Genomic DNA, 72,089 nt, shown 5'->3' on the forward strand with positions numbered 1-72,089 from the left:
CACTGCTCAGGGTAATCATGGAGGAGATCTGTAGGAAGCTCACTGACAAAAAGGAAGTTAAATCAAAATAGATTATAAGGTTATTTTGAGGGTGAGAGAGAGTAGCAAGTGCCCCGAACATGGATAGTGTATGAGAAAATTGATTGGGTTTTACGAAAAATTGCTACTTCTTTACGAGTACAGTATATATCTAGCAACTGAGAGAGGTTCACAAAAATATTCACAAGAGGAAGGGGAAATAAGTATTCTCAACATTGATCTGAATTGACGAAATCATACTATCAATGTGCATTTTATTATGTAAATTGAGAAAACTGTCGACTCAAGGTGATGAAAATAGGATTATAACAACATTTGTATTAACTGAATCATTATTCTATAGGTTTTTCTCTTCGATAAACGACCAAAAGGGTTAAAACCTTGGTAAAAAAAAATATATAAAAACTTGATTCTATAGTACGAATGTAGTTATGATGTTAAACAACCTTTCGTTATAAAATAATCATTATCAGATGGAAAATTTTGAACAATTCATGATGTCATAAAATTTTAATGAAGAGGAGGGAGTAACAAGTGATTATATTCATGGAAGCCAAATGTATTGTAGATCGATTGTGACGAGGAAGTACGGAAGTACGTTACAAGCACATATAGATATGAAACTCGGAGGTTACTAAGAAGGTATTTATAGAGAGAAAGGTGTTTTGAATGTTCCTAACAAAAGGGTTCAAATATAAAACTGACCCAATATGTCAAGAATACCATGAAAATTATTACTATTGTGTGATCTGAGATGGGACACTGATCATTCGCAGTCTGAACATGAACGGAGTATTGTTCGATCAGGTTTCCGTCTAAGTTATGATTCACTACAAGAGTATTTCACTAAGCAGGATAACTTCGAGAATTTTTTTCGGCCTTCTCTTCACGAAACATTTCCGAGCAACGCCGGGTATTTCAGTAAGAAAAGGGTATTAGTAAGAAAATTAAATTATTATATTATCTAAAAGAGATGTTTCTGCGAAGAAAAACTAATGTATTTGTTTTGGCTTCAGCCTTTGGAATTATGAAAAGTATTCTCGCTTACTTATTACTATTAATAGCAAATCTTTTCTCTTTGCCACCCAAAAAGTACCTGAAGAGAACAGCGAAGATTTCAAATGAAATTGAAACACTAACCGAGGATGACCACATGGGAAATGATGCTGATGTGATCGACGGTCCGGCAAGGTGTAAGCGAAACAACCCCGTTTCATTCCTACCGGAATGAGCACTGTATTGTTTATGAAATCTTTTAAGTGCTTCGAGGCGTTCCCGAAGGTAACCGCGGAACAACCGAAACCAATTAAGTTTTAATTTCTTCTAGAGCTCCTCGTTCCCCTTTCTGCCGATTGCTTTTATGTGGCATATTGCATCGTTGATGCAATGATTCTTTTCGAAGACCTGACCGCCCAGTGCTTCTGATTCCACAAGAGAGGTACGTAATCGCAATACTCCTAATACCAGGCTACGTCGTACGACCCGGTACAGGTTTTGTGCTACGCGGTATATAAGGTCACATTGGGATGAGTGAACCGAAAGGAAGCCCGAAAAGGCTGAGTCATTCAATTGACAAGATCTTGATTACGATTCGAGTGGTTTCGAAAAATTCACCAAATCAACTTGAAGGAAGGATGCTGACTGCATCGAAAAGCAATTAGTGAAATATGCTTTTCATGCGTTTGTCGGCAAGCGCACGTTTTTGTGTCGTTTGTGTGTCTGTGATTTCTCGGTGTGAATTGATGGGAAAGAATTTGGAATTGATGCTGCGATATGTTACTTCTATTTACACGATTTGGGATAGACTGAATTCGAAATAATTTGAAATAGTTAAAAATTGCATTTATTAAATTAAATTTTTGAGGAGCACCAATATTAGTTTTTATTCATTTAAGAATAAAATAAACCACATTTTTTGGTCTTAATGAACTTTCTTTTTTGCCTTTTTCATAAGATTATACAACCACTGTGAAAACCGGCTCTTAAACCGAAACCCCGGGTGGCCGATTGTCATATACCATTCGACTCAGCTCAACGAACTGGGCTAATGTCTGTTAGTGTGTTACAGAACTTGTCACTTACTTTTCTCGTAGATGACTGAATCGATTTTCGCTATCTTAGATTCTACTAAAAGGGATTAAGAAGTCATAACAATATTCCTATTTTCATTCGGATCAAACCTCTGGCTCCGGAGGTAGGGTGCTTAGTGTAAAAATGTCAATTTCAACAATATATTTTTTCATAAGCTACCTCATTTTATTGACTAGTGAATTGCTCTAGTTTTCAGACCATGAGAGTATGTAACCAAAAAAAAACATTCATAGTCCCATAAATGATTTCTACCGACTACCGGTATATTTTTTCCAAAATTCAGTCCGACTACCGGTATATTTTTTCCAAAATTCAGAGAATCTTTTTGGCAATACTGTTTTTGACAGATCACAAGTGGTTCGTGTCTCATGTCATTGTCATACTTATTCAGTTTGGTCTAGTTTTAATCTAAAAATTATGTTCAGCGACGAAGCTCATTTCTGGTTGAATGAATACGTCAACTAACAAAGTTTCTGCATCTGGAGTGAAGACCAGCCAAACATATTAGAGTGTGCCAAAATAAGACCTTACGCATGGACCATCTAAAGCGGCCAGCATTTGTATGGAATGATCTTTAAACATAAAATTATATTGATCGTTCTATCGATTCCAATAAAGAACTCATCATTATTCTCAACTTTTTTCGTGTTTAATTTTTGGAAAATTAAGCTCTATACCTCTTTAAAAATCACCCTTTATAATCTGTCAAATCGCGATTTATTTTCATAATACTAATATAAAAATATTGAAACAAACACAAATTACTTTATTGCCGATGAAATTTGTCTTTTAACAATAGCAGAGTAAACGAAAATAGTTTTAAAATCACGAAGCTGCAAAGCTTCACAACTGTCAGCTAAATTAAATGAATTAATGCAATTAGCTCTTTAGTTTTGCAAAGAATTCCATCTGAACTTACTTGCAATCCATGCCACCAAAAACCGGTCGTGCAATCTGTTTTGCCAATAGTAAATACAGCGAATTTCGTAAACTTTTTAACTCCAGTTGCGATAAATGCCAACCAATTTACGGACAGTAAATGTCGCGAAAGATTGGTAATGATAAACAAGGGATAAACCAGCTGGCATTCGACTCCCGTTCCGCGGAGTTCCTCCTTCAGGGCCAACGTGAACCGAAGTTGAAATTGTTGAGGAATGCCTTGGAGGCCACATAAACCGAAACATGTGGAATCGGGAATAGTCCGGCCGCCGAAGACATATTAACAATAATTCCTCGACGCCGACGTTTCATTCCGGGTAGCACCATGTGGGTCATCATCAGGGTCGCTTCGATGTTAACCGAAATGGTTTGCTGTAATTCGTTCTTTAGCACACGGTCAAATTCTAACGGATATTGGTGAGAAGTTCCGACGTTGTTCACTGACGGAGAAATTAACCTTTACAAAACAGAAATGATTCGATTCGAAATTTAAAATGTACCAATATTCCGATGTCTAGTTCGGAAAGCGCTTCGCTTATGTTCTCGTAAATCGGTTGACTCCTGGAGAAATCGATCGACAACCATTTAACATCGACTGCGTGCTTTGATTGTATTTCTTCGGCAATTTTTATCAATTTCGACTCCGTTCTCGAGATGAGAAACACGTTCATTCCTTTGCTAGCCAGATTGAATGCATATTGCTTTCCGATCCCATCCGAAGATCCTGTGATTACTGTGAAATTTACAAAACTGATCATATTTCGATTCGTTGGTAGCTTACAAATGATCTACCTGCCCATGGTCCGTATCGCGTTTTGAACGGTTTACTGTTGGAGAAAATCGTATTCCAAAAAATATTGAAAGGAGATTTTAAGCAGTCGAACAGTGATATGATCGCCGCGTACGCTCCTACGCCAGTTAGGAAATGAAGCAAGATGTTGCATATTTCAGGATGCATTGAATTATGTCACCGACTCCACTGCTCTCCGAAGACTACTAGTACTAGTTTCTAGTGATGTTTTCTCACAACTGTAAGCATGGCATTCAATTTTAGCACTTGATGCTAAAGCATAAAAAAACAGCTCGCAAAAGATGCGATTATTTGTTGATAATTATTACTTGTAGGGTGGCTTGTAATACAACTATTTCGGAACTCTAGCGCAATAATTATAATTGTCGAATAAATCAAACAAAACTTTATTGAGTTTCGTAAAATGAGAGATTCTAAAACAGAACACAGTGTTGATTTTTGACACACCCTCAGCTATCTTGAATCAGATAATAAAAACCGTAGTTACACATAAAATTGTGATATGTCTAGTCAACGGCCTTTGGCATTAAACGCGAAACATTGGATAAATTTGAGAGCATGTTTCGATTACAAATCTTCACTAAATTTCATTTAAATCGGAACAACTCTGAAATTGAGTATCTAAAGTTGGTATCATTCGAGTCAAAACAACTGAGCGTGTATCTCGTACTGATAATTTATAAATAAGTTCAAAGGCTACTGCGATCCACTTCAGGTAATGTGTTTCTAATCGTGTAATTGTAAATCGATTTCTGATATGTAATTAATTACAACTCAGCCTGATGACAGGTCACGATGCCAAGTCAGATTGATTTCCCATGGTGGCAGATAACATTTGGAAACCACCTTATAAATCGGATACTGTTTTAATGTCCTGTACTTAGCAGATCGATACTCCTGCTGTAAATGTAAAGTTGACATTTGACATTACGCTGCGATGTATCTCTAGGAAGTAAGTGTCAGTTTTGTAGTGTTTGTAATTGAATTTGAACTGTTATGCTCTGACGAATTGAAGCTGAGACGTGCAACAAAAATTGTGGGTATTTGTAGAAATTTTTCTAATATACCCAAACCTTCATTTACGTAATAATCAGGGGTTCGTAAATCGAATTATGAAAAAGTAAAAAAGTGAAATTTTCAACATAAAACAAGCTTTCCTTCTTTATATGTATTAAATTATGTGGAGCCTTCCAGATAGTTAAAACTGTATACAAAGAATAGTCGAATTTGAACGATTTTCATATTTTGGGAATACTAACACATCACGAGATCATAATAAATGGCCGATATTGCGAGTTCAAATTGAACGGTTATACTTTTGTCCGCCTCACAAGATTTCCTAGCAGAATATTACTTAACCTCGCCGAATGTTGAAAACTTTGGGACATTTGTATTTCTGGTAGTCGATTCACTGATAAATCAAAACTCTTTTCGTTTTTTTTTACCTTTTTTTTCATAACAATAAACAGCTACTATGGTGAATTAATTTTCACCTTTCAGCGTTGCTAGTTGAATGGGAAATTCGTTTAGGTACATTGTCACTCTGATACTGTACTTTGACAGTGCACCGCATGTTGGAGAACGTGTCCTCGAAAATTTGTCGAAAAAAAAGGATCTGTAATATTCAAGACTCTGAGAATTCATTCCAATGAATCAGAGAATTTTGATAGCACAGCACAAGGTCGATTCTCGGTTTGGCTTTTAGGGGTACTTGCGGGTGTGTAGTATCATTTGGAAATATGCGGATTCCAGCGGCAGATATTTTGGCGGATTTAAAATTTGATTGAAAGTTTTTTGTTTTGTTTTCTTTTCCACTGACTTGTTACGGCTGCTTACAAAGGACACCGTAGAGCCCTTACGAGTAGAGTGCCTATAACCAGAGCGACGACAGCTTCGTTCGTTCGGAGTGACAGCTTCCAGTTCCAAGCGAGCAAACTACCTGTCAATTACAATGTAAAGCTAGCGACACTGTCAATATTTCGGATTAAATGTTTTGAATTGTTGCCAACTTTACGGATGAGAAATCGACACTCTGGTTATAGGAAACTATGGAAGACGGTTTTCGAAAGCTCTGGAGGCACGGTTCTTTTCATAGAAGTATGCATATGAATACTACCGAGTGTTATGTTCGAAGATTTCGGAAAACGGAGAAAATGTCCCTCCAGATGTGCATTATCTTTGGTCAATACAGAGCCGTAGTGAGCGTTATTAAAAAATATTCGTCCCGCTAATTTTTCAACAAACACCATGAAGATGAACACACGTTGTTTTATTTTTCCATAAGGTTATTCGAAGCAACAGTCTCGAGTGTTACTTCATAAATTTCGCATTGAAACTGTAAAATTCACATTCACAAATTCATCCTACTGAAAATCGTCATCATATCATATTCCAGCCAAGTGAACCATTCTTCATAAGGTTAATAAAGCAAAATGAAGAATCAGCTTAAACCTGTGTTGAAACCATTGCGAAATGATTCAAAATTCCAAAGTTTTAAAATCTGTTTTGCGATAAATTTTAATTTTTTCGGGTGAATTCCATAGTAAGAATATCTCTGAATTAAAGAATAAAATATGCGCTTTCTTTTTTACCGTGAATGCATAGATTAAACTAAGAATTACAACTATTCGCCTTTAAATAAATGCGCTTCTAGTAAAAGTAAGCATGATTTATAAATTTTTTTTTGTGACTCATCATCATTTTGGTATAAATCAGCTTCGTTTGGTTGGTCAAATCATGTGAAAGCGTGCTGAAAATCAAACATTTTATTTCCATTTGAAATTGATTTGATGTCAATAAATTCTACGGTAGAACATCAAAATGGCGGACATGAAATTTTCTTTAATGCAAATTACATTTAACATAAAAATGTAATAAATCCTGTGTTTATTATTATTTATTAAGTTTTGTGAATAACACGAAGTAACAACAAGGTTTTACCAGGGAATGTTTAAAAGAAATACACTGGACCCTCAATTTACGTGCAAAGTCGGGGGTGGGTACATTAAATTTCGCATAAAATAAGTAAAACATCGCGTAATTTCAAGTTGTTCGCGTAAAAAACGGTTTTTCAATTTCATTCGATTTTAGTGTGAATAACACATTACTTTCATGCACAAAAGCATATAGGATCATCTGAGTATATTCTGAGACTACGGAAATCCGTAAGAGATATTCCAAGATCCAAGAATTACTTGGAATATTGTCCTTTGAAACTGCACTGTGCTACAGCACGCACTGCAACGCTAGTATCTATTTTTTGTTTGCTGTTCATATTTTTAGATGTACATATGGGTTATTTGTCTATTTATAGCTGTTCCAGGTATGTTCTCGTTAACCCAAGAACTTCAGTGAAAACAGGTCTTAGGACAGGTGTATAATTGTTTAATACTGGTCATAGCTGCGGAGCTGTATAGTGCCTACTTGTCTATTTCGATTTGATCCAAGAATGTTCACAGTCATCCAAGAGCTACAGTGAAATCAGAGCTTACGATCTACACAAACAATCCGCAGTTTTTGTATAGTTTTTCAATGCTGCTCATAGTCATGGAGCTACATATTGCTTACTTATCTATTCTGATCCGTTTCAGGAATATTTTCAGTCATCCAGGGACTTCAGTGAATCGCCAGTATGGAGTGTGAAGATTACATTTTTTAAAGCACTTTGTTATTTTGGTAGATCCTACTATCTGAGTTGCAGATAGGTTTTGAATTTAGTTCATTCACAATAGGCTTATGAATTGCATGCGGGGGTATGTAACAAGTATGGGCCGAGGACATTGACGCAGTTCTTTGTGCTGGTAGATCTAAAAGTCTCCAGGTAGTTTTTGGGTGACCCATTCGATCATCTACAACAAACCACTAAATTGTAAGTAGAATCACGAGTATAGACCGTGATCAATAAGTTCGTTATTGCGGTTTGTTATGCTGGTAGATCTTAAGGCCTGAACTTCAGATAGATTTTTGATGACCTAGAATACTCACAATAAGCAAATGATTTGCAATTCCGTCTAGACAATTGGGTCGAAACTAATGGCTTTCTTTCAGATACACAATTTGGTTTCCGCAGGGGTAAAGGAACGAACGATTGTCTTGCGTTGCTCTCAACAGAAATTCAGTATTTCTAGACATCAAGGGGGCTTTTGATTCAGTTTCTATAAATATTCTATCTAAGAAGCTGCACCAGCATGGTCTTTCGCCGGTTTTGAACACCTTTTTATATAATCTATTGTCCGAGAAACACATGTATTTCGCACATGGTGATTTGTCGACAATACGATTTAGCTACATGGGTCTTCCTCAGGGCTCATGCTTAAGCCCCCTTTTATACAATTTTTACGTAAAAGATATCGATGAATATATCAACACATCTTGCACGCTAAGACAACTTGCCGACGACAGCGTTGTGTCCATTATAGGATCCAAAACTGCCGATCTGCAAGGACCATTACAAGATACACTCCACAACTTGTCCACGTGGGCTCTTCAACTTGGTATCGACTTCTCTACGGAGAAAACTGAGCTGGTTATATTTTCAAGGAAGCGAGAACCAGCACAACTACAGCTTCAACTAAGGGGTGAAACCATAGCTCAGGTCTTCACATTCAAATATCTCGGGGTCTGGTTCGACTCCAAAGGCACCTGGGGATGTCATATTAGGTATCTGAAACAAAAATGCCAACAGAGAATTAACTTTCTTCGTACAATAACCGGATCATGGTGGGGTGCCCACCCAGGAGACCTGATCAGGCTGTACCAAACAACGATATTGTCCGTAATGGAATATGGATGCTTCTGCTTCCGATCCGCCGCGAACACCCATTTCATTAAACTGGAAAGAATTCAGTATCGTTGTTTGCGTATTGCCTTAGGTTGCATGCAGTCGACTCATACGATGAGTCTCGAAGTGCTTGCGGGCGTCTTACCGTTGAAAAATCGATTCTGGGATCTCTCATATCGATTGCTAATCCGATGCGATATCTTAAATCCGATGGTGATTGAAAACTTCGAAAGGCTTGTCGAGCTCAATTCTCAGACCCGTTTTATGTCCTTGTATTTTGATTACATGGCTCAGAATATTAATCCTTCTTCGTTTGTTTCCAACCGTGCTCATTTGTTGGATACTTCTGATTCTACTGTGTTTTTCGACACATCCATGAGAGAAGAGATTCGTGGAATTCCGGATCACGTGCGCCCTCAAGTGGCCCCAAATATTTTTTATAATAAATTTAGAACAGTCAACTGTGAAAAGATGTTTTACACTGACGGATCAAACATCAACGAGTCCACAGGCTTCAGCATCTTCAATCAGAACATCACCGCTTCGTACAAACTCAGTGATCCGGCTTCAGTTTATGTCGCAGAATTAGCTGCTATTCAGTACACCCTCGAGATCATTGAAACCTTGCCCAAAGACCATTACTTCATTGTCACGGACAGTCTAAGCTCAATAGAAGCTCTCCGGGCAATGAAGCCAGGAAAGTATCCCCCATATTTCCTGGGGAAAATACGGGAACACTTGCGAACTTTATCTGAACGGTCTTATTCAATATCGTTAGTCTGGGTCCCTTCACATTGTTCCATTCCGGGAAATGAAAAGGCAGACTCATTGGCTAAGGTGGGCGCATTAGAAGGTGATATTTATGAAAGACCAATCTGCTTCAATGAATTTTTCAGTATTTCTCGTCGAAGAGCACTTGAAAGTTGGCAAACTTCATGGAGTAATGACGAACTGGGACGATGGCTACATTCCATTATCCCTAGGGTATCGACGAAACCTGATTTCATTCGTGTTATGTCTCGGCTCATGTCTAATCACTACACATTCAACGCACATCTTCGGCGTATTGGGGTCATGGAGAGCGGTCTCTGCACCTGTGGCAACGGTTATCAGGACATCGAGCATGTCGTATGGTCATGTGTGGGGTATTGTGACGCCAGGTCTGTTTTAAAGGACTCCCTCAGGGCCCGAGGTAGACCACCTGATGTTCCGGTTCGAGATGTGTTGGCGAGTCGGGATAGTTCATATATGCTTCTCATATATAAATTCCTTAAACACATTAATATACAAGTGTAATCTGCGTTAGTTACCCCTGTTCCTCGACTGATGCTAAGAAGAAACTCCACCCACAGGTTCGACACTAACATCCGCCCGAATCTGGAACTAACAAGATCTTTCTGCTGTCACTAAATTTTCTGCTTCCCCCTCCCACGTTTTTTCACCATCTCGATGTCAACTAATTAGATCTTTGTCGTTCTTAGTCATTTTGTTCCCATATCCCCTTTTTACTCTGTTCTCCGTAATATTTACTTCTCTGTATATTTTGTTTTTTTTTTTTTTTTTTTTTCATTTTCCTCCGTAACATCATCATCATTGCCCACGGACGGCCGCTGTAGTCTATGAGATGAATATGGGCCACCCGCCTGGTATTCGTAGCCTGGGGGTGTTCCCCGCGAACCCATTCAGTACGCCGGCCGGTGCCGATTGCCAGCTGAAGGCGGGATCTGCCAAAGTCATTACATTATCTTAATATACTATCCTAGTTTTAAGTTATTTGTTAATTAAAATTAGAAAAAGCCCTTGGCATCTTAGAGCTTAAGCAGTGTGCCTTAATAAATTGTATAATTGAAAAAAAAAAAAAAATGATTTGCAATGTGGTACCACGAATACGTACCGTGTATAAGGATCGTGATAGTTCTCTTGGTTACGCTGGTAGATCTTAAGGCCTACACTCCAAGTAGTTTTTGGATGAACAAGCACTCATAACTCATCACAATGATCCATCTAGTTGAATGTGATACCATGAGTATGGACCACAAAGAAAAAAAAATCACTAATGTCATCGGTTTCACTGGTAGACCTCAAGGCCTATATTATAAGGAGGTTTTGGATGGACAAGACCTTTCACAGATATTACCACAGTGTGCCAATTTGCTAAACATAGTACTAAGAGTCAACAGTCACGCGTTCATATACTGATTTTTTTTACCAGAGAATTCTTGGATGTTCCCGATCTTCAATAGATTCTATGAAAACAAGCAATTATACAATTATACAATTTTATATAATTCAATTGACTGAAGCATCATCGCGTAAGTTTAATAAAAAATCACATTATTTCCAATGAGACGCGTAAAAAAGGTGCGTAAATTCGCATGAATTGAGGTTTTAGTGTATCGAGACTGCATGCATTGTTTAATTCTCGCTCTAATTATTTTATTTCTGGTGAGTTGCAATGTTATCAGGAAATTTATATAGCAATTTAAATTTGAAGCGATGAGAACGGCTTAGTGAACAAAGAAAATTATACATTGTTCCTGAATAAGTGAATATTCGACTACTAATTAACTCTAATATAAAGTTTTACCTACACGATATCGATGTAATCTGATCACTGTTTGTACGGTTCTATTTTCTGTATTTTGAATTCGCACTTCTATACAGAAAACAAAAACGTAGTCCTACATCAAAATATGCGATACCAGTGTGGTGAATGATAGTGCCGAAAATCTACGCACACTCATATTTTATTGAATTTGGACCTAAACAATAATTTTATTTTGAGAAGGCAATCCCACTCGGAGGGCAAACATTTTTGGCGGAAGAAAAATCTTCTCAATGAGCAACTTAATCACCAAAAATTGTCCTTTTTATCCAAGCTAGAGTTAGAAAATGCGCTCTGTAGATTTCTAATTTTTGCTCTTTAAGAGCAAATTCAGCAGCTGGATGTTTTATATGGGCGTTTTATAATAGAACTAAAATTGAAACAAACGTATCCCCAGCAAACCGTTCTAGTTTTATTTATTCGAACAGTTCTACTGTCAAATTTAAAACTGGTATACGTTGCCTTCTATTTTTTGCATTTTTGAAACACTTGTAAAACGCTACTGAGACTGCCAGTTTATCTTGTTGTAATATCCAGATTTAAAACTGACATAAATTATGCGTCTAGAACTTGAACACTCCCTAAGTGCATGTTCGGGAGTGTTCTAGTTCTAGATGCATAATTTATGTCAGTTACAAAATTTAAATCTGGATTTTATAACAAGAAAAACTGGCAGCCCCAGCAATGTTTTATTCGTGTTTCAAATATACAAAAAATAGAACGGCATCGTAGACCAATTTTATATTTGACAGAAGAACTGGTCGAATGAATAAAACTAGAACGGCTTGCTGGGGACACGTTTGTTCCAGTTTCTGTTCTATTATAGATCTTCCATATAGAACTTTTAACTGCTGAATTTGCTCTAAGGGATTCGCAGTTTTGCTTTCGAAAACGATCTCAGTAGGCGTGCGCGTCGGAAGTGAAAAATTTTCACTCTCGTCAAAACTATTCAAAATATTCTTTTTTTTTACATTATAGTGGAATTGTTATTAATTTCTTTATTATAGTGAAGTTGAACCAAGTGGAAGTAAGTTTTGGTTTATTTTTCATGTGGAGACGTAACGTGTCATGTAAATTGGACTGCAGATTTTTTTTCATAAGTTTTTTTTGTTCGGCTCCTTTACACTTAAGTTTAATGCGGCTGTTTTACAGCGTTTACAGCGTTTTCGCTGTTATCTAGCGAATGAAGGGGGAGCAGTGGTTCGCTATTCACACTCCCATCCATTGGTTCAGCATCACTGTTATTGGCAGAACAATCGTTTTTTTCACAGGCGTTGGGTAGGTTACTAGCTGCAGCTGGTGTACTTGGTTCTATAGGGGATACTGATGGTTTCGTTGAGGAGGATGCTGTTGGTGGCCGTGATAGGTGTGCTGGGGTTGCTTGGGGTTGGTGTGAAGGAAGCACCGTTGTCCTTTAGTGTAGTTGTTTTCTTGTCTTGTTCTTTTTGACAATATGGACATGTGGCCATCTGATTGTTATAGGTAACAAGTGATTTGCACGGGATTCTTGCATCCTGACCGAAAATCACAGAGGAAGGTACGCCATTTAAAAAACCGGGGAAAAAGTTCTTCCACTTTTCTTTTTCGATAGAGAGAATCTCTCCGTATTGGGACATAATTTAGTGAATATATGAATCGGTGACGCTTGAGGGCTTGATGGAACATCAAATATACTGGAATGTTGTACTTAATGTTTTCGTGCTCCATGTAGTGCACATTGTTATTATATTTTGTGAATTAAATTGCATCCAACTCTTTATAAAACTAGATGTAAACAACATTATTTGTCTTATTGCATTGAAGTAAATGCACACGTTTAATGTCAAGATACATTTGCTCCTTAAGCAAACCTTCAAGTTCTCGTATCGAAGGTCGAATTTTGCACAGCCTAAAGTCAACAACAATAGTATTTTTTCGTGTCAGCGGTAGCTTTTGTTCGTTTGGTTCACTCATTTCGAGGTCGTTCTATTGTTCACTACACAATACTGGACTTGGTTTCTTCCGTCCCGAACGTAAGCGGTTTTGTTATATCGACTGACTTGGATGATATGTGAAAGCGAACTGGGGGAGCCCGGTAATGATGGCTATCATGCTGTTGAAATGTTCGGTTTGAGTTGAAATGGTATCAATTCTCAATCCAATTTCCTAAGCAGTTCTTATTTGTCCATCAGTAAAAAAAACATGACTGTATCTCTGTATCAATGCAGTGCAATCCGGCAACACCATCGTCAAAATGCAACGCAAAGCGCAAACGGTTCATGTCAGGTTGACTATCTGAGAATTTTCTCTCTGGTAGGGTCAAGTGTACATCCATAATCGAGAAGAGGGCGTCTCCTGCTCATGAAAAATATGTTGTTACGGTCAGTAATTAGTAATTGTAATTGAGTAATAAGTTGTTTCAATTGATTTCATAGACAAAAAACTTAAAACGTTTTTCTCGAAAGCAGGTTTTCAAAGTCCGTGTCCATCGTCATTCAAAAACTACTGAATCATTTTTTTCAAATTTTACACACACTTTCTACATATGAGAAACAAGACCCCAACGTTTTCCTTTTCGTTGTTTTTTACTTTGGAGAGGTTTTACAGCTACAAAATGGCGAATTTTATCGTGAAAAATCACAGTTTTCATCTTGAACATCCACCAAAAATTTATAAAATTAAAAAAAAATCAAACAGAAACGTTGTGGTCTAGAAAAACTTCTACTCTAACTATGCTGCGTTCGTTTGTTCACTTCTGATTAGTCTGCGCTGAGATACAGTGGATACCGCAAATCATGATTTTTAAGAAGCATTCTCAAAAAATACCTCTTCACCGACTTATTTCTCAACATTTTTCCACGAAAAAATTACAAAATGTTGTTCGAATGATCCGTTTTATCATGCAAAACATTTGAATTTATTTTGTTGCACCTCCCCTTAAACTGAAATTTTAACCAATTCCATCATTTTTTGACGCCCCCTGATTGTTGACGCCCGAGGCGGTCACCTCACTCGGCTCACCTCAAATACGGCTCTGGGTCTGAACGGCATTACGCAGAGGAGTATTAAATTGTATCTTTTTTTTTTATTTAAAAGATATTTTATTCAGGCCTATTTACGTACAAGCTTTACTTGGCCGATTTAGCTGAGTTTTTAGATAATTTTTTTTTGTGTTGGATCTCGTTGTCACCCTTTTTCTAGGGGGAGAGGAGCTTCCATTTTCCTCCTGCGAGGATTGAGGGGCAGTTTGTTCGTGGTTCGTCCCATCATCCATTGCCGTGGTATTGTTGTTGATTTTGTTGCTAGTTGCTGTAGATGCGCCTTGTTGTACATTGTTTTCAGTTGCTGGTTGGTTAGATGGTAAGCTGTTAATTGTAGCTGGTGTACTTTGTTCTATAGGGGATACCTTTGATGGTTTCGTTGTAGGGGATGCTTCACTGTTGTTGGTGACTGTCACAGATGTACTGGGGTTGCTTGGGGTTGGTGTGAAGAAAGCACCGTTGTCCTTGGGTGTAGTTGTCTCCTTGTCCGGTTTATCACATGGCTTACCGTAGTGAACATGATTGTCATAGGTAACAAGTGATTTGCACGGCATTCTTGTATCCTGACCGAATGTCACATAAGAAGGTATAGGCCTCCTCAAGCGCATGCGTAACAAACGTACGCCATTTAGAATACCGGGGAAAAAATTCTTCCACTTTTCTTTTTCGATAGAGAGAATCTCTCCGTATTGGGACATAGTTGCGCGAATATAAGGATCGGGGACGCATGAGGGTAGATCATGCACACGCACTTTTATAGCACTATCTTCCATATATATTGGAATGTTGTACTTGATATTTTCATGCTCCACATAGTGCACATTGTTATTGTCTTTAGCGAATTGAATTGCATCCAACTCTTTATAGAACTGGATGTAAACAACATTATTGGTCTTATTGCATTGAAGTAAATGCACACGTTTGATGTTAAGATGCATTTGCTCCTTAAGCAGACCTTCAAGTTCTCGTATCGAAGGTCGAATTTGCACTGTCTGAAGTCAACAATAATTGTATTCTTTCGTACCGGCGGTAGCTTTTGTTCGTTTGATTCACTCATTTCGAGATCGTTCTATTGTTCACTACACAATACTGTACTTGATTTCTTCTGTCCCGAACGTAAGCGGTTTTGGTTTATCGACTGACTTGGTTGAGATGTGAAACCGAACTGGAATTGTATCTTTATTCACTTAAAAGAGGACGAAATGATTGACCTTTATAGAGCAGTTCGGAAAAGTTCTGTCGGTTCGTGGGCGATGCTTTTTGTTTTATTTTTGACATTTACGATCTGTTTAAAGAGATTGTTTTCAGAAATTTCACTTGTTTTCACGGAAGCTTTATTTCAATTGCTCTTTAAATGACTTCCTCTTTCTTTTTTTTAATGTAGTAGAAAACAGACAGTAGGAAGCAACAGGGAGCAGATGTAAGAATGTCCACTTATATTCGGACAAAACAAAATCCGTCTCTATTTTCTGTTGGAGTTAGTGATGTTCTTTAGGGTTCTTGAATGTTTGGCACTAAAATGAAATTTAAAAAAATAGAAAATAATAAAAATTATGCATAAAATAATATGTTTTATATTAAAATATGATCTCATATTAGAAATCTCGTTATTTAAAAACTGTTTTATTAGTTTCTTGAAGTTGTTTTGCATGGGTTAGAATTTCTCTTGATTTGTATAGTACGACTATGACACAAAACAAAAATAAGACAGAGGTCACAAAAATAATATTCAAATTCAGTTTTTCATAACAAACTAGGGGTAGATTTTCTCGAAACATACAGCACATAGCAAATGACAACGGCTACCGAAGGCCACACTAAAAGAAGCGATAAAGCACTAGCCGCCATCTTCTCTATCTCTATTATTATCATCAAATGATGCACATTACGGTAAAAGTGTCCTCGCAGAGGTCCATCGCTTCCGAACAACTGTCGTCGCATTCGGTCAGCTTCGCTCGGAACCATTCGAAAAGTCGGCGGAGAAACGATGTGCAATTAAAACACTTATTTCTCGTTATATCTGTTTCAATTTTGAACGCGGTCCGCGAAGAGGTAATTTGAAAATTTTATGACATGCGGCGTTGAAAAGAATTTTTCTGCTCCAGAAAGTACACAGCGGCTGCAGGAGCAGGAGCAGCACCAGTAACCGCTGCAGCGCCATCCGGACGGATTCAGACATCAGCCGTTTTATGATTATGACGATCTCCTGCCTTAATTACTACGCCTTGGCTCTCGGGGACTGACCCCGGACTGTCCACCCCGGCCGGTCGCACCAGCAGAAATGACGACAGTAAAGTTCTTGTATTCGTCGTGTTGTTTCCCAGCCGATTGGAACTCATCAAGAAATGAAATTCAATTTCTTAATTTTTCCTCCCGTCGCAGGCACCTTTCCATTCCGTGCTAAAACGGCTACTTTCATGTTCGCGAATGCGCGATTCTTTTTCAATAAAGGGAAATTTATGAAACAACTAATTGGTTATTTTTACCTGAATGATTTTTTTTTGTGTAATTGAGTGCGTATACGAAATGTGGTTAGCCGCTTGGAAAGCATCGAATTCTTGCGGTAGGGCAAAGGGAACTCAATGTGACCGTTTGTTCCGGCTGAATGAACTAGAAATCCGTAGTGCCTTGGCCCACGATCATCCGCGCACACCATCACAGTCCAGTACCATCAATCAAAGTCACTTTTAATATTGTCAATGTCAGCGGGGAGATACGGTTTCCCGAACCCGGTTTCCTATCTCTCTGGGGCTAAATTGAGCTGTACGGTACCATCCTAGAGAGATCGTTCACGCTTGATATGGCGCTACGGTAACGACCGGTCGCCGCTAGTCGATGGTTTCTTGATGAACTCAACGTAACGAAAAAACTGTGCAGGACCGCGGTTCGTTTGTCAAGAGCAGATCACCGCTCAATTGAGATCATCAAGAAGAATGGAATGCGTAGAACTTCGGGAGTGGGCGATGAAGGTGATTTATGGTTTTGCTGACGCTGTCGGAATGAAAACCATTTAATCTTATACCAATAGTGCCGCCAAGGGTTTCTTTTATCTGTGGAAGAGTTATTTTATCTTTTCTGGGGAGGAGTTTATGCAAAATTGATGATGATGATGATTCTTTGTTGTTTACTCACACATGGATCGTTTACAAAGTTAAGTTTCTTTTTGTCGGTGTGTTGTTTTGTGCGAATATATTTCCGAATTTCTTGCTATTTCCAAGAGACCATTTGTTTAAATTACCTCATTTCTGTTCACATCGCTTCCAATTCATGTTTTTGTTCAAAATACACAAGAACGACATAGAAGGGGCTGGGGTTCACTAGTAGATTGATAGTACCTATTAGCTCTCTCCGGACAGAACCAGCCTAGATGCCGTGTGGAATCCGGCGGAAAAAAATGAACCAAGAATAGATCCACTGGGTTTCTGCTTCCATGTCGTAAAAGGCGACAATTGCAGGAGTTTCTTTTTCCCTTCAGTTATCAGATATTTTCAATGTTTCACTACTGATCACTCTATTTTACTAAATTATCTCTTCATTCAACCTATCAATTTCCGTCTAGCTTCGGAGAAAAGTTTTATTTGAAATGTTTTCTACTTCCATGTTATTGATTGTCTTTCAGGATTATAAATTGAATGGTAAAAATCAACTATTGCGCAAATCCGTTGATATTACAAAGTTAATAACAGAGATAACATATATCGGTATATTGCTGTACAATACGATTCTTGCTGGAAATTTGAACTGCATAATCATGGACGACGAAACCTACGTGAAACTCGATTACAAATCCTTACCGGGACCACAATATTATACGGTGCGAGAAGGGCAAGTGTTAAACCAGTCCGAGACATCGATTGAAGTCGAAAAAAATGATAAGAAAGCTATGGTTTGGCAAGCAATTTGTAGCTGCGGTAAGATTTCGAAACCCTTCATCACCACTGCTTCAATGAACAGCGAAATATACATCAAGGAATGTTTACAAAAACTACTTCTACCCATAATTCGAAGCAACAAGGATCCTGTTGTCTTCTGGTAAGATCTTGCTTCTTGCCACTACTCGAAATCAACGGTAGAATGGTATACCACCAAAAATGTCACTTTCGTCCCAAAAGACATGAATCCACCAAATTGCCCACAACTTCGACCAATTGAGGAAATCTAACACTTGCACGGAACGACCGAAATTAGCTCTGCGCCTAATTCGTATTACTGTTTTTGAATTAGTTGATTCTAACAACAAAATTTCCAAAATAACTATAAAATTAGTTAAAATGTAGAATTTACTGTGCTGAAAAAAACTCTTATTTTTAGAGAATGTGTTTAGTTGGCGAATATTCTGGACACAAACCAGCAATATTTCAATCCAACACGAAATTCTCATTGACAACTAATTTCGTTATTAAAATCAGAAACTTTGATTCTATTTATCTATCACCGTCATTACTGAAGGACAGCAGTGTCAAAGCAAAACAATCCATTAAAAAGCTAAAAGGGACAGTCTTGTTGAAACTGCTCGCAAATTGTTTAGATGTTTTTCGCATGTGTTACGATATATCCCTATATAATTTTCTAAACCGATATGTAAAAATGACGTAAACTGTTAGTGGAAAGTGTATTTATTCAGAATTTGTGCGCACTTGAAGCGATTGTGCGTAATAATGTTTTTACGCGGAACAGTGATGTGAATTTCGAATGTTTCACTCTAATTGTGATGAAGGTTTTTTGTATCTTCAAACCTTCCGAGCTGCGCCGTCCGGTGTACTATTTGTATTCGGTTTTTGTTTTCCGAGTGCTCAAAGTTTTCAGTGAGAATGAAGAAACAGTGATTTAGAAGAAAAAAAATTCAAAAAGATGTTTACGTTTCGTTTATGTCTTTTTCTCCAACACAACATCGTATTTATACCTGCCAATATAGAAAAGACAACCGCGTCTGAATTTTTTTCGGCAGTAGTGTGCCATCTAGTGGCTAGTAGTCATTAAGGTGTTACCGTTTCGGTGACAGGGCGCCATATAGCTGCAGATTGCAGAAGCCAATTCAACCATTCATATTGGTTGAAAACAACATTATATTTCTTTAATTCAACTAAAAAATTAGTTGACTGGATATGAAGTGTGCCTTAGCTAAGAAATGACAGTACGTTTAATTTGTGAATTCAACTAAAAAAAATAGTCATTTCAACAAATATTTTATTATTATTAAGGGAATGAGAATAAAAAATCTAAATCAGCAAAAGTAAGATTTTTTTAGTTGTCTCAAAAAATAACTAACTAAAATCAGCAAATCAACTAAATTTTTCGCGAAAATGCTGATTTCGGTCGTTCCGTGTGTGAATTATTTACAGCGAAATCAAAGTGCGTCCTTACTTTCTGGGACAGTCTTTAGCAGAAATTTTACGTCTGTTTAGCGGTTTATGTGGAACTGCTGATTGGCATAACAGTTTCACATTAACTGTTATGCACTGACGAGTCGAAGATGAAACCTTATTTAAGTGTACTTTTGTGACACTAGCTGCTAAGGTTTTATGTATTGCTCCAAAGACAAAGAAATGAGAATAAAAATATTTCAACGTGTAGAAAAAATACAAATTCTTAGCAGCCTTATGGCTTTTAATACTAGACATAATAAAGTCGGTTTACTTAATAGTGTTTATTGGTTCTTAGAAATAACCCTTGAGTTTCGATCATGAATGAAAACGCACTTTTGGAACCTGTAATTAATTGAAATATAAAAGGAGATTTAGATACCGATCGAATTGATTCATCAATCCAAAAACAAATCAGCTTCATCATTGCATAGGTTTTTTTTTCCTTGTAAACAACTGAGCAATAATCCTGTCTTCCTTCGACGAGGAAACGATTCTCACTTCCGCAATCATCTAAAAATGGTTACAATCTATCAAGTTCTCCTTAAAGCATTAACTGAAGTGTTTCCTCTGTTTTGCTTACGTCTTCGATTATGATTGCCCTCGTTTTCTATCCGATGCCATTCCAAAAGGTCGTCGGGAATCTAAAAAGTGAGATCCGATGGCCCAGATATGACTGCAGCAGGATGCACTTTCCAATACAATGCAAAGTTTTATCGACAGACAGGTTGCATATGCTTTTTTGTTCACCCTCGATTCAGGTAGATACGTAAATTGGTTTATTGGTTTTGTGCTTTTTTACTCCTGCTGGCTCGGCACTCTGGCACTGTGGTCACTGCCAGAGCGAGGGCCAAATGTTTCCTTTCACGCAATATTTTGTGTGTCAGGCACAGCCCGACCAAACGGCATGTGCATGTCCTTAGGAGAAGAAAGAACTTCGAAGAAAATGTGGCGAAGGTGCTTTCATGCACCCTTGTCTAATTGGAAGGATATGTTTTTATTCTTTCAAATTTTTGGCTTAGTGACGAACAGGTGATGAAGGCCCTTTCTCCGGAGGGGAGATTCCGTTCCAAAAGCAAAGGGGTCAGAATGCTGAAAAGGCGCGAAAATTCAAATTAATACGATCGATTCTCGATTGGACCCGGTGTTATTTGGAATGGGTTGCCACGTTTAACTTCTCAATTCAGAATAATACATGTACAGCTCCAATACTATCGGATGGCGGAAAGGTTGATTCATGTTTCAGACAGAGAACGGAAGCGATTGTAAACGGGTGAGATTTTTACAGAAGATATCAGGACCCTGATAGATGTGACCAGGAAGTGCTATCACATTTTCTCTCTAGGATCATGATGTTTTATTGTTACTCTAAAATTCTTTTCTGTTCTTGACCGCGATGGACGTAGCCCGACGGCGCAGGAATATATGAGGGTTTTCTGGTGGTCGGAAAGATGCAGGTAGGTGAAAAGGACTCACTTTGTTTCCTTCTATTGAGCTACGGACAGATACAGATACGGATCAGAGAAACAGGTGAATAGGCATTATGTCTTTAAATGTGCTTTTTCCGTTAATGGAACGTTTGTTAGTAAGTACGAATCATTTTTGTGAAGTGTCTATGCATAGTTAAAGGCATGATAAAACAAGGATGAATCCTACAAGTGGTCGGTTTGGTGTTATTAATCTTCTAGCAGACTTCAGCAGAAGCTAAATTTGTTAACTCCTAAATGTTTCCTATTTGCGGCGGTCAGTCAGTCGAAACTAGTTCACGTCCGAGTCATAAAAAAAGGCGGCTGGGTAATGTCAGAGACACGTCCGGATGACGTGAATCCGAATATAATGGATGGTTCGGTTTGTTTGATGTTAAAAAATCTGAATTCTGGACGTGGAAATCTGAAACCTAGTTTATGAGTCAAATGTTAGAACAGAGTTTCTGTCCTGGAGTCTGAAGCTCAATTTTTTTGCTAGATACTGGAACTGAATTCTGAACCTGAGCTCGGAAACTGAATCGTAGAACTTATCATTAAATCTGTGTTCTGGAAGAGGTTTCAAGTTCGGCATTGAAGTCCAAATCCGAATCCTAGCACTGAGTCTTGATCACTTGTGGAACTGAATTCTATAATCAAATTCTAGACCTGCATTCTGGAACTGAATTCTGAACTTGGATTTCACGTTATAGAACTAAATTCAGGAGATACAACAGAATTTTGGGTCTGAATTTTTTTTCTTAATTTTTCTTCGGCTTCAGAATTTTTAAACTGAATTCCGGATAGGAATTTTGAAATTCAATTTCAATCTGAACCTAAATTTCAGTTCTAAAATTCATATTCAAAGCCAGAATTCATTTCCGAAATTTAGTTTCAGTGTTCAGGTCTAGATTTAAGATCCTGGCCTCAGTTCCAGATTTCGGTTCCAAAATCCAAAACATTCCAGACATTCCAAATTCTGAGTTTCGGTTTCAGTTCCTGAATTCAAAAATTTGATTCTGGTCTTGGATTCTGGACGGGAAACTAAAATGTCGATCTGAATTTTGAAAATTAAAAAGATGGTTTAGGATTCTGAAAATGAGTTTCAGAACTGAGCATCAGAATCGAATTCTGGACCTGGATTCTGGTCTGAGTCAACATCGCAGGAAAAAATCAAGGAAGCATTCAATTTTTACTGTCTTTACTTATCAAACATTTTTGAAAACATTAATAGACGTAAAATTTCTGCTATTTGCAGAAGACTTATATTTTGCAACGGTGTGCAATGTATTTACTAACGTGCCGAACGAAAACGTGTTTAGCATTCAGCAATTCGATTTGAACTGCTTGGCACTGATGAATAAAAGACGAAACGTAAAAAATATTAGAAACGGTTATGTGCCCTAGCACCAAAATTTGGCTAACCCCTAAATGATTAGTTTTGAGGTATTTGTGGTTATCTCATACTACTGAAAATTTTATCACAAATCGCTGATCATATCTTCGATGACGAGGGGAAAAAATCATGTTGACATGCTAAATAAAACAAGAGATATTTACAAAATTTATCACTCACTTATATGATAAATTTTGAAATGGCGCCCCATAGTAAAATATGACGTAATCACGTCAAAAGGAAGACATACACGTTATAAAACTTTTTTATTCAATATTGTGAAGACGGTACGACCACTTTGTTGTAATTTATTGAAAGATGGCTTTTTGGTCAATGTTTCTTTACAACATATTTATTTTGCGTCAAAAGCCAAAGCTTTTGACGCAAAATAAATATTTTGTAAAGAAACATTGACCAAAAAGCCATCTTTCAATAAATTTTTTATTCAATATCATACGAAAAATTTACTCTAATTTAAGGTAGAGGAAATGAACAACAAAATATCTGACACCACTTGCACATTCTGAAGTCAGCAAAACGCATTTAAACCAATACACACAAAATCCAATGAAGAGCCGAATTAGAATCTATCATGCTTTACTAAATTGATTATTTTTCCCTCCGCACTTCAACACATTAGCAATTCTAATAGTTCTTCAGATAACATTTGGAGTCATTAGAAGGGCTGATTTTGTATAATGTTTCCCATCGTTGTATTTTGCTTCAATGCAAAACGACCAGCAGCTGGATGACGCAACCGCTTTTATTTAAAGCCAAACTCGCCCAGCGAACGTCTTGCAGCAGAACTGTTTCCTGTACGAATTGATTCAATACTAGGGCATTTTTGGTGAAAGATTTCTTTTAACGTGATTTCGTTTGTCGCCTTTTCACGCATGGGCGGTCCTAACAACCACAAAAATAGCAGCATACAGAACTTTGATGTCGATTATTTTATTTCAGGTTTGCATATTTCAGTGAAAGAAACTATCAAAATGCTGTACGATATTCAATCCTGGCTTTCAGAAGGGCCAAATTGTGGAATTCTCTACGATATTAAACACTGGTTGGAGCATTTTTCTGGAATGCGAAGCAGTCAAATGCTGCCTTTACTCGCACTTGTATGCGCTCTGCGAAAAGTGCACAAAGCTAATCAAATTGTTCTAGACTTGCACTAAACTGATAATTTTTATCTCCGAATATTTTCAAAGAAGCAATCTTTGTAGTTCTTTAGATAACATTTGGAGCCATTGGAAGGGCTGATTTTGTACAACGTTGTTCACTTTTCATTGTATTCTGCTCCAATGAAAACGACCAGCAGCTGGATGACGCAATCGCTCTTATTTGAAGAGAAACTCGCACACACGTCTCGCAGCAGAACTGCTTCCTGTGCGAATTGATTCAATACTAGGGCAAGTTTAGTTTTTCTACGTGATTTCGTTTATAGCTTTTTTACATACGAGTGGTCCCAACGGCCACAAAAATAGCAACATAAAGAATTTTGATGTCGATTATTTCAGTGACAAAAGCGTACACAATAGCTTTCAAAAGGACCAAATTGTGGAATTCTCTACGATATTAAACACTGTTCGGAGCATTTTGGTGCGAATTTCGCTTTTCGGAAAATTCACAAAGCCGATCAAGTTATTCTAGATTTGCCCTAAACTGATGATTTTTATCTCCGATTAAATGCAAAGAAGTGATTTTTATATATTTTCAAATAACATTTGGAGCTATTGGAAGGGTTGATTTTGACAAAATCGCTCTTGCTTGAAGCGAAACTGGCTCTGCGAACGTCCTGCAGCAGAACTGCTTCCTGTGCGGAATGATTCAATACTGAACTGAACTCTTGATACTGGAACTCAGCTCTGGACCTGAACCGACCGGAATGATGCACTTGCTTTACTTTCTACTCAGTCCACTGCGCGGGCTAGTATGAACGGGATATATCAAGTGTTAACTTTTGTCGTGAATACGACTTACTTTACTATGGGGTGCCTTTTCAAAATTAGCCAGAATGGGCAGAACTTAATCGTGAATATCTCGACTTGTATTAAAGGCAGAAACATAATTCTTTCACCATTTCATCGAAAGTGTGATCAGGAATTTGGGATAATATTTTGAACAGTGTGAGATAACTACAAACAACTCAAATATTAGGTTTTCTCAAACTTTGAAAACAACGCGGAAAACTCTTTACTTTTGCTTGGCGTTTTCGCGCAAGGACGACGATTTTGAGGTAGTCAGGCATATATCTTCAACTGACTGCGTATAAAAGGGGAACCGTGGTCGAAATTCGATCATTTCTTCTTGTGCGTTGGATGCAAGCAGACGTCGTGGGACCAGCAGCTTCGGAGAGTTCTGCGTGGTTAAAAACCTCAAACGCTCAGGTCGCAACTCTCATTTAGACTTCAGTCGTCAGGTGGAGCAGTCGGCAATGAAAGCAGACCTTTTGCTTGGATAAAGCCTCAAACGCTTAGGTCGTGCTTTCATTTGGACTCAAGTCCCTGCTAGGCCGCCATGTTTTCGTGACCATCATCTTTTCTGCAAAGACGAAAACAACGAAGAAGTATATAAGTTCGTTGTTGCTAAATATCTGTGATATTTAGCTGTGAAAGTTGATTTTTTTATGTTTGATTATAAATGTGATATCGTTATGAAATGTGCGCTGCCAAATTGTAATACTGACTTTCACAATCAATGAAGTGTTGTATTTTACTTCATTTTGTTTACTTTGCTCTCACTGATTTGCTAGCTTTGATGGCCCCGAAGGACTGAGATGTTGGTTACGATAGCACTAGCTGGAGCGCCTTATTGTTGCCACCGGGCTGTTTGGACTTCAATCGTCGGGAGCAGCGGTAGTCAATAATGAGAGTAGTTCTCATTTGCTTTTCGGTAGTCGTAGCGAGAAGTCGTCTTGAAGTTTCAGAGCTTAGTTCTGGAATATGGGTTTAGAATTCAGAGCCTGTGTGCTGAACTGGATTCCGGAACTGATTTCAGTTTCGAAATTGTAGTTCTAGAACTAAAATCCAACTGAATTCTGAGTCTGTTCTAAGTTCTGAATTTAGTTCTTGAACTCAGGGTCCAGTTCCTAATTCCAGAATTCTTCAAATAGGTTATTTTTGTCGTGAATACGACTTACGCACCTTCTGCGTGGTTAAAACCTCAAACGCTCAGATAGCAGTTCTCATTTACTTTCCGATTGTCAAGCCGAGAGGACGCATTCTACTAGCAGTGACGAAGAGTGCACCTTCTGCGTAGTTAAAACCTCAAACGCTCAGGTCGCAACTCTCATTCGCTTTCCGGTCGTCGAGGGAGTGATGTCATCAACCTGCAGCGACGGAGAGTGCACCTTCTGGGTGGTTAAAAACCTCAAACGCTCAGGGCGTAGTTCTCATTTGCCTTCCGGTCGTCAAGGCGAGAAGACGCATTAAACCAGTTTCGCATCATTTGGCACTGCGTGCGGATGTGTCGGTATGTACGCAAAGCTAATTTCAATTCAAGCAAGAACGATTGCATCAGCTTTGCATTGGAGAGAAAGAAAACAAGAAACGAAAAGTGGACAAAATTATATAAAATCAGCCGTTCTAATGGCTCTAAATGTTATCTAAAGAACTATTAAGATTACTTCTTTGAAATTCGAAGGTAGAAATCATCAGTTTAGTGAAAATACAAAATAATTTGATTTGGTTTGTGCACTTTTCGCTGTGCGAAAATCGTTCGAGATAAATGTTCCGAACTGTGCTAAATATCGTAAAGAACTCCACAATTTGGTCCTTCTAAAAGTCAGAAATGAATCCTGTACAGCATCTTGATAGTTTCTTTCAATGAAATAATCAAATCCGAAATGAGATAATCGACTTCAAAACTCGTTAAAAATTTTAGTAGTGAATAGGGGGAAAGTTTCGCAATTCACATAATCGATCTACTATCAATTCGAAATCGAAAGTGTAAAGAAATCGTGCCACTTTTATTAGTATTCACGACATCCAGTTATGTCTCTGATATTACACACCCGTACTTTTTTATACCTAGGTAATACAGAAATGAAATGTCGCTTACTACATCGAAAACGTCGTCTCGGGTACGAGAAAGGCGTCATGAGTTTTCTTCTTTGATACTCGTTTAAATCAAACATTTCAGAAAATTTTATTTTTGAATCATTTGTGATTATGTTATCATAAATTGATGATCATATTTCCGATGACATGTAGCAAAAAATTATGTAGATACGTTAGATACAACGAGATATTCACGATCAAAAACTTATCACTCTCTCAGAGGGTAAATTTTTAAAAGGCACGCCATAGTAAGGTAAGCTGTATTCTCGATAAAAATATTGCGTTTAAGTGTAATATTCTTCAAGTGCTACTTATGCAGAGTATGCTCTGCGTTCGTTTAGCGGTTCAAGTTGAAATTTATAATTCAAGGAGGCGAAGAAATTGTGAAGACGTGAAAGAAAATAAATTTGTTTTGTTATTGCTTCCATTAGGATGACTGAAGTCATCTTTAATCGTCCAAATTCATTTAAATGTTAATGATCCTGAGTTAAAAAAATAAAATAAAACTACGATCGTCCCAAGTACTCAACACAACATCAATGCAACGAATGTTAACATAAAGCTTATTTCTGTTAAAAGTTCATCTGATACATATCTAAACAGCCATGTTGATACTCGAATCATGAATGATTTCGTTCTCGTCGCTGTCGTCGCCAGATCGCACTCATCACGATCTAGATCAATATTACAAATATCCGTCCCGCTCGGTTCACCGGTTCTCCTAATCCCGAGCTCGTTCCCGATTCTTATGAATATATATGAGAGTCTGAAATAAATTTCCGACATACAGCACAAAAAAAAATAAGAAAACAGGTCCAAAGTATTGACGACAATAACAGCCCCAACCGATCACACTGATGATCGTAATTTGCAATTTTGTTCCACATTGTGCTTTGTGTGTTGTCGCCTCCGGCAACCGTTGTTCGCCTTCGTCGCAAGAACTACTATTTCCGTTGCTTCACTTTTCAGAATGACCTCCGAAAAATTGCCGGCCAAATGCCCTTCCACATTCGCGAAAGCGAAAGACATTACCGTTTCCTTCGTGTCCTCGCATTTTCTTGCGCTGGACGTCCGGCAAAATATGAACAACAAGAAGCGAAATGAAAAATATTTCGCCCTTCGAAACCTTTCAAGAATTGATGTGGGGATAAATTGATCCCGAGGATCATGATCCCATTCTCGGTCGTCACCACTCGACACCGTCGTCGCGTCGTCACACACCATCAATAAGCTCCACTTTAGCCGGACTACCGGACTTGAATGATCATCTCCGAGGGAGCGCACAGCAGCGATCCCACATTATTTCACATCTTCCCCGTGCTGACCATATGTGGTACGATCACAGCCCCCAATGATGCAATCAATTCTTTTGTGCCACTCTCCTGGTTGTTGCTCGGTTTCGGTATCATTATCCTTCAGCTCATTGTCTCTGTCGTCTCACAGGCCGAATGCGATGTTTGCGAATTTTCGGCGGCGAGAATCGCACCATGCCTTCACGATCGATATATGGAATTTGAACAATCATCTGGCGGCACTTTTTCGCCGATCGCTAGGTACCCCGAAGCGGTCGATTGATACCTCCTGCCTGCCGCGTCGATGCACTTTTGGGATCCGAAAGCATTCTTCGCCTTTGATCCTGACCGCCCTTCAGGCGATCGATCGCACATATGGGAGCTACATTTTGTTCCGATCTGTGGATAAAATGTGGTGTATTGTTCTGAAATTTTGATTTCTTCGGCGGTCACGAGGATCAGTGGAATAATTTTACTAGCTACTGTTGTTCGCAGGAAAGAAGTTTTCTTTTGTTCTGCGCGGAATAACGGGATCACTTTTGGATTGTTCTGTGAAGTGAATGGCCGGAAGAAGATCTAAGGGGATTGTCGTTTGTTCGACCGTTACTAGACCTTGAAAAGATCTGACGTTAGCAACTTTCGGATGATCGAAAATCGAACTCATAACTCGAATGAAAAATTACGTATTACTACGCAGCTTTAAACGATGTTGCAACTTGACAGTCTCGTATCGATCTCTCCCACCTTTTGTTTGCGGAATTCGAGCTACATACTTGCACTCCCAAGAAGCGTAAGATGTGTGATTTACACACCTCCAACGCAACCTACTTCGAACTGATTTTGCTATGAGGAATGTGCTGTCTTCTACCGACTAATAGATACTTAGTCAAACCGTCTAGACAAAGCCCGAGGCGGAATCGGATGGTGACGATCGGCCAGACGATTTGTTTGACAATTTATGCACAATTATCGTGTGTAATTTATGATCGTCAGAGTGCTACAAATATACTGTGCTGTCCCCATCTCAACAAAGCTTGAAACATTCAGAGCGGTCGTCTTTTTCCTTCTATCAGTTGTTCAGCGATACTCGCTGAGGTGTTAGATGGGAGATGTGGTATTCACCGGAGTCGAACAAAAAATGCTTTTTCAATCGGATTACTCCTGGTGCATACCGTTCTCGATCACTACGCTGACCATTACGTTCAACGGCAATAATAGAAGAAAGTGTGAACCGAGAACACGAGTAAATTATTAGGTGGAAAATATGATTTCCATATTTGTCGCACGTGTTGTCGATGACAGAGGCTTTGTTTACGATCAGGTTACCTGGAGAGAAATTGGTGTAATGGAAGCTTGTTTACGACCGATTTGCATCTCCTAGCAAAGGCACAAACATAGCGAACCTGAAGACGTAGGCAATACGAGAGCGCTGCCCGATTGAAACAACCTGGGTGCTTTATTACCTTACCTGTGCAATCGAATTCACGCGAAACGAAACGGGGACAAGTGGAGCTAATTACGGGCTCGTACACCGGTTCTATCAGAGAAAGGGGCCACGTTTAATTCGCCATTGCAACTTTTAATGCAATATTAGAAATGAGGATGACAGAGTAGAATATTTAAGAAAATAGGAAATGTTAGAAACGTGTTCCGAAATAACGTTTATTGAAAAAACCTGTTTTAATCCACCTAGTGGTGTAATGATGCCTTTCTCATGTATAATATTGTAGTATTCTATTCAAAATTTTTCTCTTCGATTTTTGAAAAAAACCAAGGAGTAGCTTGTGCATTTACTAGTATAACATACAGAATGAAACAGTGCTTTGCTCGCGTAGGTCAACTTTAAGAAAACGAAGTGTGTTCACTATTATATGCACTTCCGGTACCGGAACCCGCGAACCGGTATAATCAAAGTCGGTTCGTACGGCCACCAACTAACATGACGTACAAACTCTACTAGTTTTAATTCAAATTTCGAAGTTTTTTTTTCAATTTTGCCATCGCACTCTAAATGACTTAAATAGTTGTTTGTTGTATCTGAAAATATGCAGTAATTCTTGGTAGGACCATTAGACCTTTCATTTAACCCAAAGATTGACGGTTTGGAGTCCAGTTTACATTCAGGAACTCCGTATGGGACCGGAAGACCTTTCATTTGAATCTAAGTTTATAGGAATCTGTCAAACCATCGCACAGTGGTCAAAAACTGGAAAAGACGGTCAAAAGTCTGTACTAATTTTCACTGATTTTTGAGAGCTAACGTGTCTTCGAAGAAGTTTCACAAGATTATATTACGCTTCTTTTGAAAGTGGCACCTTAATTTTTGTTAAGGGGGTAGCACCAATTTCCATTGAAAATAATTTTTTTTCACAAATTTTTTTTTTTCACAAAAAATTGTTTTTTCTACCTCATTTTGAAGAAAAAAACATTTGAAGTATTTTTGCTGATGATATAAATAGTGTAAAAAAGATATTTTTTGAGATATGTTCACTTTATTTTAAAAACAATTTTTTTGGATTTATCTACGTAGAATCTACCTCTATTACCTAAGTATCTACTACAAAGTGCGCGTAAACACGCATAAACATGTTTATGCTTGCATGTGCAACTTAAGCAAATTGTTGGGATTTTTGTTTTGTTTACTTTTTGACAATTAACAATATTAGAAAAAATCTAAGTGGAACTCGATGCAATTTTTTTAGGCCTTTTCAAAGTTAGTTTTAAATATTGAAAATCCGAAAAGTTATAAAAAGCTCAACACATATTAAAAATTTGAAAAATGTTTTCCAAAAAAAATATGAAAAAGTATTGCAAAAATACAAACCTTTACGAAGAGATTTTATTTTCAAACGTGTAAATAAATTCAGTTATCGCGAAGCAACACGTTTTTTAAGACGATATGTTGATCGTACGACGCTCACTTAGAGATGTGCAAAGCAGTTCATCCCGGTGAGCATCTCCGAACCGATCAGCTCACTAAAGGGAATCGATTCAATGTATCAGCTCATTAGCTCATTTAGATTGAACTGAAGGTTTGTTTTAAGCGCCGTTTTTTGCGCCATTTTTCTTACTCCGTTTTTCTTTCATATGCATGCTCGAAATCATTGATGCACAAAGAACAATGCAATGCGAACTAACTTGTTTGCGAATTATTATTATGTCATATTTGAGAATATCTGCAAAAGTGGCATCCCTGAATGTACCTTAGCCTACTGAGTGAGAGGTAAGATTTCTTATTGACAACGGCTCATTCAATCTGTTGAAGAAGGATAAATACACATTTGGAAAAACGAACAAAAGCTCATGTATACATTTCTTCTCATTTATCACTCGCTCTTCAAGAGCCGAAAATCCGTTCAGCTTGTAGCTTGTTTCCACCTTACCAGCAGGGATGCGAGGTCTTTTTTTAAAAAAAATCTGTGATCAAGCCAAAAACCTGTCTGTGCAAAATCTGTGCACGTTTCCCCGTTTCCATAATAACTAATCATTTTGGTTAGCAAAAAAAAAATGTCTCACTATTTCCAAACGCTCTGTAATTTTTGGTGCTAAACTGTGATCAATTTCAAAAATCTGTGATCGATTTCAGAATCTGTGTAAATCTGAAACTATTTTCAAAAATCTGTGAGAATCTGTGCTTTTTTTTAAAATCTGTGCAAAAGGTTGAAAATCTGAGGAACACAGATTAATGTGTGAACCTGGCATCCCTGTTTATCAGTGCGGTGAACTGGTGAGCTGCGGTTCTTTTAAAAAGAGCTGTGAGCTATCAGCTCTTTTTAAAGGTCCCGATTCACTGGAATAGCTCAGGAACGAATTGCCCATCTCTACGCTCACTGCAAAAGTGAGTTACAGAAATAGCAGACGCGTGACACCCTCCGTACGGCCATAGTGAAAATGAGTCACACGAATAGTACTCAGGATATTCTTATTATAAAATAAATTGGATTAGGAATATAATTACCTAAAAGTATTGTAAAAGTTTGCTGCATTAAGTTGCATATTTCGCTTCGGTACAAGGTTTCCTAGCTAAAAATACGTAAAATGATGTATAACTTTTTCAGAGAAGAATAAACCTATGCAATACCTTCTACAAAATTATGGGATTTTATATTTTCTACAATTATTTCAAACAAAATATGTAAAAAAAATAACTTGAAACAAGCTATGATTAGAAAACTAGTTTTAAGGGGGTCGTCATAATTCTATAACTAAAACTAGCTTTGGAATGGCCAAAAAAATGTTCCATCGAGTTCCACTTAGAATTTTTTTTATAGTATTGGGCATTTCTTTTCCTATAAATTTTGTAAAAATCAGCTGCATAAAGTTGCATATTTCGCTTCGGTGTAAGGTTTTATCATAGGTAAAAAAAGGTGAAATGTTGTATAACTTTGCCAGGAAACAACAAGCCTATGCACTACCTTCAACAAAAATATGGGATTTTTTATTTTCTTCAATTATTTCAAACAAAGTATGCATAAAAAAATAACTTGAAACAAGTTATGAATAAAAAATTGATTTTAAGGGGGTTGTCACAAAAACGCATTGTATTTTCGAAACGGTGCGACCTACACTTCGACTTTGACAAAGTAAATTATTTTTATTAGTTCTAAAAGTTTGTCGGAGAAAAAAAATTTTCTATTTCTTTAGAAAAAAATGTTATGGTTATAATTTTTGTCAAATATATATTTGTAAATAATTCGGTATATATTTGTATATAATTTCTTAAAAGCAACTATATGCATTAAAAGAACGGTTTGGCAGCTACTGATATATGTCCACGTTTTTATTGATTCGAACCACTGTGCATCGTTGAGAAAAATGAGTGAGATCCTATTTGGTATATATGACCACTATTCCCGGTGCTTTTAGCGGATACCGGGAACCAGGATAACCGGAATCGGTTTGTTTAGTTGCCTACTGATATGACTATCAATTTTTGTAGTTTTGAGATCAGTTTAGAAAATTTTTTACGTGTTTTGTTTCGACGGTTTAAGTGACGGTGTACAATCTTGAACACACTTTACCCTATAACTCCGGAACCGGAAGTCGAATCCGGATGACATTCAGGAATTCCGTGCGGGACCATATGGGAGATTCTATGAGAAGGTGATCCGCTCACATAGAGGCTACACGCCACAGGCCGAAATGTGCAGAGATACCAGTGGTAACCTTCTCACGAACGAACGTGAGGTGATCGACAGGTGGAAGCAGTACTATGACGAGCATCTGAATGGCGAAGCACAAGATACAGAGAACGGTACAGGAATCAATCTGGGTACACGCTCAGCCGACGACAGATTCCCAGCCCCTGATCTGTCGGAGATGAGTGAGGAATTTCGGCAAGCTACAAGGTACTCTTCCAAATCCTTTGCCGTCGTCTATCACCAATAGCTAAGGAATTCGTAGGGCCGTACCAAGTGGGATTTACTGGAGCCCGCGTCACTACGGATCACATATTCGCGATAAGACCAGTACTCTAGAAGTGTCGTGAATACAACGTACCCACGCATCACCTATTCATTGACTTCAAAGCGGCATACGACACAATCGATCGCGAACAGCTATGGCAGATCATGCACGAATACGGTTTTCCGGATAAACTGACGCGATTGACGTCCCTTCGAATCTCGGAGAGGGTTACGTCAAGGTGATGGACTTTGTTGTATCTTGTTCAATATTGCCCTGGAAGGTGTGATTCGAAGAGCGAGGATCGACACAAGTGGCACGATCTTCCGAAAGTCCGTACAGATTTTTGGATTCGCTGACGATATTGATATTGTGACACGTAACCTTGAGAAGATGACGGAAACCTACATCGGACTGAAAGCTGAAGCTAGGCGTATCGGACTGGCCATAAATGCGTCAAAAACAAAATACATGAGAGGAAGAGGCTCTAGAGAAGAAACACAACGCCTCCCACCACGAATATTGATAGACGGTGACTATATCGAGGTGGTTGACGAGTTCGTGTATTTGGGCTCACTGGTGACCGCCGATAATGACACCAGCAGAGAAATTCATAAACGTATTTTGGCAGGGAATCGTGCGTACTTTGGACTCAGAAAAATCCTTCGATCGAGAAAAGTACGCCAACGCACGAAATTGACCATCTACAAAACGCTCATTAGACCGGTTGTTCTCTATGGCCACGAGACCTGGACTATGTTGGCAGAGGACCAACGCGCCCTCAGTGTTTTAGAAAGAAATGTACTGTGGACCATCTATGGCGGAGTGCAGATGGAAGACGGAACGTGGAGACGGCGTATGAATCACGAATTGCAACTGCTGCTAGGAGAACCACCCATCGTATGGACAGCTAAAATCGGACGTCTAGGATGCGCTGGGCAGACGACAGCCCAGTGAAAATGGTTCTTGAATCTAATCCGACTGGTACAAGAAGAAGAGGAGCGCAGCGAGCTAGGTGAATCGATCAAGTGGAGGGTGATCTCAGAAGTGTCCGTGCCTTGAGTAGCTGGCGACGAGCAGCCATGGACCGAGTCATGTGGAGACGTATGCTTGATACAGCAAAGGACACCCCAGGCCTATAGCTGTTAGGAAAGGTAAGTTAGAAAACTTTTTACGGGTTTTCGCCCTTTTCAGTGATGGTGTAAAATTTTCAAAACACTTTACCCAATATTTCCGGATCTGGAAGTCAGATCTGGATGAAACTCAGGAATTACGTATGGGACCACAGGACCTTTCATTTCAACCTAAGTTTGTGAAAATCGGTCGCGCCATCTATGAGAAAAAGTAGAACACATATTTTCATTTTTTGCACATTTTACCCCATAACTCCGGAACCGGAAAACGGATCCCAATAATATTCAGGATTTTTTTATGGGATCACAAGACCTTTCATTTGAGTTTAAGTTTGTGAAAATCGGTTCAGCCATCTCCGAGAAAAGTTAGTGCAAAAAAACGTTACATGCACACATACGCACATACAGACACACACAGACTTTTTGCGTACTCGACGAATTGAGTCGAATGGTATATGACACTCGCCCCTCCGGGCCTCGATTCAAAAGTCGGTTTTCACAGTGATTGCATAACCTTTCTATATGAGAAAGGCAAAAACTCTAGGACAAGACCTGAAAATTGGGGGCTGGTTTTGTTCCAAGAACATAACAGATCGGCTGAAAAGTTCGTATCGTTTCTATGAGAGGGCGCCACTAGAATTAAATCCATACCATTTTCAGTTAGTACCAACCTTCAAAAGATGCGTGTAGAAATTTGACAGCTGTCGGATTATTAGTTTGTGAGATATTGCATTTTGAGTGAAGCTACTTTTGTTATTGTGAAAAAAACGAAAAAAAAGGAATTTCGTGTGTTGATGAAACACTACTTTTTGATGAAAAAAAGTGCCGCCGATACCAAAAAATGGCTTGATGAGTGTTATCCAGACTCTGCACCGGGCGAAGCAACAGTTCTTAAGTGGTTTGCAAAATTTCGTACTGGTCATATGAGCACCGAAGACGATGAACGCAGTGGACGTCCAAAATAGGCTGTTACCGATGAAAACGTGAAAAAAATCCACAAAATGATTTTCAATGACCGTAAAGTGAAGTTGATCGAGACACCCTAAAGATATCAAAGGAACGTATTGGACATATTATTCACGAATATTTGGATATGAGAAAGCTTTGTGCAAAATGGGTGCCGCGTGAGCTCACAATCGATCAAAAACAACAACGAATTGATGATTCTGAGCAGTGTTTGGAGCTGTTATATCGAAATAATACCGATTTTTTTCGTCGATATATAACAATGGACGAAACATGGCTCCATCACTTCACTCCGGAGTCCAATCGACAGTCAGCTGAGTGGACTGCACGCGATGAACCGAACCCAAAGTGTGGAAAGACTCAACAATCGGCCGGTAAGGTTATGGCGTCTGTATTTTGGGATTCGCATGGTATAATTTTCATCGACTACCTTGAAAAAGGAAAAACCATCAACAGTGACTATTATTTAGCGTTATTAGAGCGTTTGAAGGACGAAATTTAAAAAAAAACGGCCTCATTTGAAGAAGAAAAAAGTTTTGTTTCATCAAGACAATGCACCGTGTCACAAGTCGATGAAAACCATGCTGAAATTGAACGAATTGGGCTTCGAATTGCTCCCTCATCCACCGTATCCTCCAGATTTGGCCCCCAGTGACTTTTTCCTGTTCTCAGACCTCAAGAGAATGCTCGCTGGTAAAAAATTTAGGAGCAATGAAGAGGTAATCGCTGAAACTGAGGCCTACTTTGAGGCAAAGAACAAATCGTACTACAAAATGGTATCGAAAAGATGGAAGATCGCTACACGGAACGACCGAAATCAGCATTTTCGCGAAAAATTTAGTTGATTTGCTGATTTTAGTTAGTTATTTTTTGAGACAACTAAAAAAATCTTACTTTAGCTAATTTAGATTTTTTATTCTCATTCCCTTAATAATAATAAAATATTTGTTGAAATGACTATTTTTTTTAGTTGAATTCACAAATTAAACGTACTGTCATTTCTTAGCTAAGGCACATTTCATTTCCATTCAACTAATTTTTTAGTTGAATTAAAGAAATAAAATGTTGTTTTCAACCAATATGAATGGTTGAATTGGCTTCTGCAATCTGCAGCTATGTGGCGCCCTGTCACTGAAGCGGTAACACCGTAATTACTACTAGCCACTAGATGGCACAGTACTGCCGAAAAAATTTCTGACGCGGTTGTCTTTTCTATATTGGCAGGTATAAATACGATGTTGTATTGGAGAAAAAGACATAAACGAAACATAAACATCTTTTTGAATTTTTTTCTTCTAAATCACTGTTTTCTTCATTTTCACTGAAAACTTTGAGCACTCGGAAAACAAAAACCGAATACAAGTAGTACACCGGAAGGCGTAGCCCGGAATGAGAAGATACAAAAAAACATCATTTGACGTGTACAATTAGAGTGCAACATTCGAAACTCACTTCACTGTTTCGCGTAAAAACATTATTACCCACAATCGCTTCAACTGCGCACAAATTCTGAATAAATACACTTTCCACTAACAGTTTACGTCATTTTTACATATCGGTTTAGAAATTTATATAGGGATATATCGTAACACATGCGAAAAACATCTAAACAATTTGCGAGCAGTTTCAACAAGACTGTCCCTTTTAGCTTTTGAATGGATTGTTTTGCTTTGACACTGCTGTCCTTCAGTAATGACGGTGATAGATAAATAGAATCAAAGTTTCTGATTTTAATAACGAAATTAGTTGTCAATGAGAATTTCGTGTTGGATTGAAATATTACTGGTTTGTGTCCAGAATATTCGCCAACTAAACACATTCTCTAAAAATAAGAGTTTTTTTCAGCACAGTAAATTCTAAATTTTAACTAATTTTATAGTTATTTTGGAAATTTTGTTGTTAAAATCAACTAATTCAAAAACAGTAATACGAATTAGGCGCAGAGCTAATTTCGGGCGTTCCGTGTATAATCGCTGTATCGCCTCTGATGGCAATTATGTTGAATAATAAAAACGAATTTTGGCAAAAAAATGTGTGTTTCTATTAAACGATACGAACTTTTCAGCCGAAATGTTATGTGCACATTAGACGTCAAAAATCGGTGTAAATACGGATAAATCGATATAAACGTTGGTCTGAATCGTACTTAATCCTACTCCAGATTGTACAGACTATTTGAACCGTGTGTAATTAATTGAAAACCGGAAACCAGTTTGGAGGCGAGTTTAGACATTTTTTTACGTTTTTTGTTCCACCGCTCCAAGAGACAGTACCAAATTTTTTACACGCTTGGACCTATAATCCCGGAACTGAAAGTCGGATCTGGATGAAATTCAGTAATTGATTGTGAAGGGCCGATTCTTAGTTTAAGCATTTTCGTTTAGCGATCGATTGATGTTAGCACCAGGTAACTAGTCTACATCTAGTTCCTCTCTATAAATAAATATCTATTTTGGGGTAAAATTTCATCAAAATCAAAAATGTTTTTTTTTGTAAGTGGTTTTAAAATTTTTAAATCGATTTTTTTCTGTGGACTCAATCTGGAACTTTTCAAGTTATTTTATTTAAAAAATTTACTATTTGTGCGAAAATCACTAACACGTCAACAGTTTTGTGCATTAAAAATTCAAAGAGTTTAGAAGTTGGATACCTAATTTTCTAATTTATGAGATTTATATGGATTTTTTTAGTTATTCGGAAACTCTAAATACTTCAAAATTAGTAGACTCTCTTGCCTTGTCTTGTCTATAGAAGTGCTGAGAAACCGACTCTAAACGAAACCGACAGATGGGAATAACAGAATTATAACAACTGGAGTAATTTATTTCCGAAATTTTTTGTAACAAATTTTGAAATAATTCTGGCGTGTAAGCTGTTAAAATAACAAAAATCATAACAAAACAGACTCTAGCGGGAACAAAATTGTATCAGATTTTGGAACGTTTGTATCACAATTATTATTGAATTTGATATAACTACAGAAGTCCGAAAGCAGAAATTTAAAACAATAGTTGTAATAAATTAGATAATAAATTTAACACAGAAAAATTATATCGCAGCCAACTTTTAGCATCGTTTCAATCCAAAATTGTTGAATGATTTTTTTTATTATATGAATAATTTATTTAGTGATCTGTTTTCTTCTTTTAGTTTTTTGAAATTCTGATCATTATAGCTCGATATGAAGCAACGGAAGAACTCATTTTCTCGAATAATAAACGTTGTCAAGAGTCTTGCAAATGAAAATAAAACATCATAACTGATTTTGTTATTTTATTGTTATCATAAGTTTTAACTTTCAACTGTTTTTATTTGTTAAATATCTCAAAATAACACAAATTGTTATACATATCAACTGTTGATATACTTGTGTTATGATTTTGTTATGTGCATCTGATCAGGGAGTGTTATTTACCATTAGCCCGCAACATTATCTAAGAAACTATTCTGACAAGTAAACTACTCTGATTTTGATGAAATACAACACAGAGAGGAGCTCAATTGTGAAGAACTCCTTACATGTTCAGACATAACCTGATCGATGTGAGAATTGATGAAGAAATTGTTAAATATATAGGTACCGATTGTTGAAATAAATCCGGTTGTGGAAAGAGTGAGGCCAATATTTTGGGGTTATTTAACGGAGTAAAGTTTTTTTTTCAAAGTTAGAACGAATGTATTATCTTTTTTCACAAGAAATCCAAATAGTTTTATTTATATAAACGTCAAAACGATAGCACGCGTATTTATTATTCGTGACAATATTCATAATTCGGCAAGGGATCTGCAAGTAATGGAATTGAAGAGTCTATTTTGTGTCATCAAAGATAGTCTGAGATAGTATCTCTACGAATATGAACAGTGTTGTCAGTTTGCGAATCTAAGCGATTTAAAATAACAGTATATGTCCTGTGTTTACGACAGTTCCAAATAGAAACTGATTTGTTTTAGTAGTCTGAATCAATGACGATCGTTCAAATTAAGCTTATCGCAAATAGCTTATTCTTGTAATCTCTGTTCCATGTCCATAAATTGATTATCTCCGAGCTCACTGATCAAACAAATGACTTCAACGCAGTCTAACATGGGTGCAAAACTCTCACTCCTTAGAGTTGGTGCAATCCGGTGAGTCGACGAAAAAAAAATTGTCGCCGCTCACCTGAAAACTTCTTTTATTAATTACCCCTCATTGAAACTAATCTACCTAATTAATTTACGACTCATTTTGTACGTGTTTGCTATCGCTGCTCGTTCGCAGTTCGAGCCTCGACACAAAGTTTGGTGTACATTCAAATCGCGATTCATTATCTTGCAAACTGGGAACCAGACGCTTATCGGTGCTCTTCGGTTTGCTGGCGTCCAGCAACCGGTAAAGTTTCAGTTCACACCCCCGGACAGCGTAATCTGGAATTGTTGCTTTCCGCTCCAGACGCAGTATCATCGGACTGGCCGGCCTCATTTGTTACAACGACAGCTCTTTGAACTCAGTTCCATGCGAGGATTCACGCCAACGTACCGTCCGTGAGCTGAGCTGAAAAATTGATCTCCTTACTGGAAATTAATGGGCTCTCCCGCTCCGTCTGTCCGCAACTGCACTCGCGTAATATGGAAATGAGTTCGGTTTAATGATTGGGGCCACGGGCAGTTGTTGCCATCGGGAGGGCAGACTGCATTGGTTAAAAAGTCAGATCATCGCACAAAAGGAATGTTTGTAATTAATGAATTGGAATTGATATTCGCTCATTTACACAGAGATAATATTTCACATTTATAACCAATTTGTTATTCTAATCAAATTTCAATTTCTGATAAGGACCATTTTTTCGAAACACCTAGGCTGTGCTCCCACGTATGTTTCTTAATTGGTGTTTTTTGTGCAAATTCTGATTAGGAGATTGAAGGAATTTTTCTAAAACATTGATCGCTAATCTGGCGCACTTAGATCGAACAATTATGGCTGCCAGTAAACACGTTTAGAAATTCATCGAAAAAGGTGGTTATAAGGAACGCATGCGTACGAATCCTTTATGGTTGAAGTTCGAAAATATGACTGCAAGTTCGATTAGGCAGCAGCCAACCTTCCCTTCCATCGGAATGTTGACAAAGTTATAGAAATTGATTTTTCATGCAGCCCAAACGATGTTTGGCAACCCAGCAAGGATCTGCTTCCAGTTATGCATATCTCTCATTCCCTGGTAGATCCACACAAGGGCACGGGAAAGCCCGTTCCGGAGCGTTCTCTGGCAGCGGACGTACCGCGCTTCGATATCTCGAAGTCGAATCTACCGAATTATTTCAATTATTTTCTTGTAAAGAAACATAAAACTCATTTGTGTGTATTAATTTTTCCTTCCCCGCTCTCATTCGCGCTGACCGGCAAGCGGTAAGTGAGATGGATAGAGAGTGAGAGCACCCAGAGCCGCAGATGGTTTTGGTAAATGTTACACCAAAAAAAAAATCCTTCCTTTTGCGCGATTCAGCTCTCTATGGCTATTATTGATAAAATCACTCTTTAATTTATTACGAAATTCAGTCAGCCTGGCTGCCGTTGCTGGTGTTCCATAGGCGGCGGGGCGAAGGTTGCAGCATGCGAAATGCGGTAAATGAATACTATCTCTGATGGCCGCACTTTCCTGATGGGTACCGTGCGAGTTTTACCCCGGGACTGGATGGCGAATGGTGCCGGCTACTACGCGACAATAAAGATACGGTCATGGCCTACTGTGTATAATTGTATCAATTTACGAAAGACTGCAGGAGTTTCGTTTAAAGTTTTTTTTTCTTCATTCCCTGAAAGTCAATGCTTGTTGATTATTGTTCTGCCTAAGCTGTAATGTTTCTAGATGTCACACATTTATCCGATCTATCCTGTGTATCGGTTCTATCATTTGGTAAAATAAAAAAACTTATTATCTATCTGAAACAGAAGGGAAAACTAGTTCCATTGATGGTTAGGCTATTCGGTTGTATCGGAAGAATTGGTAGATATCGTACTTTGTTGGGTCTGATTATCTATGATTAGCTGGCTCCGACATCGATACTTTATTACTTTTGAAGTAATTTCTGTATTTCGCGAGAAAGAAAGGATTTTCATCCGTACTTCGGTGACTCCACGTTGTCATATAGCGAGGGTTTCACTTGTAGTCCAGTGAGAAGAAAGTCCATTGGACTAAAGACTGTTCCAGAAAGTATGGACGCACTTTGATTTCGCTGTAAATAATTCACAAGTGTTAGATATTCAAATTTTATTCGATATACTGATAATATTAGACTACAACAACAAAATATTATTCTCAACATTTGCTATTTAGCCATTGTAGACTAGCTGGCGGACGTTCCTCATTAAATTCCTTACAGACTTCTTGGCGACAAGTTTAGACACTTTTTTCCAATCTTTTTCGAACTGTTGAATGGTTTCGGCTGCCCAGACATGTTTCCTAAGATGTGCCTTCGTTAATGCCAAAAATTCCTCAATTGGTCGAAGTTGTGGGCAATTTGGTGGATTCATGTCTTTTGGGACGAAAGTGACATTTTTGGTAGTATACCATTCTACCGTTGATTTCGAGTAGTGGCAAGAAGCAAGATCTGGCCAGAAGACAACTGGATCCTTGTGGCTTCGAATCATGGGTAGAAGTCGTTTTTGTAAACAAACCTTGATGTATATTTCGCTGCTCATTGAAGCAGTGGTAATGAAGGGTTTCGAAATCTTACCGCAGCTACAATTTGCTTGCCAGACCATAGCTTTCTTACCAAATTTTTCGACTTCAATCGATGTCTCGGACTGGTTTAACACTTGCCCTTCTCGCACCGTATAATATTATGGTCCCGGCAAGGATTTGTAATCGAGTTTCTCGTAGGTTTCGTCGTCCATGATTATGCAGTTCAAATTTCCAGCTCGAATCGTATTGTACAGCTTTCGAACCCTCGCCCTGATCGATGCTTCTTGTTTCGGACTACGTTTTAGTTGTTTCTGCTTCTTATAAGTTCGAAGATTCAAACGTTCTTTAGCACGAGGAACATTTGACTTCGACTTACACACTTTTTTGGCCACATCACTCCTTTTGCTCGAACGCCTTCAGTATACGTTTATCCAACTGAGGGTTAGCAGGACCTTTTTTTCGACCCGTTTCCGGTTTATCCTCAAAGGTGTTGTCCTCACCGAACTTCCTGATTGCATTTCGCACGGCTTTTTCATTTATTCCTTCCATTTTTGTTATCTTCCTTAGTGACAGTCCGCGTTCTGTGCACCATTTGTACACAATTATTCGACGTTGTTCTGCTGAAAGTCCACGCATTTCGAAACAAACTAATGAAAACGAATAAACAACTGCACAAGTGGTTAGAGAAGAGTGTAAACAACAGGACGCAGCCATAAAAATTGACAGATTCTGAACCATTGCGAAATGGCAGCAGTTTTTGGTTGCGTCCATACTTTCTGGGACAGTCTTTAAATTGAGGTTCCAGTGTACTGATTCGTCTGCATATCACAGAGTGATCTTTTGAGCTGATCTTGTACCATGCCACTGTTCTCCTGGGGAGCGGGTCATATCGCCGAAAGCCATTTCGCCGAAAGTCGTTTCGCCGAATGCCATTTCGCCGAAAGTCGTTTCGCCGAATAGGTCATTTCGCCGAAAGTTGTTTCGCCGAAAGGGTCATTTCACCGAAAGGGTCATCTCGCCGAAAGGTCATTTTGCCGAAAGGGTAATTTCGCCGTAAGAGTCATATCTCCTGCATGTTATGTCTCTAGTATAACAGATGTGGCGCAGCCACATAACCGAAGCCAAGATGGCTCGGCGGCACAAAGCCGCCGAGCTGACGCCAGCTGAGTCGGCCGCCGACCCGCCGTCGGAAGCGGCGGCCTCTTGCATACAAATCTGTAACCGCCTCATTTGCCCGGTCTACTCAAAGCTAGGTTTCTTTGCTTTAGTTAGGTCCGAACGAGCGGTAGCGAGGTCGGACAGCACATAAACCAAAACGATGTGGCGTAGCCGCATTAGTATTTTTTCATTTTCACTTAATAAACGGAAAATACCACCTACATTTGCCTGGTAAATACAAACTGGTAGATACTTACTAGCTAATAGTCAACAAGTTTTCTTGGGAACTACTTTCCGAGGTTCATGAATCAATCTTTATTCAAGAGTACAACAATCAATTCTAATTACGATTTCAAGACGATTTCAGGATTCGGCGAAATGACTTTTTCGGCGAAATGGCTTTCGGCGAAATGGCATTCGGCGAAGTGACCCATTCGGCGAAATGTCATTCGACGAAATAACCCTTTCGGCGAAATGACTTTCGGCGAAACGGCTTTCGGCGAAATGGCTTTCGGCGAAATGACCCTGATCCGTTCTCCTGTGTACCATAGGAAATGACTTCCATAAATTACGTTGATGTTCGCACTTTCGAGACTTTTTAGCTTTTGGCTAAGGAAAAGTTCTGAAAACACGTGAGGCCATCGGAAAACCATCATTTATTTATTTATGTATTTCGTCAAGCAAATGTAGACTACATATAAATATTTTACAATGTTTACTTATACTACGCAATTGGGTTTTAATTTGATTTTTTGACATAGATGTAAGATCAAGATGATTACAAAATTGCATATAGTGACGCATAATTCGATTGACTAAACTATTCTTTACATAATTTGTCCTATTGTGTCTTTCTAAAAATAATGTCCTTGTTCGTGATTGACGGCCAGGTACATAAAAGTTAAATTGCAAAAGTATTGAAGATGATTGTACGCGTTGAGAAATAATGTCGTTGATAAAATAAATCATTGAAAAATTGCAATTTTTTTTTTTTTATTCAATAATATAATATAATATTAAGGCACACTGCTTAAGCTCTAAGATGCCAAGGGTATTTACTAATCTTAATTATCGTCTAACTTAAAACTAGAGTAGTATCATTATGTAATATAGTATCTGGCGATCGGTAGTGGCCGGTGAATTGAATTTAGGATGAGATGATTCCAGATGGCGATGGTAATTTTCTATGTTGGCCGCATTCTTCGGTCCGTGAGGGTCCGCGGGAAACACCCCCAGGCTACGAAGGCCCGGCGGGTGGCCCGCATGCTGGTCATTGACTGGAGCGGTCTTCCGGTGATGGTGATGTTACGGAAGAGAATGAAAAAAAGAAGTAAATATTGTGGGAAACGGGGTAAAAAAGGGGTGTGGGAACAAAATGTTTGAAAACGACAGAGATCTAATTAGTTGCCATCGAGATGATGAAAAAACAGGGAAAGGGGAACGAAAAAGTTAGTGACAAAAAAAAAAAGATCTTGTTAATTCCAATGAAGATGGTGAACAGGGACGGGGATCGAGAGAATCGGGCGGATGTTAGTGTCGAACCTGTAGGTGGAGATTATATTTTCTGAGCGAGGAATAACACATTACACTTGTATATCAATGTGTTTGAGGTACTGGTATATGAGAAGCATATATGAACTATCGCGACTCGCCAACACATCCCGAACCGGCACCTCAGGCGGTCTACCTCGGGCCCTGAGGGATTCCAGTAGCTTCGACCTGGCGTCACGATACTCTACGCACGACCACACGACATGCTCGATGTCCTGATAACCGTCGCCACAGGTGCAGAGCCCGTTCTCCACGATCCCGATACGCCGGAGATGTGCGTTGAATGTATAGTGATTTGACATGAGCCGTGACATAACGCGAATGAAATCACGACTCATGTTCATCCCCTTGAACCAAGGTTTCGTCGATACCTTAGGGATAATGGAGTGTAGCCATCGTCCCAGTTCGTCATTCGTCCATGAAGTTTGCCAACTTTCGAGAGTTTTCTGACGAGAAATACTGAAAAATTCATTGAAGCAGATTGGTCTTTCATAAATATCACCTTCCAATGCGCCCACTTTAGCCAATAAGTCTGCCTTTTCATTGCCCGGAATGGAACAATGCGAAGGGACCCAGACTAACGATATTAAATAAGACCGTTCAGATAAAGTTCTCAAATGTTCCCGTATTTTCCCCAGGAAATATGGGGGATACTTTCCTGGCTTCATTGCCCGGAGAGCTTCTATTGAACTTAAACTGTCCGTGACAATGAAGTAATGGTCTTTGGGCATGGTTTCAATGATCTCGAGGGTGTACTGAATAGCAGCTAATTCTGCGACGTAAACTGAAGCCGGATCACTGAGTTTGTAAGAAGCGGTGATGTTTTGATTGAAGATGCCGAAGCCTGTGGACCTGTTGATGTTTGATCCGTCAGTGTAAAACACCTTTTCACAGTTGACTGTTCTAAATTTATTATAAAAAATATTTGGGGCCACTTGAGGGCGCACGTGATCCGGAATTCCACGAATTTCTTCTCTCATGGATGTGTCGAAAAACACAGTAGAATCAGAAGTATCCAAGAAATGAGCACGGTTGGAAACAAACGAAGAAGGATTAATATTCTGAGCCATGTAATCAAAATACAAGGACATAAAACGGGTTTGAGAGTTAAGCTCAACTAACCTTTCGAAGTTTTCAATCACCAGAGGATTCAAAATGTCGCATCGAATGAGCAAACGATATGAGAGATCCCAGAACCGGTTTTTCAGTGGAAGAACGCCTGCCAGCACTTCGAGGCTCATCGTATGAGTCGATTGCATGCAACCCAAGGCAATACGCAAACAACGATACTGAATTCTTTCCAGCTTGATGAAATGAGTGTTCGCCACTGATCGGAAGCAGAAGCATCCGTATTCCATCACGGACAATATCGTTGTTTGATACAACCTGATCAGGTCTCCTGGGTGGGCACCCCACCATGATCCGGTTATTGTACGAAGAAAGTTGATTCTCTGCTGGCATTTTTGTTTCAGATACCTAATGTGACATCCCCAGGTGCCTTTGGAGTCGAACCAGACCCCGAGATATTTGAATGTGAAGGCCTGAGCTATGGTTTCACCCCCTAGTTGAAGCTGTAATTGTGCTGGTTCTCGCTTCCTCGAAAATACAACCAGCTCAGTTTTCTCCGTAGAGAACTCGATACCCATTTGAAGAGCCCATGATGATAAGTTGTCGAGAGTATCTTGTAATGGTCCTTGGAGATCGGCAGCTTTGGGTCCTATAATAGACACAACGCTGTCGTCGGCAAGTTGTCTTAGCGTGCAAGATGTGTTGATACATTCATCGATATTACTTACGTAAAAATTGTATAAAAGGGGGCTTAAGCATGAGCCCTGAGGAAGACCCATGTAGCTGAATCGTATTGTCGACAAATCACCATGCGCAAAGTACATGTGTTTCTCAGACAATAGATTATGTAAAAAGTTGTTCAAAACTGGCGAAAGACCATGCTGATGCAACTTCTCAGATAGGATATTTATAGAAACTGAGTCAAAAGCCCCCTTAATGTCTAGGAAAACTGACGCCATTTGTTCTTTACGAGCAAATGCCATTTGAATTTCTGTTGAGAGCAACGCAAGACAATCGTTCGTTCCTTTGCCCCTGCGGAAACCAAATTGTGTATCTGAAAGTAAACCATTAGTTTCGACCCAATTGTCTAGACGAAACAGAATCATTTTTTCGAACAATTTCCGGACACAGGAAAGCATAGCAATCGGCCGATACGAATTGTGATCGGAGGCTGGTTTCCCTGGTTTTTGGATGGCGATAACTCTGACTTGTCTCCAGTCGTGTGGGACAATATTACCCGTGAGGAACTTGTTGAATAAATTCAGCAAGCGCCTTTTGGCGGGGTCAGGCAGATTTTTCAACAAGTTGAATTTTATTCTGTCTAATCCCGGGGCTTTATTGTTACATGACAAAAGTGCAAGTGAAAGCTCTACCATCGAAAACGGTGATTCGTTTGTATTTGGTGTCGCGGCGCGGGTGATCTTCTGTTCCGGAACAGAGTCTGGGCATACTTTTTTAGCGAAATCGAATATCCAGCGGTTGGAGTATTCCTCGCTTTCATTCGTTATGGTGTTATGGTTGCGCATTCGTCGGGCTGTGTTCCAAAGAGTGCTTATAGATGTTTCTTTCGTTAAGCCGTCTATAAACCGACGCCAGTAACCGCGTTTCTTGGCTCTAATCAAGTTCTTAGTTTTAACGTCTAACGCCGCGTAATTCCGGTAATTATCAGGTGTTCCATTTTTTCTGAATTTTTTATACGCGGAGGCTCTCTCCGCGTTTAAATTTGTGCACTCTTTGTCCCACCACGGGTTGGGAGGACGGATGTTAGTTTTTGCGCCGGGTACACGTTTCGTCTGAGCTTGAATCGCAGTATCGAGAATCAAGCCAGCCAAAAACGTGTACTCTTCCTCCGGAGGAAGTTGTAGAGTTCTTTCAAGTTTCTCAGATATCGAGGTCGCATAGCTATTCCAATCAATATTTCGTGTGAGGTCATACGAAACATTGATTGTCTTCGATGGTTTTAAGCCGCTGGTGATTGATATTACGATCGGTAGATGATCACTACCGTGGGGATCAGGAATTACCTCCCACGTGCAATCCAACCGTAGCGATGTCGAGCAAAGGGATAAATCCAGCGCACTTGGTCTTGCTGGTGGTGCAGGAATCCGTGTCATTTCTCCCGTATTCAAGATTGTCATATTGAAGTTGTCGCAAATATCATGGATCATAGCTGATCTGTTATCGTCGTGAAGACAGCCCCATCCCGTACCGTGTGAGTTAAAGTCTCCTAAAACCAACGTCGGTGCGGGAAGGAGCTCTATGATATTACTGAGCCGCCGATGCCCAACCAAGGCTCTAGGGGGAATGTAGATGGAAGCAATACAAAGGTCCTTACCTTTGATTGTAACATGACATGCGACAACTTCAATACCTGGTATCGAGGGGAGGTTAATTCGATAAAAAGAATAGCACTTTTTGATCCCTAAAAGTACTCCTCCATAGGGAACATCTCGATCCAGGCGAATAATGTTAAAATCGTGGAAGTTTAAGAATATTTCAGAAGTTAGCCAAGTTTCGCACAATGCAAATGCGTCACATTTCAGATTATTTACTAGAAATTTAAAAGAATCTATTTTTGGGATGATACTTCTGCAATTCCACTGTAAAACAGTGATTAGATCCGTGACCTCGGTGGATGATTTAGCCATCGAAGGATACAATCGCTGAGAGAAGGGGCCAATTTGCAGTCAACTGCTTCAAATATGTTTTTACTGTTGGCATGAAAGCAATTAAAATGCTTCTAAGAGGGTCTGAAATATTGAAAGTTGTAAAAATCCAGTCCACAACATCAGAGAACTTGATAAGTCCAGCACCTAGTTGGTTCTCTGGTAGATTTTCTGGGACGCTTGGGGATTTTGTAGTCCCGGGAAGTCGTGGGAATTCCATCTCGGAATTGAGTTTTCCGAGACCAGGAGCTTTTTGCTTCGGTGTTGTGTCCCGATTCCCGTTAGCTGTAACTTTTCGAAGCCCTTCGGAAGACATCTTCGAACCCTTACTAGGTAGCTTATGAGAGGATTTATTTATTCTTTTCCTACAGCTATGAGGGACCGCCGAAGATGGACCTTCCAAAGGGTCGTCAGAATCGCTCTCGTCAGTTGACAAGCAGGCATATGGGTTCGTTGTCTGTTTAGGAGGGGTGGCACTTTTAAGCATCTCTGCGAAAGAACGCTTGGAGTGCTCCTTTAGGGAACGCTTCATTCGATCACCTCGCAGTTTGTAAGCGGGACAATCAGAGAGGTCATGCGGACCCTCCTTACAGTAGAGACACTTTTCAGCATCCTTACCGCAAGAGCCGTCCGCATGAGCTTCCCCACAGTTAGCACAACGTGGCTTATTGCTGCAATGGGTAGCTGTATGCCCCAGTTGTTTGCAATTAGTACAGTTCATTACTCGGGGTACGAATAGGCGAACAGGCAAACGAACCCGGTCCAAGAGGATGTAGTTGGGCAAAGCAGAACCGGCGAAGGTCACACGATAAGAGTCTGATTGGGGATAGGACTTTGTTCCATCCCCGGCGATCGATACTGAATGCAATCGCTTGCAATCCAGTATCTTGACATTCTTAAGTGAGGGGTCTTTAAAACAACCCGCCCCGTACTTAAGAACGTCCTCGCAAGTCAAACTCGAATCGGTGACCACACCGTCGATTTCGACTTCACGAGCTGGCACGTAGACGCGGTACTCCCGCGTAAAAGGATCATTTTGAACGAGCTCATTAGCCTGTTTTGAACTGGTAAACAGGACCCTGAGCTTGTCTGGACGTATCTTATCAAAACTTTTTATGGTATTGTATCGCGAGGACAGGTCCCGCGATATTTTTAAAATATTTAATTTTTTTTTCTTTCGATTTGGTCCGGAAATAGACCGCATAAGGACCGGCCGGTAGTGCGAGCCCATCCGGGTAGCTCTTTATGCGAGACTTTTTATAGTCAAGGGAAGTCTCCATTTGATCATCGGGAACGGGGGGGTCAGAATTTACACTAGACATGTTGCGGAGCTACCTCCGCACAGAAATAAGTGAATCGGGGAGAAATAGAACAGTCGAATGCAGGAAGGAAAAAAAAAACTAAATAATGATACTTAACTTAAATCCAACGGGGGCCACCAAGGCCTAGCCCTCGTCGATCGGCGTATCGCCGCTGCGATGGTGTGCAAAAAACCTCCGAGAGGAAAAAGCACACTCTTTTTTAATCCGCACAGTGATATCACGTACACCGCTGGGCCTGTTTTGATCGATCGAACAATCACCGGCTAACGGTACTGTTTCGATCGTCCGCTCACAACAATACACTGCTTCAGTATATAATGTGCATAAAACCTCTCACAGGAAAAAGCACTATTGTCTATTACACAATAGCAATCTAGTTTTGATCGTCCGGTCACTTTATCACACACGGCACTGGTTTTCAACGCTTTCGCAGTAAACACAAAGCACGTCCGTTCACTCGGAAGGTTGAAACGGCAATGAAAAAAAAAAAAAAAAAAAAATTGCAATTGGAAGGATTCTTAGTGTCAGTAGGATCCATAGTACTAGCCATGCAATGATTCTGTACACTAAGAATCGGCTTCGAAGTCTGTTGAAACAGAAAGGCAAAATTCCACAAAAGGAATGTAATGCCAAGACTTTGACTAAAATTGCAACTATCTTTAAGTGTTTGTATATGATAAGCATGTAGCGTGCTTCATATGATAGCAGAGGAAATACTGTCCAGTTTAATTTACGAAGTGCAAATAAAAACATTGTTTCTGTATCAATTCAATGCGTTTGTCTTGAATAATATTATATGGATTCCATACTAGGCTGCAATATTCCAAAAATAGGCCTGTCGTATGTACTAAAGACTGTCCGAGAAAGTATGGACGTTTGGATTTCGCTGTAATTAATTCACAAGTGTTAGATATTCAAATTTTATTCGATGTACTGATAATATTAGACTACAACATCAGAATATTATTCTCAACATTTGCTACTTAGCCATTGTAGACTAGCTGGCGTACCTTCTTGCGAACGTTCCTCATTAAATTCCGTGCAGACTTCTTGGCGACAAGTTTTGACACTTCGAGTAGTGGCAAGAAGCAAGATCTGGCCAGAAGACAACAGGATCCTTGTGGCTTCGAATCATGGGTAGAAGTCGTATTTGTAATCATTCCTTGATGTATATTTCGCTGTTCATTGAAGCAGTGGTGATAAAGGGTTTCGAAATCTTACCGCAGCTACAAATTGCTTGCCAGACCATAGCTTTCTTACCATATTTTTCGACTTCAATCGATGTCTCGGACTGGTTTAACAATTGCCCTTCTCGCACCGTATGATATTGTGGTCCCGGCGAGGATTTGTAAACGACTTTTATGTAGGTTTCGTCGTCCATGATTATGCAGTTTAAATTTCCAGCAAGAATCGTATTGTACAGTTTCGAACCCTCGGCCTGATCGATGCTTCTTGGTTTGGACTACTTTTTTGTTGTTTCTGCTTCTTATAGGTTCGAAGATTCAAACGCTCTTTAGCACGAAGAACATTTGACTTCGAAGTGCCAACTTTTTTGGCCACATCCCGAACTGAAACCTCCTTCTTTTGTTCGAACGCCTTCAGTATACGTTTATCCAACTGAGGGTCAGCAGGACCTTTTTTCGACCCGTTTTCGGTTTATCCTCAAAGGTGTTATCCTCCCCGAACTTCCTGATTGCTTTTCGCACGGCTTTTTTATTTACTCCTTCCAAAATTTTGCTATCTTTCTCAGTGACAGTCCGCGTTATGTGCACCATTTGTACACAATTATTCGACGTTGTTCTGCTGGAAGTCCACGCATTTCGAAACAAACTAATGAAAACGAATAAACAACTGCACAAGTGGTTAGTGAAGAGTGTAAACAACATAAAAATTGACAGATTCTGAACCATTGCGAAATGGCAGCGGTTTTTGATTGCGTCCATATTTTCTGGGACAGTCTTTAATATTCCTTAATTCTAAAAGTTCTTTTGTAAACATTTATCGCCCTTCAAATGGCGGCTTTGATTTGTGGAATTTTCACGGTCTTTGTTTACTTTTCGGTGTGTTTTGTTCCAATGCAAAGGACCAACAGCTGAATGTCGATGTAATTGCCCTTGTTCAAAACGAAACTCACACTGCGAACTTAATTCGGAACCTGGAATTAAATTTAGTAAATGAATTCTTGATACGCGGGAACAGGAACTAAGCTCTGTACCTGAACCAACAGAAATGAATGTTATCATAAATTGATGATCATATTTCCGTTTGTATGTAGCATAAATTATGTTAAGATATTCACGATAAAACTTAGAGGGTAAATTTAAAAATGGCAGTAGAGTAAGTCGTATTCACGACAAAATCATCAGTTTAATGCAAATCTGGAACAATTTGATTAGCTTTGGACAATTTTCGCACTGCGAAAATCGCACCAACGCAAATAAAACTAGCATTGGGCTGCTTTGCGGCCGAGAAAAATATTCGAAAAGTGTTTAATATCGCAGAAAATTTCACAATTTAGCCCTTCTGAAAGCTGTAAATGAGTCCAGTACAGCATTTTCATAGTTTCTTTCACTCAAAAATTGAGATGTATAAAATATTGAAATGTATGAGTGATACGATTATATTCATGTATTGATTTCTTCTAGGTCAAGGCTGAAAATTACGAGTAACTTCCACTGGCGCCCTTCTTCCTGGAATACAAACGTAATCATCCATCCTTTCCAGAATTACAAAGCTACTAGCGGTCCTTTTCAGGATTCCAAAAGTAACGTAAAGAGTTTATTTAGAAAACGGTCCTAAGCTGACGCTCTAATTCCTAGAATACAAACGCAATCTTCCGAAATCGAATGGTCCTTTTCAGGACTACTGAATCTTAAACGGTCAAACGGTATCAAATCAGATAATATCTAAGGAGTGTATCGAAAATAAGCTATCCACAAATTTTTCTTTCAAATTATGATAAAAAACGATATTTTATTCAAACTAAAAATTCATCCTTCATTGTACGAGGTTAAACTTGAGCATAATGAAAACCGGATGAAATTTAAGTTATTCCTTCACGAGTTTTCGAACTTTTGATCGAACGCTCTTCATCAAGTTCCGGACAAGTGTTGCATCGCAATTTTTGGACGCTTGAGCCCATATTTTTTTTGAACTCCTGCATGTTCCCAGCTACCTTACCAGTCTTCTTGAAGACCCTCTTCACGATTGCCCAGTATCGTTCGATGGGTCGAAGCTGAGGGCAATTTGGTGGATTGATATTTTTCTCAACGAAATTTATACCCTTTTCCGCATACCAATTGAGAGTGGTTTTGGCATAGTGAGCCGACGCTAAATCCGGCCAAAACAGTGGAGGTGTACTATGCTTCTTATATAAAGGCAGCAATCTCTTCTGGAGACACTCAGATCGATAGATTTCTGCATTTATAGTTCCGATAGTGTAGAAACGGTTGACTTCAAACCACAGGAACAGATTGCTTGCCATAACATACATTTCGACTGAATTTCTCCATTTGAATCGATCTGTCCGCATCGCTCACATCCTCCCCAACGACGACAGTAAAGTATTGTGGTCCTGGAAGGGCTTTTGAGCCCTCCTTAACATAAGTCTCATTGTCCATCAAAACGCATGCATCCGGACACTGCAAAAGACGCGAATACAGTTTTCGGGCCCTTGTTGCTGCTCGCTTCTTCTGTTTTACACTTTGTTTCGAGATTTTCTGCTTCTTGTAGGTCTTTAGGTGATTTCGACTCTTTATACGCTGGATCATTCCGACAGTCGTTCCTGCTTTTTTGGCAAAATCACGTATTGACATTGATTTGTTCTTCATGATTAGAGATACCACTTTCTGGTCCACTTTTGGGTTGGAAGAACCTGGTTTTCTGCCTCTTCCTGGTAGCTCATCTAAAGAATAGTATTCCCCAAATTTATTATTGATGGTTTTAACACTGGCATGATGAATTCCAAACCGCTTCGCCTATTTTCACATAGTACTACCCTTCTCATTTAGCCATGTGTCCAAAACCTTAATTTTCACTTCCTTTTCAAAACGCGACATTTTGAAAACGCAGATTTTCAACCGCACAAACAAATAAACAAACGAAAGCTAACAGCCAAACGCACAGCATGCTGTGATCTGAAAATAGAAAACCATCACAAATACATGCGTACAACACAAATGTATGTGGATAGCTTATTTTCGATACACTCCTTATACACATCTCAACTGCAGTCCTACAACAATCTCGCGGCTATGTCTCTGATATTACCTACTCCAAGTTTTGTTTTTTCTGTTTCTGATTTCGGGAGGGGCCAGGGCCCCTTGGGCTCTGGGTATGTGACTGATGTATACAATAACAAACCTTCGTGTCGTAGCAACTAAGATCCTTCAATGTAGCGTTGCCATAAATTTTATTTTCCATCATTTCTGAGCCATCTTAGCCCACACAAAAAGAAATAATGAAATTTACACGACATGTAAATCAATAGTAACATGGAATAGACATAGGTTGAATCGAAATTTTGATTGAAAACTTCCATTGGTGCAAAACTAAATCGGATTGCAATGAATTTTCAATGAATATAACCGTATATTTAAATTAACGCTTAGTTTGCGATTAAATTATATTGAAACCTACAGGATTGTAAAGTAACTTTAATTTAATTACCTGCTCCAAATATGTGCATGAAAATAGATGTAAATTCACAAAATACTTTTATCTGTGCAACGGGGGAACAGGCTAGGCTAGATTGATCATTCTGTGAATCAAACATCGACGACCAATTTGTATGGGGCCTAGGGGTATAATTATTTGTATTTGGCATAACATTACTTTTGGTAGAATTTGAGTTTCTGTTTGAACAGACTTCGCAGCCGATTCCTAGCGTACAGAACCGTTACATGGCTAGTGCTACAATTTTACAGACGTTGAGAATCCTTGCTAACATACGAAGTGTATTTTTAATTATCGAAACTGAGTCAAATAAGGCACTTAAGCAAACTGGACAGTTTCCAATTGATTATGTGGCGTTTCCTAACGAGAATAAAGGAGATTTACACGAGTAGCTTTGTTAAAACTATGGTTTCATCTGAACTTGCGGCCTCAACTAGATTCTAGTGTTTAGTGCGATTTCGATCGCGCATTGCAAAAAACTGTTATCATATAACATGCAGTCAATTCTCGAACGGACCCATAATGCAATTACTCCGCAGTGGAAAGTGGCAGGCTTCCAGCGCATGTCGGATTTCCCAAGTGCATGTAAAGCACGTGCTACTGTCCGTGCGGGAGTGCAAAGTCTCGCAAAGCTAAAACAAATTTGCGATTTACCACCGCATCAAAGGGCATTACCGCCACTTAGTGCAATACTCCTTTCAATAGCAGACGACGGCTATCCGGGACGAGCTTGGAATGGATGGAGGATGGAAATTTGAAAATCGTGATCTCGCCAGCAATTGTTTTCCTCTTACCAACTCTTACCAACCGAGTTGATACCATTGATTTGTGCTTGCTCACGAAATGTTCCAGCAGCAGCAGCAGCAGCAAAAGCAAGACACGCGTTGATCATGCCCGGCCATACCAGCGGCGCGGAGTTGTTGTACGCTTGCGAAACTAACCTGACAAGCCAAGGGTGATGAAAACGCATTCCATCGTCGCCTTTTCCACCGACAGATGGATGTGGACCCGCCAGGTCTCCCGGGGTGTCCAGACCAGCTGAGCGTTTTATGTAGTTCGTTTGTTGAATAAGGCGGAACAAATTTATAACAAATGACCCCGAAATGAATTGCGCTACCGGCGGTGTCAAATGGTGGACTTGATGGATGTCGATCAGCTCTGGGGACAGTCCAATTGCTCGGAACCTTTTTCGGTCCTGTAGCCGGTCTGGTTTAGAAGAGGCTCCAAAAAGGGTTGGACTGGTCAGGAATTGGAAAAATTACAGAAGGAAAATGAAAACGGTTCCCCATCTACGGTCGAATTTGGAAGGTATGAATCATGAAGCAATATTCTTGCAGTATTAGCGAAGTGGACACGATCGTTTTTTTTTATCCATATACCAACAAAAGCATCCGGCTGCTCAGCTGATCCTTCGAACCGAGGCCGAGAGTGCACCTCACAAAGTGACAAGCGAACTGACACAGGAACCACACACGTTTTGAACTTTGGCGATAACAGTTTTCCAAGACTTGTCGTGCGGTGACGCTGAACCTGTTTGCTGCGCTTTGCCTTTCACAAAAACGCGGCAAGTCGCGATCGCTGCCAGACCAAATGTTGGCGTTGATCTTGAATTATGCTTCCCCTCGATGGTGAATGGGAAGGGAGTGGGAAGCCTGCGAAAGCTCCATATTCCGTATCGGTTTTCAAGAGCAGAACGGGTTCACTTTAATTGAGTATGTGGGACACCAATGTTTTGGTCAATCTCCATAAACCGCGCTCGGTTAGCAATCTATAGACAAGGGGACAGGCGGTGAAAATGGCTCAATTTCAGTGATGAATTGGCATTCATATTTTTCTACTTTGAAAAGTTGAACAACTACCTGTCCGGGCTCAACGGCAGACAACACAACAGAGATCTCGAGTGGGATAAGCGGCTACTGGGCATTGTTGCTTAATGACAAATATTTATCGTCGTAATTTTGAGCTCCGAACACACGAACAATCAATCGAAACGTCCACCAGTCAACGAAATCTACGCTTCGTCGAATAAAAATTAAAAGTTCCATAAAATCAACCGACTTCAAGGGCCACTCACCACACAATGCAGCGAAGAAGATCAAAATCTGATAACGAATCACAACCGGCGCGTCCGACGCTGAGGATATCAAATTTTTACTGTCCCAAACGACCGGATAATCGGTTCTTATATCGAGTAGAAAAACCGCACGCTCCAATGAGTGATCTTTATGGCATTTCGCGCTAATCGAAATTCGAATCATTCCGGTGGTGGAATCATTTTGGGTGCTGGAATGTTACAGCCCCTAGGGAGTGAGCACACGTGAAATCTGTTTCGAACGAAATTCTTCGCGTATCGCTGTTCCAGATTTGGTGTAGTAAATTGGGGAAAGTAGAGACAATGTTTTCTTAGAACTGTTCATGATAATAAGGGTATAATAAAGTCAACAGGATTTCACATGTCAGTAGGAAATGAGCGAATAAAGAACGTATAGCGTAAAGAGAATACTGTGTTATTGTACAATTTTAAATTTTAGAAAACGAGAATTTTAATGTATCGATAGAGCTGCCGTGGGCATCTACACGGATCCCGGGATAGAGATGGGCAAAACAGTTCATTTCAAAGAACCGTTCAGTGATGCAGAGTTCTGTTGAAAGAACTAGTTCTCCAGAGCCGTTCGTTCGTTCTATTCATAGTTGGTTTGTTTGTTCAAATGTCCCGGGTTGGCGGTTCAATGCATAAGACGCTGGTCATACATGCCAGTTGTCGTATATTCGAGCCCCGACCTGGAAGGATTCTTAGTTTCAGTAGAATCCATAGTACTAGCCATGCAATGATTCTGCATTGTTTGTTCAAAGACTAAACGAGAACTAACTTTTGTAAGCTTAAGCGAGGAAAAAAGATCCGTCGAAGTAGAACTGAGGTTTCGTAACGAAACTTTCTTATTAGTACCGTTCTTGAAAAAAGGTTGAGCGAGCTCAGAAAACAAAAAAAAAAGATCCCTCGACTTTGAGCTGAGTTACTACCGCTCTTGAAAAAAGAACTATAGCTCGTTCATTCTTTCAAAAGAACTAGTTCTTTTGAACCGTTCGCGAACGAATTGCCCATCTCTATCCCGGGAACTATCCAATTCTACGTATTGTTAATCCAATTTCAGAATTTCGTTCGGTGTCTTATTTAAGGTGAAAGAGTAGTTTGATAAGGGTAAGAAACAAATAAATGAAAAGTACGTTTTAACTCTTCGATAGTATGCTACATTCATTCAACTTGAGGTTGGATTGATTCACCTTTTTTTAGTTTATTGAACGAAAGTCTCGTTGTTGGATGGTTCTGTTTCTATTCAACAATAAGAATATGAAGAAAAGTTTCGAAAAAATGTGAACATTAAATAGAAAGTAATTTACGTTATTCTAATTCCGTCGAAACTAACAATAAAGTGAAGAGTTTTCAGAGGTGAAAGTTTTTGCAGATGGTAATCCAACAGGATCAGGTTCAAAAATTGCATAATCGTTTAACTTTTCGAAAATCGTTGTTTGAAAAGATCACAACAAGCGTTGTAGTAAAACTAATGGTTACTCTAGGAGCACTTTTTGTTTCTGCGAGTAATTCCTAACACGTTTCAATGAATGCCAGTATTTTTCAATGAAAGCTGGTCGCCGCCACAAAATTGATTACTTGAGCAATTACTCTCTGGAAGATATTTAGGACTTTTTTCGGTTTTTTAACGATATCAAACTAACTGGAGATTATAAGAGGAGAAAGAATATGAAATCATAGAGCCATAGTACTCAAGGAAGAGCAAGGATGTGAAGAATAAAGTGCGGAAAAGTGAGACGTGACAAGGGTCATTTAAGTAAGCAGAAGGCTTCTCGTATCTAAACTTTTACCTTCTACCAGAGGAGTCGAACTTAGGCATCTTAGCGATACGAGTTATCCGAGTCTCTGATATGTCAGAAAGTAAAGGCAAAGGTCATTTGCCATTTACTGTCCGAACCGGCAAAAGTAAAGTTACGAGAAGTTGTCACATTCTGCCCACGACGGTTTCTCACACAATGTGTTTTTCATTGTGTTGATATTTTCTCATACAGTTAGTTATAACACCGGAATGGAAGATTTGTCCGAAACTTATTGCTTGAGTGCCTGGAGTTGTAGCGTATGGCTATGCGTCCCAGGGTGCAAGCGGCGCACGGACAGCGCTCCACTCATCGCTGTGTGTGATGGAATCCCATCAAATCTTTTTACTTTTTACAAGGGTCTCACTTTTCCGCACTTTATTCTTCACATCCTTGCTCTTCCTTGAGTACTATGGCTCTATGATTTCATATTCTTTCTCCTCTTATAATCTCCAGTTAGTTTGATATCGTTAAAAAACCGAAAAAAGTAAAAAATTACTGACTGACCAGAAGTCATAAATAAAAAAGTAAAAAGATATTTAGGACTATCAGACCAATCTCAGGACTTCAGAATGACGTCATTGCCGCAAAGAAAACTATTGAAACAGAAACAAAAACAGCCTACGAGAAAATTTCGTCGAAAGTCATTTCACCGAAATGGTCATTTCGCCGAAATGGTCATTTCGGCGAAAGGGTAATTTCACCGAATTCTTCATTACTTTTAATTTCGTGATTGGAATTGATAAAAAAGACAAATAAAAAATGATTATGTTTACTCTCGTTTTGTTGACCTACAATCGTACTTCTGAAATGATTCAGAGAGTTGAATAATTTTTGTAGCGATTTATTAATTTTAGTTTGACGTAAAGCCGCCATGACTTAGTTCAGTTTTTGCAATGACTGAGCGGAAATATATAGTGAAAGAAAAACTAACAGAAAAGATGAATTTTTGGAAAAAGATACGCTCAGAGACAGGACTCGAACCTGCGTTCTTATGCATTCCGTGCATACGCGCTACCATTTCGCCACTCTGATCTTGCTTTAGCCACTCTAAAACTCGAAACAGACATAGTAGCAACGTACATCGAACATGGTCTACATCAATGCTTGATCGGAGAAATAGGTATAAAGCGAGAGGACTAGTGTTTGATGGACAGAGAGGATGTTTGGATGTAAGGTGTCGGTCGGGTGACGTCCAGGATGTAGACCATGTTCGATAATTGTTTGCGGTATTTTCCGATAACTAAGTGCAGATGAAAAAATATCTACTGTGGCTTCGCCACATTGTTTTGTTCGTATGCTATCCGACCTAACTGAAGCAAAGAAACCTAGCTTTGAGTAGACCGGGCAAACATGGCGGTTACAGGTTTGTATGCAAGAGGCCTCAGCTGGCGTCGCCGAGCCATCTTGGCTTCGGTTATGTGGATGTGCCACATCAATTCAATGAAATTAAATTATTATGTTATGTATTAAAAATTCGGCGAAATGATTCTTTCGGCGAAATTACCCTTTCGACGAAATTGCCCTTTCGACGAAATCATCCTTTCGCCGAAACGACTTGACAAAATGACCCATTCGGCGAAACGGCTTTCGGCGAAATGGCGTCCGGCGAAATGACCCGCTCCCTTTATAGTGTAAGCAAGCAGCCGAATCGGATGCTGGAACAAATCTAAATGGTCGGAAAACGATCTCATCTCACGAGATACCCAGCATGCGTTAATAACCTCAAGTTATAGTTACTTATGAGTATGAACTTGTAGCTCCACGAAGTAGATTTATAGACAAAATGAAATCTCTCTTTCATCAGATTGCCCAAATATTTGGTAAGGTTTTTTTTGCCTTTCTCAATCACTGCAAAAACCGACTTTTGAATTGGAGGGCCGAATGTCATATACCATTCGACTCAGCTCGACGAACTGAGCAAATGTGTGTGTGTTACAAAAATTGTCACTCACTTTTCTCGGAGATGGCTCAACCGATTTCCACAAACTTAGATTCATTAGAAAGGTAAAAGTTCCTGAATTTCATTAGGATCCACTTCCGGTTCCGGAACTACAGGGTGATATGCACCAAAAAATGTCACTCACTTTTCACGGTGATGCTGAACTGATTTCCACAAACTTCCAATTTTCATTCGGCTTAAGCTCCTGCTTCCGGAGGTAGGGTGCTTAGTGTAAAAATAGCAGTTTCAAGAATTTTATTTTCATAAGCTACATCTTTATATTTGCTAGTTAATTTCTTTAGTTTGCCGTCCATGAGAGCCTGTAGTCAAATAAACCAACCATTGATAATCCCATAAAAGATCTGCTGAATTTTATTCAAGTTCGACTACCGGTACGTTTTTTTTTTTTTAAAAACTTCATAGAGAATGGTAAATAAATTGGTAGGTCATCCAGCTGTTGGTTACGGAAGTACCAACAATAGTAATTAAATGTAATAAAGTGTTGCTCACTTCGCCTTCTCACACATGATTGAATAGATTTTCACTAACTTAAATTCAAATGTAGTTTATCAATGTAGCAGTATTATGTAACAGAAATCTTCAAAACTATTTTCTAAACTTTTTTAAATTGTAGTATTTCGGGGAATTTCAGCTATAATATACAGGAGAAAATGAAAATGAGAAAGGCATCTTTACACCACTAGGTGGATTAAAACAGGTTGGTGTGACCACTACAGTGGTACTGTGAAAACAGGGTTAACAGAGAATTTGTTACATAGGTCTTCAATTCACCCAATTGCCCTCAATTCTTGGTTGAAAGTGTGTGCCGTTATTTAGCAGAAACTGAAAAAAGTTGTTTTCCTATCTTTGGCCAATTTTCGTATTCGATAAGTCGTCGTGATCTAAGTTTAACTTTCTATCAAAACGAAACACCCATTGAAAACTGAAAGATGAACGAAATAAGGAGCGTATCGAATATAAGCTATCCACAAATTTTTCTTTCAAATTATGATAAAAACTACATTTTATTCAAACTAAAAATTGATCATTTATTGTACGAGGTTAAACTTGAGCATAATGAAAACCAGATAAAATTTAAGTTATTTCTTCACGAATTTTCGAACTTTTGATCGAACGCTCTTCTTCAAGTTCCGGACAAGTGTTGCATCGCATTTTTTTGGAACTCCTGCATGTTTCCAGCGGATCGACAAATTTCTGCATCTATAGTTCCGGTAGTGTAGAAAATGGTTGACTTCAAACCACAGGAGCATATTGCTCGCCATACCAGTATCTTTCGACCGATTTTTTCCATTTGAATCGACCTGTCCGCATCGCTCACATACTCCCCAACGACGACAGTAAAGTATTGTAGACCTGGAAGGGCTTTTGAGTCCTCCTTTACATAAGTCTCATCGTCCATCAAAACGCATACATCCGGACACTACAAAGACGCGAATACAATTTTCGGGCACTTGTTGCTGCTCGCTTCTTCTGTTCTACACTTTGTTTCGAGATTTTCTGCTTCTTGTAGGTCTTTAGGTGATTTCGCCCCTTGATACGCTGGATCATTCCGACACTCGTTCCTGCTTTTTTGGCCAAATCACGTATTGACATTGATTTATTCTTCATGATTAGATATACCACTTTCTAGTCCAGTTTCGGATTGGAAGAAGAGGGTTTTCTGCCTCTTCCTAGTAGCTCGTCCTGCTCACTTAGCCATGTGTCCAGCACCTTAATTTTCACTTCCTTTTCAATACGCGACATTTTGGAAACGCAGAATTTCAACCGCACAAACAAGGAAACAAATGAAAGCTGACAGCCAAACGCACAGCATGCTGTGATCTGAGCATAAAAAACCATCACAAATACATGCGTTCAACACAAATGTATGTGAATAGCTTATTTTGATACACTCCTTAGCAAACTTAGAAATTTGCGAAAAAGTGTCAACCAGTAAACGTTATGTAAATTCCCCCTTCCATTTTTTGACCTTTCCTGTGTATAACATTAAACAATGCCAATGAAAGTTTCAATCCAAACAATTTCTCATTCCAAAGCCTTCAACCGTTTCAATAATGTGCACAAATACTAGAATTTGTTGTTTTTTCCTTATTTTTTTCGCTTTGAAGCAATCGTGCCGACTTGAGCCTCATTCGGTTTTTTGTCATGTATTAATAGATTCCGGTTTCATCAACAGCTACCATTCAATTCGAAAAGTTCACACGACTTCGCATCAGCGTGGCCAAACACGCTTTCGAAGTGCACTTGCTTTCCTGTTGTTGGTTCGGAGTCAGCGTGAGTGGCACCCAGCAGCAGCATTGTTTTTCGTCTGCAGAATCTCGCCCAATCAGAACTAATGTTTGTGTCATCTGCTAGCTCGAGCACATTCACTTACCAGTCGACCAACACCATTTCATGCAAATTTTCATCATTGTCTTGTGTAATTTGCCGCCTCACTCCACATCAATGACTACATTTTTTTCTAGTATAGAGATTCTCCCTTTGTGTTGAATCGCCTCTTGAGTTAGAAAAACTTTTGCCCCTCTAAAAGATTTTTTCTAATGGCCATGCCCTCCCAATATTTTGGCAACTGGAATAAATATTTGATAGAAATATCTTACGATATAACACTTTTTTCTGTTATCCCCGTAGCTCGTCTCCATAATCGTTCATATTTCTTAACTAAGTTACTATACAATTCTTAAACTGATTTACTACAATGTGAAATGTGCTATACTCTACCACTTTCGAATATTGGTTTTTACTGCAATAGTAAGGAAAATGTTTGTGATCATGTCAAAACAAACAAACGGAAGCGAAACTAAACTTGCTTCCTTGGTTGTTTTTATTTGCTCTAACCTCTCTGTTAAAAAAAATGTTTTATATATTGCAAAGTTGATGGTCTGTGGTAATAATTGTTTGTGTCCCCCAATATTTCATGGAACTCGCCGCCCCTGGTCTTAAGGTGAAATGTAAAAAAGAATTAAAAAGAGCCTAACTTTGTTGAAATGTGGATTCCGAATTAGACAGTGATATTGATAACGAGGAGGACATTATTAAATTCTGAGTAAAACCAAAATTTATCATTGAAATATCTACAATAAATAGGTGATATGAAAAGGTAATACTAACTATTTATATTCACTGTGATGCAAAAAATTTGCTTAAGTCCACCCCTGGCTCATGCTCTGTTCCACCTGTTTCAATCACATTGGCTTCTGCGATGTGGTTTCGTTTTATTTCCAAGGAAGCTCAGTTGCAAAGCGGTTCTCAGGTTTGTGCTTTCCCTTTGGAGTATTGTTTTTTGCCTCTGGGTATCGTTTTTTGTTCTGTCTTATACTTTTATACATACAAAACCTTATTACCAATCGAAAATAGCCTAATTTGCAAAAGTAGTAAGAAATTATGGTAGATGAAATATGCAGGCAAAAATCTTGAAACCCAACCTACAAAATATCAAAAAGACCTTTTCAGGGTGAAAACCAATTCGACCGAAGTTGATTTCTCACCTCTACTCTGACATGGTATCTTTGATTCTGACCTCTCTGTTAACTAATGTCATTTTTCTGCTCAAGCCTACTCGCTATTTTCAATCCGTCAAAGGAGGACGATATGAAATTTTAACATTCCTTGCTGATGGGTGTTTTGTTTTGGATTTCTTGTACGCTGTAACAATGTTTCATTATAATTAAATACAATAAATAAATATAATTATAGACTGTTGTGAACATTGCAAGGTAATAATATGTAATTTTAAAGCTTTGGTGAAGTGTACTTCAAGGAACAATTAAATTGCAGTAGGTTATCACGGAAGGCCTAAACTGGAACAACGATGACAGTTAGCGCTCAACTTCCATGTAGACACGTTTTACCAAACTTAGAAGTCGTGCACGGATAATTTTCTAGAGATTTTGTTTTCGGCGATAAGTCGCCAAAAGCTTTACACTTTTGTATCGTATCGAGTCGGCGTGAAAAGAGGCGTAATGAGACGACGCGAAAATACGTTCCGCATTGATTTTTCACAACTTCCGCGGAAGCCATCCTACGAGGAGCTTCATAGTTTCGTGAGCGAGATCCTCGAGCTACAAAAAGAGCAAGTAGTGCGTATCCAACCAAGCAGAAGTCTGGGATGTGCCTTCGTTAAGGTCAGTGAACTTGCGATAGCACAAAACGTAGTTCAAAAACACGATAATATTCATGAGACCGAGATCGAAGGGAAGATATACAAACTAAGGATAACAATGGAAGATGGAGCAGTGGAAGTGAAGCTATTCGATCTTTCTGAAGACGTAACCGATGAAAAAATTACCGAGTTCCTACGAGACTACGGTGACGTACTTTCGGTCAACGAAATAATGTGGGACGAGAAATTCGTTTTCGGCGGTATCTCGACAGGAGTGCGAGTGGCGAAAATGCTTGTTAAAAAGAACATTCCTTCTTTTGTCACTATAGACGGAGAATGTACAGCGGTCCAATACCATGGTCAACAGCAAACCTGTCGCCACTGTAGTGAGTTCGTACACAGTGGTATATCATGTGTCCAGAACAAAAACCTCCTTGTGCAAAAATTCGAGTCAGAACAGACTAACGAGTCGTATGCAAATGTCACCAAAAAAGCGGCAAAGCCGAAATCAACACAGCCACAGTTTTCACCCAAAAACCAAACCTTCAAAAAACCGTCGGTCCCTATACTATCTTTCCCAGAAGCCTCGGAAACTCAGATAAGACGTGCTGACTCAGGATAGAAACACGACGAACTCACAACAAATCCAAAAACAAACGGTACTCGACCATGGTCGTCGAGGGAAATCGAGAGACGATACCCTCAAGCTCGCGAACCTGCAGGCAATACCAATAAGTTCTGGAGACTCGCAACGCAGACCAGTAACTGGCGAATTCAAAACCGATGGTAACGAATCAGACCGATCAACAACCTCTACTAGCAGCCGCCGCTCTCTCCGTCGTCCACCAGGTAAAAAACCACGTCAAGACGATGACGACGAAACGGTAGAAAATAATATGGTTTCGTAATGGAGTACAGCAGCTATAATATTGCTACAATCAACATAAACACAATCACTAATACAACCAAACTAAACGCCCTCCAGAGTTTCATCCGCACGTTAGATCTCGACATCGTTTTTTTACAAGAGGTGGAAAATGAACAACTCTCTGTGTCTGGTTATAACGTCATATGTAATGTAGATCACGCGAGAAGAGGAACGGCAATTGCTCTGAAGGAACACATTCGATTCTCCAACGTCGAGAAAAGCCTCGATGGTCGCCTTATAGCGTTGCGTATAAATAACACAACTATATGCAATATATACGCGCCGTCGGGTTCGGCTATGAGAGCTGACAGAGAAACGTTTTTCAATAACACACTAGCTTACTATCTTCGGCATCCGACCGAGCACGTGATTCTAGCAGGAGATTTTAATTGTGTCCTTCGGCAATGCGATACAACCGGTAATAACAAGAGTCCCGCTCTCCAGGCTACCGTTCAACAGATGCAACTACTCGATACGTGGGTTAAGCTATATCCACAAGTATCCGAGCCAACATATGTAACACACAACTCGACATCAAGGCTCGATCGTGTTTACATCAGCTCGAGTCTGCTTAACCAACTTAGGAACGTAAACACCCACGTATGTTCTTTTACGAACCACAAAGCCGTCACGGTTAGAATATGCCTTCCGTACCTCGGCAGAGAACCGGGACGCGGATATTGGTCCCTCCGTCCACATCTTTTGTCAGCAGAAAATATCAACGAATTTCGAATTAAGTGGCAATACTGGACTCGCCAGCGTCGGAACTTTCAATCGTGGATGGAATGGTGGCTAAAATTCGCTAAACCGAAAATAAAATCGTTTTTCAGATGGGTATCTAAGCTGGCATTTGACGATTTCTACCACGAGCATCAAAGACTTTACGCTCAACTTCGCATAGCGTACGATCGGTACTACCAAAACCCAAGCACGCTAAAAACCATCAACCAAATAAAAGCACAAATGCTGACACATCAGAGAGAGTTCACTCACATGTTCGTCCGCATTAACGAGACGTATATTGCTGGAGAACCGTTGTCTACATTCCAGCTAGGAGAGAGAAGGAAAAAACGAACGATCATCGCTAATCTGCAGACTGAGAACGACGAGATAATAGAACACTCCGAAGACATCGAACAGCACATGCTGGAATACTTCCGAAGCTTGTACGCGATGGGTGAAACCACAAACGATCGGGATACAGATTTCACATGTGATAGAATGGTACCAGAAAACGATGTAGCGAACGATGCGACCATGAGAGAAATAACAACAGCCGAAATACTTTTGACAATTAAAACGAGCGCCCCGAAAAAATCTCCAGGTACAGATGGTCTTCCGAGAGAATTCTACCTAAGAACGTTTGATGTCATACACCGAGAACTGAATCTCATCTTAAACGAGGCTATGGCTTCAAACTTCACCGCAGAGTTCGTTGAAAGTGTGATAGTGCTAGCGAAGAAAAAAGGGACAGGTAACTTTACACGCTCATATAGACCGATCTCTCTCATAAACTATGACTATAAGCTACTCTGCCGTATTCTCAAAACACGACTCGAAAGAGTCGTGAGTTCTCATCGGATTTTAGGTGCAACCCAAAAATGCTCCAACTCCGATAACAACATTTTCCAAGCAACTCTCTCTCTAAAAGACAGAATCGCACAGCTGATCACACGTAAACAGAGAGCAAAACTAATATCGTTCGATTTAGACCACGCGTTCGATCGGGTGGACCGAACATTTCTATTCGGCAACATGCGCTCACTCGGTATCAACTCAAGACTGGTATCCTTACTCGAACGGTTTGCAGAATTAACGTATTCGCGATTACTCGTGAACGGTCATGCATCGGTACCATTTCCAATACAACGTTCGGTTCCTCAAGGAAATCCACTATCGTCTCTCTGCTTCTCTCTATACATCGCACCACTATTAACACAACTCGAGCGTGTATGTGGAAACGACCTAATTGTAGCGTACGCAGATGACATCACTACCATCGCCACAACCGTGGACAAAATCGAGAGAATACGCACAATCTTTACACGTTTCTCTCGTGTGTCTGGAGCAAAACTTAATCTTTCGAAGACAACATCAATCAATGTAGGTCTCACTGACGGTACATGTTTAGATGATCCATGGTTGCGAACAGAGAATATGGTTAAAGTGCTGGGCGTGAAATACGCCAATTCTATCCGTCTGATGACCAAATTAAACTGGGACGATGCGGTGAAAAAACTCACGCAACTTCTATGGCTGCACTCATTACGTTCTCTCACGCTAATTCAAAAGGTAACACTTCTAAACACTTTCGGCACATCCAGAATCTGGTACCTTGCGTCCATTCTTCAACCGTCAAACGTACACATTGCGAAGATGACTTCAGTCATGGGCACATTTTTGTGGCGAGGGCTTATAGCCCGGGTACCAATACAACAGCTTGCCCGTGAACGTGAACAGGGTGGACTCAAACTTCAGCTTCCGGCGTTTAAATGCAAATCTCTCTTGATTATACGTCATCTCAAGGAGATGGATTATATCCCGTTCTACAAATCGTACATACAGAATGTATCTGAACCAAACCCTATACCCGGTGACTGTCCCTGTCTAAAACTGATCTATCAACAACTCCAAATCCTACCTGTTGAAATCCACCAAAACTTATCCACACGTATAATTCACAAGGCTTACGTAGAGGAAACTGAAGAACCAAAGGTAGAAAGAGACAACCCAGAAGCAGAATGGCGACGGGTCTGGCATAATATACATCACACACGAGAGCTTTCATCGCAGCAACGAAGTGATATGTACCTCACCATCAACAGGAAAATTCTACATCGGCAACTGTTCTTTAGAATGCGACGTGTAGACGGAGAAATCTGCCTCCACTGTAATACATCTGTACAAACAATACATCATAAATACAGTGAGTGTCGACGAGTAGCGGAGGCATGGACAACATTCCAACGAGTACTTACAAGACTCTGTAACGGCTGGAGAAGATTTTCGTTTTCAAAGTTGATCATACCAACGTTAGAAGGTGTGCCAAAAACACGAGATCAAAAATTATGAAAATTTTTTTGTCATATATTAGTTACATAAATCAATGTGAAAATTATGTAAATATTTCAGCACTAGAATTCCATTTAGATCTTGAATTGTAAAATATAAATTTTAAATAAACATGACTTAATAAAAAAAATGCACCAAATGAAACCAGTTCTGCAGTCAGGTTTTTTGAAAAAAATGCCTCCCGTACAGGTTCATTTTCTAAGTCCATTTTCGTCGTATCCCAAAACTTCCGAAGCGTGATTAATTTATCAGTTGAATTAATAATTTATTAGTCTCGAACCTAACCCGACACTGGCCAGCGCCAGCCCGTTTCCGCACCGACGGGGACGACACCCCGTCGCAAGACAAATGAGGCTAAAATTAATGTTCATCCCATTTTTATCGCTCAATATCAGCTGGTGTCTCGTTCGCGGGTTATTCTTGGGGTCCCCATATTGCTACCTGGAGTCTGTTGACCACCGTACCAATCGCAACCGGTAGCGCTTGTTCCTGATTTGAAAGTCTAATAAGCTACTGCTGCTGTTCCTGCTGTCGGTCGGTACAGCCAGTGGGGTGAAATAAGAGACACTTTCTGCTTCAGCGTTTCTTTTTCTTCTTCTTGTTCTTCTCTGCCGGCTGGGATCCTCTCATTCCAAAGGGTGATCATTGGAAATAGATTTGATTTTAATTAATTTGAAAACGACTTCTTCTAATCCCGCAAGCGCGCAGAAGATTTTTTTTATACGTACAACGAGGAGAGTCGCGTAAAGAAGACAAGGTGCCCACTGCCGACCGCGGACGGTATGCGATAGCAGACGAGGAAAGTCCACCGGGAAGGTAAGGTCGTGATCGGAAGCCTAAAACAGGGTTCAGTTTATGCAAATTAGTGGAGCTTGCTGCTTATCTAAATCTCAGTCGGGCTACAACTGAATTCGGATCTTAATGGTTGCCCCGGAATCAACGAAAACAACTGCTACCGTACCGTGTTGCAGGTACACAGTGTTGATTGGAAATTTCTCTAACATGCTACTGGCCAGCAGCCATGCTGAATTGTTTGCTGTGCAGCTCAATTAAAACGTTGTAAGGGTGATGTTCGGTTTTACCGATCGGACGGGCTGAGGTTGGGGAAAAGGTTGGTTTGTAAAGTGGGGTTACTTGTCCGATCGCCCGTTGATGTCTTTATTAGCGATTGAGTTGTTCAATGGGCGTCCAAGTTGGCGGCGAAGAAGATACAGTTACATCAATGCTTTCCACTCCTTGCAATGCACGAGACTTGGAAGGTGCGGGACAGGAAGCGCAGTCACGTCCAATTGAAATCAAAGCTTTTTCCTGAGCTTACGGGCCTCTCTTTCTCTCCTTGGGTTTTTTTTACGTCTTCGCTCGCCGCTTCATTTCTTCCGATCAATTCTACATTGTTGATCCGTTTCTGTTCTGGTTGGCGTTTTCCGTGAGCTTTGTGCTTTTCGCTTTGCTCTTGTTCCGTCTCGATTCTGTGCTGTTCGGGTTCTTCATTATGCATAATTAAGTAATTGTTTAATTATAATACAGAATCCGAAAGAAGTCGAAGGCACAGCCGAAGCTTGCGAAGATCTCGATTTAGTGGATTGGTTTGTCGTTTCAACTTTCAAATGACGAAAATAATTGAACCGATATTTATCGGAATTTAATGCCACGATTTAACTTTTCCAGCCTTTGCTCCCAGTGGACGCTGAACTTTCTCGTTTAATCGTCGTTTAATTAAAACAACGACCCGCTTAACAACTCTATTTCGGTCAGGTCACGGGACCTCACCTTGATTTACGGTAAAGGCTCTTTTCACCGTTGATTTGCATTTCGTGCATGGGCAATTCTGATGTTGCTTTGGACAGAGACAGAACTGGCAACGGTATCAAAGAAACGGTTAAAAATCATAACATTTGTCGAGTTCTTAATCTTCTGAACGATTCAGTTGTAGTATTACGCTTCAACAGAATGCTTATCGATCGATTAATCCAGTAAGAGTCAAGTTAAAAAAATACCAAGTACCCACAGAAATGTTGCAAATGCCCACCTGGTTCCAGGGGTAAACCTTCCTCCAGAAAGCAATTAAAATCTATTCACCAAATGTAGTGAAATCTTGCATCTAAGCAACAAAGTGCTTCTGAAAGCGTAAACTAGCACTGAATGGACCAGTCCCTACCGTCAGGGGTCCTATCATGTCGAAATGTCAGTCAGCTCAACGAGATGTCCGTCGTTGTAAAGCAATATCGTTGACGCTCAATAAAATCGATGCGGGTGATCAAAACGGGGGTCGCCGTGTTTTTTTTCTTCCTTTCTTTCGTTTCTTTACAATGCAGTTGATTGAGCGAGAGCCTGCATAGACTTGTGGGGGTATTGTTGGTGTTGTTGGCAATGTTTAGCGCCCCGGGGGGAGGCTGGGCTGGGGATCGTACAGTTGATTTGCCTGCGCTACTGGGGTTGATTTGCGCCTTCTTCGAAAAACGGTAAGCCTTTCTCGTGCCAAACTAGATTGACGCGTGTGTGACATTGTGTGGAATGTTGATTAAGATTCTTGTTATCTACGCTCGACCCGATCGAACTAATACAAGCACCTACCGCTGCCCGATGAATGCTAGGGGCGACGTGTTCTGGTTTTTTTTCTGTCCCACTATTCAATCGGAACGAAATTTATTATCAGATCTGTAGGTTTGTTGTTGTAGCGCTCCAATTACTCGACAAGTTACATGTCTGAATGGCAATATAAATAGCACGAATAACGGTCTTACACAGTTGCTCTCATTCAGCTAGCGAGTTTTTTTCTTCTATATGCATATAACACTGTCCCATATGTCTCCGTAAAGTGTGAATTGTAGAGCTGTCGATTGATCTTGCAGTAGAATTGAGAATTGACAATTAGTGAACAACATCTGTTTTTTTTTTCTTCACAAAGCTGTGTATGCAAAAAAACTCATGTCTTCGGAAAGCTGTTATGAGGCTTAGATGTTGCAATTGAAAACAAATGTCGATAAAATCCGTAAATCCGAAAATCGGTTAATCCGTAACTTCGTAACTCCATAAATTAGTAAATCCATAAATCCGAAAAGCCGTAAATCCTAAAATTCTAAAATCCTAAAATCCTAAAATCATAAAATCATAAAATCCTAAAATCCTAAAATCCTAAAATCCTAAAATCCTAAAATCCTAAAATCCTAAAATCATAAAATCATAAAATCCTAAAATCCTAAAATCCTAAAATCCTAAAATCCTAAAATCCTAAAATCCTAAAATCCTAAAATCCTAAAATCCTAAAATCCTAAAATCCTAAAATCCTAAAATCCTAAAATCCTAAAATCCTAAAATCCTAAAATCCTAAAATCCTAAAATCCTAAAATCCTAAAATCCTAAAATCCTAAAATCCTAAAATCCTAAAATCCTAAAATCCTAAAATCCTAAAATCCTAAAATCCTAAAATCCTAAAATCCTAAAATCCTAAAATCCTAAAATCCTAAAATCCTAAAATCCTAAAATCCTAAAATCCTAAAATCCTAAAATCCTAAAATCCTAAAATCCTAAAATCCTAAAATCCTAAAATCCTAAAATCCTAAAATCCTAAAATCCTAAAATCCTAAAATCCTAAAATCCTAAAATCCTAAAATCCTAAAATCCTAAAATCCTAAAATCCTAAAATCCTAAAATCCTAAAATCCTAAAATCCTAAAATC

General features: G+C 39.3%; 1 protein-coding gene across 1 annotated transcript; it reads right to left on the reverse strand.

Moving 5' to 3' along the window:
* Window positions 1-3,246: 3,246 nt before the first annotated feature.
* LOC131429344 (uncharacterized) lies at window positions 3,247-27,974 on the reverse strand. The gene is made up of 2 exons (XM_058593418.1): window positions 27,874-27,974; window positions 3,247-3,526 (listed from the first exon to the last, which is right to left on the reverse strand). Exons 1-2 carry the CDS (start codon window positions 27,972-27,974, stop codon window positions 3,247-3,249), a joined length of 381 nt encoding a protein of 126 aa, XP_058449401.1.
* Window positions 27,975-72,089: the final 44,115 nt, after the last annotated feature.

The sequence above is a fragment of the Malaya genurostris genome, chromosome 2 (assembly GCF_030247185.1).
Source record: "Malaya genurostris strain Urasoe2022 chromosome 2, Malgen_1.1, whole genome shotgun sequence".
NCBI lineage: Eukaryota > Metazoa > Arthropoda > Insecta > Diptera > Culicidae > Malaya > Malaya genurostris.

Bases quoted from the DNA above. Each gene is read 5' to 3' on its own strand.
- LOC131429344 (XM_058593418.1), bottom strand. From the start codon at position 27,974: ATGATACCGAAACCGAGCAACAACCAGGAGAGTGGCACAAAAGAATTG. The intron at 3,527-27,873 runs GTGAAATAATGT...TGTTTTGTAAAG, and splicing joins ATGGTCAGCACGGGGAAGAT to GTTAATTTCTCCGTCAGTGA.